Source organism: Cynocephalus volans, chromosome 8, assembly GCF_027409185.1.
Source record: "Cynocephalus volans isolate mCynVol1 chromosome 8, mCynVol1.pri, whole genome shotgun sequence".
Taxonomy (NCBI): Eukaryota; Metazoa; Chordata; class Mammalia; order Dermoptera; family Cynocephalidae; genus Cynocephalus; species Cynocephalus volans.
This window is the reverse complement of record NC_084467.1, coordinates 110,183,203-110,255,291: the sequence shown is the minus strand read 5'-3', so window position 1 is coordinate 110,255,291 and position 72,089 is coordinate 110,183,203. Positions and strand designations below refer to the sequence as shown.

Below are 72,089 nucleotides of genomic sequence, written 5' to 3'. Positions count from 1 at the left end.
AAAGTTCTCAGTCCTAGGGTCTGAAAATACACAGAAAATCAAAAAGCAAAAGGCAATATTTGAAGAAACTCTACTCACAAGTCACAATTTCTATGAAGCTCTGTCTAAAAGACATGAAAAACCTACCGTGATTTTCTGATGTTTAGAAAGAGGATCAGGCAGGACCCAGACCACGCTGTACCCTATTCTTCATGAGGTCTCCAGGGAAATATCACCTTGAAAAAGAAAAAGACATTTACATTCTCAGATCCTCTCTTACTAGAAACACATACAAGTTCATCCAATCAAGACAGCCAATATTAGGATAACAACAAAACTCTGATAGTTATATAACAATAGCTATGAGTTTTAATGTAACTAAAGTGTTAGTCACTGTGCCAGATAATTGGCATAATAAGCTTACTTAATACTTCAACAGCCTGGGCTGGCCCATGGCTCACTTGGGAGAGCGTGGTGCTGATAACACCAAGGCCACAGGTTCAGATCCCTATATAGGGATGGCCAGTTAGCTCAGTTGGGAGAGCGTGGTGCTGACAACACCAAGTCAAGGGTTAAGATCCCCTTACTGGTCATCTTTAAAAAAAAAACAAACTTTAACAGCCCTTTTACATAGGCATTACTGTCCTCACTTTAAGGATAAGGAAACAGACTGAAAGACACTAATTAACTTTCCCAAGGTCATACAGCAATAAATGGAAGAGCCAGGAGACAGAATCAACTGGGCCAGACTCCAAAGCCTTTGCAGCTGACATAGTTCCAGGCTAGCTTGTGGCCTGGTCTACTCACAAACGGTACCAATATAATGTAATCATGTTAAGTCAACCCCATCATATATACTTACCTCAAGATGTTTTTTTTTAATAAAAACTGCATTAGGAAAATAAAAATATTAGTTGAAATATACCCACACCACCAATGAATTATTTATAATTCAGCAATAGCTATTTTGAATGCTAGGAGTACACTTTGCATGAGTACTATAAAGAAACATAGAAATACCCAATAAAAGAAAGGGTAAAAAGTGGGAAAAGAGTTGGATTCCAGGGCATGTGGATTAAAAGTTCTGAACAAAGGGAGAGAGCAAAGATCATCCCCTAACCCATTAAAAAGTACCCCAGGACAGAAGAAAATTTACCCTGAAGTAGTCAAGCCTCAAAGGGTCTGTGTTCCACATTATTTCACTGATACACTTACCACCACTGGGGATATCAATAAAAATGTCTAATCCAGCCTTAGGGGATTTTGTCCCAAGTTGTCTGGGAAATCTTAAAATAGAGATGAATCCCTGGGAAACTGTAGGAAACTGTGAGAGCAGGTCACAACTTAGGGATACTGATAAAAAATTAAAATGCTGATGGAGAGACTGAGCCAGGCTTCACCACCACAAGATTAGCACTGATTGAGGAATCTATGGCTTCACCATAAAAGTGCATCGTTGCTGCCATAAAGCCACTTGAAGGACTTCTAGAACTGTATCTCAGTGATTATTTTATATAGAGGTTCACAGGTCAGGATACTTTTTTATACTACTGTTATTATCTTCTACCTCTTGAATATCCTCCCTCAAGCTATACACAGGCTAGAAATTACAAATAATATACTGGTGATTCTGTGTAACTGTCACTAACTCTGTAATCCTCCTCCCTCCACAAACAAGCCAGTGGCCACTTTTCCTATTTCAGGCCCTCGGACTAATGATCTTCAGACTTCCCAGGTAATCTGCATCAGTCAGTGAGATGTTTCTCACACCAATAGGTCTATAATTCTGATTGCTTGTTCAGTCTTCCTACTTTGTCAATTAATTCTTGACCACTCCAAACCCCTCTATAAATATGTGAGGCAGCCAGCTCCCCTCCTATAAAGTACAAGCAGTGGTACATTCAGCTGTGCCTTGCCCAGGCATTCCTCTTCCTGAGTGACAGGAGTTTGGAGACCATGACCATCTTGCATCCTAACTCTGTAAGTTTCTTCTCTGTACTTACTCTATCTTTCATCTATGGTATTTGTTCTTGCTTTTTGTTTGACATCCACACTGAGCATGCTCCAAATTATCTTCAGCCCTCTTTAAAAGCAGCAACCAGCACTGAACACAACACTCCAGGTGAGGTTTTCCTAGTGTAGAGCAGAAAAAGAATACCACTTCCTTTGTCTATATACTATGCTTTCATAAATGCAGTCAAAACTTACATGGACTTTTTTGGATACCAATAATATGGTTGGCTTATTTTAAGCTATCATCTCACGTACACATACAAACACAGTCTCTTTTATACATATTTCTACCAAATTTCATGTTTTCCATCTTGGGCTTGTACTGCTGCTATTTTATCCCCAAGTTCAGGTTTCAAAATTAAATTCATTATTAAAATTATTTCTGCTAGATTTTCCCATTTCATTCCAGTCTATGAAATCTTTATGCATGCGTAATCTTCTATACAACAAATTGGCCATCTATTTATAGTGAAGCCACTGATTAAAATGATCATCTACAATCAAGGAACTCATCTTTTAGCATAACAGCTAACCACTCTGCAATCTGTTAGCAACCCATATAGCAGCAAGGTTTGGAAGCCCGTCCATTGTAAGGGCAGAATCGTAGCTACCAGTACCCTGAGGGCCATTAACCACACCATAAGTTTCCAGCAAAGTGGCCGGAGTCATTAAGTGGCAAAAAGAGAAGACACAAACAAGGAAAGTGAAATGTAAGAGAAGCTAATGCTGACAAGGAAGCAAAAACATGGATTTTTGTCCATCTTTTTTTAATGCCTCAGAGAATATTTGATACAGAGCAGCATTTCTCTCGCTGAGTTCCTTGAATAATAATAGATGTTCTTTAAAAAAAAAAAATTTAGGAAACACTGGTTAGACACAGGGTCTTGGGTACTACAGAGTTTCTCAGAGTCAGAAACTTTAATAGGCTAATATACATCGTGGCTCCAAAAGGAGGACAGTCAATACCTTCTTTAAAGGTCCCAAAGCACTATAAATTATTTCTCATAGAATATCTATTAACCATACCTATTTACATGGAAATGGGGGCTGGGCAACGTGGATGGGTGGCTGATAGACGCATGAACAAACAATTATAATATAATGTGACAAGAGCTATAGGAGAGCCCTACATAGATGCAACTGATTACACTAGAGGAAATTACTTAAACCCCAGGGGAAGTCACAGAAAGTATTATAAAGGAGATGATATTTCCAGTCAGATCTTACAGGATGTACAGGAGAGCTTGCCTAGTAGAGAAGAAAGATGGCAGAGGAAATAACCTGTGCAAAGACATTAGATCAGGAATGAGGGTGGCATGATCAAGGATCACTGATAATGTTCAATGGAACAAACCCATAAGAGACAAGTGGTAGGAGAGGAAGCTAAAAATGTGAAGATTCATGCCTAATTTTGAGGAGGCTTGTATGCCAAGTTAAGAAATTTGAAATGTAGTCTATAGGCGAAGGAGAGATACCAGTAGCTTTAAGGCAAGGAAATTAGATGATATTTGTTTACACAAAGATGAATTTGGCAGCAATGTAGAAGGACTGGTATGAAGATATGGTATGGTGGTAGCAAAAGACTAATTAGAAAGCTTCTGGAAATAATCCAGATGTAAGTTAGCCAGGGCCAGAATGAAACCAGTAGTGCTAAGGAGAGAGAGAAGGTTTGGGTCCAGGAGATAATCTGAGGTAAAACTGACAGGATGTGGTGGTCATCTGATGTAAGGGTGAAGAAAGGGGAGAAATGAAGGATGACTATAATGTTTCTAGCCTAAGACACTCAAGGTTGGTAATGTCACTGATATGTGACAGGAAACAATGGTAGAAAAGACACTCCTGGAAAAAAACATTATAATGGGTCCAGTTTGAACCTCTTAGGTTTGAGGTGATGGGGATATCTTATATGTGTAGTAAGATATAAAGGTTGAGAAACAGAAAGTTCAGAGTTGAGAGTCTCCTGCATAGAGATAGTGGTGCTAATATAGGTGTGAACACACTATCTCAAGAATCACCAAGGCAGAATATGTGGCATATATCTGATATCCCAGGTTAATAATCATGATTTTAAAAGAAGAAAAATAGACCTCGATGGAGTTTGGATGTGTTGTTCCCTCCAAAACTCACGTGGAAATTTGATCTCCAATATGGCAGTGTTGGAGACTGATTGAGTCATGGGGGCGGATCCCTCATGAATGGATTAATGCTCTCCCTGGGGGTGGGGGGATTAATGAGTGAGTTCTTGCTCTATTAGTTCCCGTGAGAGCTCGTTGCTTAAAAAGACCCTGGCACCTTCTCTCTCTCTCTTGCTTCCTCTCACCATGTGACCTGCTTGTACCCGCTGGCTGCCTGCCATTTTCCACCGTGAGTAGAAGCAGTCTGAGGCCCATGCCAGATGCAGCTGTCCCAGAATCATAAGCCAAATAAACCTCTTTCCTTTATAAATTACCCAGTCTTAGGTATTCTGTTGTACCAACACAAAACGGACTAATGCAGATCTCATCTCCCAATTTGGGATAAAATAACTAAATTTGTACATCTCCAATATTCTCTTCTTTCCCATTCATAACAATATCTCAAAGTGGTTCACAATCATTAAATTCATCATAATATCTCAGTAGTGGTTTAATTATCTCTTCAATACTCATAGAATTCAGAGTAACCAACCAGGTGAGATTAAATCACTGGGTACACTCTCTAAAAAACTCTTCACCTATCTTGGATTTCACTTCTCTCTTACGAATGCATATTCTACCATTCTCAGTTCAAGGATCATTGTTCTTCAGCCAATATACATCAAGTAGTTGTTACGTCAATATGGGAGATGCAAGACAGAATAAAAGATGATAGATGTACACAAGGAACACGTGATTTCCAAAGATACCCTTCTGTAAAATTTCTGGTAGACAGGACTAATGTCAACCTAAATCTGGAAACTGCTAATATAAGCAGAAATGAGTACTTGAAGAAGTTGGAAAATAAACACTAGGGAAAGAAAGGTGAAAATGTGGGTGGATCAGAACATGATTATTAATCAGACCATTGCATAAAGGGTGGCTCCTCCCAAGCATGGACCTTTAGCTGGTATAGAAAGACCTTCACCATCTGCCAGCTCCTTTTATTCATACCACATATGTATTTTTGGTGAACTGAGTATCTACCCAACTATTCCTACTCAGTGTTGAGCAAGGTGGATATCTAGGAATGTACTCTAAGGCATATCACTACTGAAGCTCAGCTTTTTATTTTAGAAAGATACTCTATAAAGAAGAAAATTGAAAACAGAAATGTGCCTTCTCTGAGATTACCAAATACTCTCTTTGCACTGCAGAATTGTACAGCCCTAAGACCTGAAAGCTGAAAGTCAGCATTACTGATAATCTCTACAATTTTCAGAGCTTTATCTAATTATCATATAGCTCTTCCTGTAGACCAGATCAGTCATACTGCTTCCTGTACTGTTAAATCTATAGATGCAGGAAATGCTTGTGTCCTCCTACACCCTTTTGGATATATAATTTAGACAGTATAACTAAGATGGAAGCTCATCTCAGGGAACAAATCCTATGATTCTCTATTATCTGAACTAATGATAGCTGAATTCTAATTCAATGATAGATCCATTTATTCAGGTAATATTATTGAGTTCTACCATTGAGTAGGTATTTTGATACATGCTAAGAATACAAAGATGAATAAGTTGTAATCACTATCCTCACAAATATCACTTATCAGAAGACAATCCCATAAAACATCAACTGTAACTATAATTCAGTGTACTACATGCTGTATGTAGAATGATGTGCTAAGCATGCAAAGGAAATAGTGTGAACAATGTGTTAAGGAAAAATAAAGGAAGGAGACTATACATAGATGAAAACACTCATCTGTTCATTTATGCAATGAACATTAATAAGTGCCTCCCTACTATGAGCCAGGCCCTATTCCAGATTCTGAGTTCAGAGTAGTGAACAGGCAGACAAAATCCCTGCTCTCAGAGAGCTTACACATTCTGTAGGGGTACAGACACTAAACAAATTTCAAGAGACAATAAAGTGCTATAAAAAAAATCAATGTGTCAGAGTGTCTAGGTATGAAGCAAAGCTACTCATGGGAGGCATCATTTGATCAGAAACCAGAATTACAAACAAAAGTCAGCTACGTAGAGAAGAAAGGATCAACACACAAGTCAGAGCACAAGGTCCTTGGGCAGGAACAGGCCAAACAGACACCATATTCTTCTGAGCTGAAAAGTCAGTAAGTCTACAGCATGGTGAGCAAGAAGTACAAAATGAGAGCAGAGAGATGAATGGTCAAATCACAAAGAAAGTGATAGTAAGGAGTTTGTCTACTATTCTAAGGATGATGGGAAGCTCTTGGAGTGTTTTTTAAGCAAAGAAGAAACATTCTGATTTACATTTTTAAAACTTCACACTGATTGCTATGTGGATAGTCAACTGTGGGATGAAGCAGGAAGGAAGAAGACAGACTAGTTGCAATAGTGCCAGAGTCCAGACCCAGACCCCAAAGTCAAGGCTAGGAGGAGACCATACCAGACTGACTATCCCCATCCCCAATCAAGGGTTCCTAAGGCAGGTACTGGCCCTCAAGTGAGTGTTCTTCTGTTTGGAGTCGCTTAGGCCAATACAACTCCACCAGGTTTGGTAAAGCAGAGCAGGAACTTTATTCTTTGATCAAAGGATGGAGAAAGGGTAGCTTTCTTTCTAAAGATACCTTCTCCCTGAGCTGGATCTGGCTGAGGGCATATAAAAGTTAGAGAGAGAGGTAGGGTCTTGGGTTCCTGGAAAAAGGTGGTGACTTCTAGGAAACCCGCCCATCCTCTTTTCTTCCCTTTTAGTGTAAAGAGTACCTGATTGCTCCACCGACTCCCCATGGGGAAGGGATCTTAGCATGGAAATGTATTACAGTCAGGGTATAATGAACCACAAGATAGGTCAAAGGTGGAGCACGTGTTTATCTTCAGGACTTTTCAGCTTCTACTGACTCTGTGGTTAGATGTTCTACTTGCAATGGTTAAATGTCTCTTTAGTGGTTACTGGCTTCCAGACTTAGTTTCCTGCAAGCAAGACAGCTTGAAAAGGAGAAACAGTTAATAAAAGGCAGACAGCCAGCAGCATTTCTTGGGCATTTTCCTATGGATTACAGTGGGGCATCCCAGTGACAACAGTATAGCTGAGATGATGGTGTCATGGGCAAGGTTGGTAGCAGTGAAGATGGAAAGAAAGAAATGGATCAAGGATATTTTAAAGAGAAAGCTGATAGGACATACTGATGGACTGTACATAGAAGATGGAGGAATGAAGGATGACTCCTAACATATTAGTCTGACCGTGCTGATATATGAGGATACCTTTCATTGTTCCATTTATTTGGGTGAAGAACAATGGGTGCAGTACAGTTTGATGGAAGAGAAATCAGGAGCTCTTTTTGGTCGTATTAAGTTTGAAATGCCTACAAATATCTCAAAATGTCAAACAGGCAGCTAGATAATCACCATGACCATTCAGTGGTCATTTCAATTGTGTGATATCTTAGCAGCATTTAGCATTCAGTTAACCTCTCCCTCCTTCTTTCTCTTGGCTCCCATGATACCATATTATCTTGGATTTCCTTCTACCTCACTGGCCACTGCTTCTGAGTGTGCTTACTAGGTCTGCCTCTTCTATGTAACCACTAATAGTTGAAGAGTTCCACAGTTCTATCCTTTGCCTTTTTTCCTTATATATCTACACATGTTTCCCTAGGTAATTTCAGTCTAGCCCTTTGATATGCCATCTGTACATCAGTAGGTCTGGCTATAGTCAGTCCAGTGACAGTGAGGGATAATCAAGAGATGAAGATAAATAGTCAATGTCTACCCATGATCACTCTAAAATGGCCATAGGCAATATAGATCCAACACAAGAAAAAATTTAAAAAGTCCTAGCTATGGACAAATAGGAAGCAGCTCTAGACAGTCAGTATCTTATCAGGGCCAAATAACCAGTCATAGACAGTTTGCATGGATCCATTCATGGACAGTAAGAACAACAGAGTGCCAGATGTTCAAGTTCATCTCACAGACAATCATTATCTGCAGAGTCTAGAATCAGTAAAAGTAGACACAGATTCCTGGTTATAGTCAATCTAATGAGAGTAAAAGACAATCAGAAAACTCAGACAGTCAGCATCAACCCGTGAACAAGCTGGGTGTGGCCATAAGCAGTAGAAATCTGACAAAAAAGGAAAACAAGGTTCTAGCCATGACAATCGCAAGACAGTGTTAGGTATTCAGAACAGACATCTACCTATGCACAGTCTGGATCTACACATGGATAATCTAGGCCCAATACAAGAAGACATAGATCCAGCCACAGTCAATCAGTACAGAGCTCTGGACACTCATAGTCATTTCACTCATGCAGTTTAGATCCAGTATAAACAGACAGCAGAGATCTAATTTTACTCAGTCCAGTGATGAAGGACAATCAGGAGATTGGGATAGATAGTCACCTTTCTCCCATTGTCAAACTGTGTGGGCATTAGCAGTCTGAATTCAGCACAAGAAAAAGAGATGGCTCTATCCATGACATAAGCTATGCCAGGCACTCATCAAGTATGGTCATCTACTCATAGACAATCTGTGTCTTCCAGTGAAAAATCTGTGTTCAACACAAGGGAAAATTATAGGTCCACTTATGGATAATCAAAAGGCAGCACTGGACCTTCAGGGTCAACTCACAGATAAGCATCATTAACACATTCTAGATCCACGATAAGCATACATCATTCTGGATACAGACATGTGAAACATGGGTCCAGCACCAAAGGAAGAGATTGCACGATACACTCAGAATCTCACTGGGGCCAGAGAGCTACTCATGGACAGTCAGAGTTCAGCACGACAGGCAGACAAGCCTCTAACCAGGGGCAGATAGGAGACTGCACTATATATTCAGGATCTCATCATTGCCGGACATCCACTAACGGACAGTCTGGGTTTACCCATGGGGAATTTGGGTATGGCACAACAGGAAGACATGTATACAGGCACCAAAAATCAGAAAATAGCTCCAAATACTTAGGGTCAGCTTACAGACAAACTTCATCTGCACAATCAGATTCTATTAAAAGTAGACAATGTGAATAAATTCCTGGTCAGTTTCAACACACAGCCTGAGTGTGGCCATAGACAATCAGAACCCAATAAAATAAGCTAAAAAGCAGAAGAAGGACAAGACCCTGGCCCCGCAGACTGAATTCCACCCTCCTGCATGAATTTGAGGTTGCACTGGACAGAGCTGTTCTGGGAGTACAGGAATCAAACAACCAGGCCATTGCCCAGAGCCACCATTCAGTCATTGTCCTTCCTTGCATGGGCCACTGGCTTTTCATTCTCCAGCCTATGAAAAGAACTCCTCCATGAGACCATGGAAGGGTGTCTGCAAAGTTCTTCTGCGGGGACTAGTGTCTGTTCTCACTATTCAGCAGAGGCCCAGGAGTCAGGGCCAGGTGGGAGGCAGGGGTGAGGGCCCTCGGCTGCCACTTGTGGTCCTGCAGACTCTGCCCCTGGTAGAGATTTGACTGTCATTGAGATCAGGTTTTGCTAACTTCTAGCTGGAGTCCTAGGGGGTGCTGTTCACACAGCCGTGGGCTGGGAATGGCTTGGGCTCACTTCGACAAACTTGTGAACACTCTGGGGGCATTTGCTTATCTCCCCAGGAGTTGTGTCTGGGTCAACCTCACAGATGCTTCCATGTGTCAGGTGACAAGACTAACAGTTTGCACAGTGGTATGTACAGAGACTATCCGGTCCTTTTTGAACGGATGTGTGTGTGCTCACGTAAAAGTTTGGAAGATCAGCCATTAAAGAATTTACGATGCTAAAATAATAATAATGATGATAATAAGCCAAAATGTATCCATCCATGAACATCCTGAAGACGGTGCTAGAAATTCAAGGTCTATTCACTAACAGACGATGTCTACCTATGAGGAGTCAAGATCCAGCACCAAAAGAATAACAGATAGAGCAAGTTCCCTCCAGGAACAAGCAAGTCATAATCATAGTCAGGCACAAGACAGATAACACACTCAGAACGCAGATGAGTCAAACCCAGGGTCAGTTTGGGTCTAATCATATACAGACTGACAGTAATGGAGACAAAGTTAAGGACTGGGTTATAGCTGTAAACATGGCAGTTATAGAAGTGCTGAATATGACTGTGGATGGTCTGAAAACAATAAAGCATTCAGCCTTGATTCCAGTCCACTGAAATCTGGGGATAGAAGCATAAACAAGGCTAGTCTTGAACAGTCAGGATCTCCCTCTGATCATTCAGAGTCCAAATCAACAGGTAAGGTAGAAAGGTGAGGATTTAATCTTGGGTACTCAGGGATAAGCCATAAACAATCATTTGATACTATTAAAGCAAAAAATTATTCTGACACTTGTTAAAACAATAAAGCAGACTTTATTCAGGACTACCTTGATAGGAGCAAGAACTACTGCAATGAGGATTTGCAGCAGAGAGAGAGAGATGGGGCTCAACTCTGAAAACGACAAAGAAAAGTGGGGATCTATAGCATTCAGAAGTGAACATGCTCGTAACTCTAAAGTTCAATCAGGAAACTCAAGCAGAAAATCTTCATCTACTAGTAAACAGATTACTTCTGGCCATGAAGGATCAGGATCCAACTCAACAATACTGAAAGAAAGACAGGAATACAGTAATACCCAGTCAAGCAAGTTACATCTACAGGCAGCTCAAGTCCAGTACAAATATAAAGCAAGGTAACAATGTCCAATCTAGTGACATCTCCAAGCAATCATGGTATAAACAAGGGCAGTCAAATTCCAGCCCTGAGGAGTCAGTAACCAAAAGTGGAAATCATGGTCCCAGTCCTTAGCAATCTAGTGACAGCAAAGGCCCCAAAATAATAGGAAATACACCCATCCCCATTCATTAGGTACCATAACCACAAGGATCAGCAGAAGGCATAGACAGTAATCTGACCATAGACAGTTGAGGAACAGTGGAAGGTACAAGCAGGACAAGGATGTTTATCAAAATGGCAGCTCTGAGACAAGTAACAATGGAAGCAAACAAACACAAGTTTTTACCATTTTTTGTACCAACACTCCATTCTGCAAATACATCCACAAGCAATGGGACCATTACCATAAGTGAGATACCAACAGGAGGGGATCTAACTCAAAAACTAAATAAAGACAGGAAGAAAAACATAAAGTACAGGAATTTATTGTGACAAGTTCTTTATGAGGACAGAGTTATCGGTCTCTGTATTTTTCTTTAAAAATGTAATTCTATTCTAATCCTTCAACTGAATGTTGATCTTCCTTTAAAGAATAATGTATACTTGCCCTCCTCAGTTAGCATACATAAGTGGCACTAAGTTTAAATTTTGATAATATTATAGAAAAGTTTTGTTGTTTGGGGCTCAATTAGCGTTGAATATGAAATCTCAAGTTTTGAAGTTTCTGCCAAATTTTATATTATACAAGGCTCTTGTGGAGATGTATTAGGTCTTACAGTTTCATCAGATCATTGTTACTAACTGTAAATGCCCTTGACTCTATAGACAGATTTCTAAGGCTCTGGTTTCACACAATTTAGTAGCATAAAAACTGTCAGCAAAAATTTATGAACAAACAATGCATCTTGCCTCTTTTCTGCTCCATTACCTTACTTTGCAAATAAGATTGCAAATTGATCCAAACAGGCAGATAACTAAAGATAGAGCGTTGGAGAAAAAAAACATTTAAGCACAGGCCATGGAAGAGGAGCCCTCAAAAAAGCCTGAAAGAGGATGTGAAAATCAGATTGTAAAGCGTTGAAGAATAAATGGAAGATAAGGGAGTCAGAGACACGGAGTGCTGACTGCCCTTTTAAGGAGTTATATATTTCAATACATATATACAATGTGTGTGCCAATCTAATCAGGGTAATTTGTACATTCATCATTACAGAATGTAATCATATCTCTGTGATGTGAACATTTGATCTCCTCTCTTCTAGTCCTTTGATAATATGCAGTAAATGATTGTTAATCATAGATTCCTGTGTTTAGTCTACACCAATAGGACTTATTTTTCCTCCCTAGCTATAATTTTGTGTCCATTAACCAGCTTCTCACTATCCCCTTCACTCCTTTCTCACCTCTAGGAAGCACAGTTCTTCCTTTTCCTTTCAACAGTTCGGTTTATTGTTATTATTTTTTGGTTTTGTTTTCTTTTCTTTTCTTTTTGAGCTCTCACAAATGAGTGAGATATGTGGTATTTCTCTTTCTGTACCTGGCTTATTTCACTTATAATTTTCTTCAAGCTAATCCATGCTGCTGCAAATGGCAGAATTTCATTCTTTTTTTATAGCTGAGTAATATTCCATTATGTATACATACCACATTTTCTTTATCCAATCATTTATCAATGGACATTTAGGTTGGTTCCATATCTTGGCTATCCTAAATAGGGCTGCAATAAACATGGAAGTGCGGGTATGCATTTGACATGTTGCTTTCCATTCCTTTGGGTATATACCCAGAAGTGGAATTGCTGTAATATGGTAGTTCCATCTGCTGTTGTTTGAGAAACCTCCATACTGTTTTCCATAAAGGCTGTACTAATTTACAATCCACCAACAATATGTAAAGGTTTCCCTTTCTCTGAGTCCTCACCAGCATTTATTTTGTCATTTTGATAACAGCCATTCTAACTGGGGTGAAATGATATCTCATTGTAGTCTTGATTTGCATGTCCCTGATGATTAGTGATGTTGAGCATTTTTTTCATATATCTGTTGGCCATTTGGAAGTCTTCTTTTGAGAAATGTCTATTCAGCTCCCTTGCCCATTTTTTAACTGAGTTATTTGGGGTTTTTTTACTATTGAGTTGTCTGAGTTACTTGTACATTCTGGAAATTAGCCCCTTGCTAGATGTAGAGTTTAAAAATATTTTCTCCCATTCTGTAGGTTGTCTCTTGTTCTGTTGATTGTTTCCTTTGCTGTACAGAAGCTTTTTATTTGATTAAATCCTGTTTATTTTTGCTTTTGTTGCCTGTGCTTTTGAGGTCTAATTCATAAAATCTTTGCCTAGTCCTACTTCCTGGAGCATTTCCCCTGTGTTTTCCTCTACAAGTTTCATAGTTTCAGGTCTTACATTTAGGTCTTTAATCCATTTTGAGTTGATGTGTGTATATGGTGAGAGATAGGGGTCTAGTTTCATTCTTCTACACATGGATATCCAATTTTCCCAGCACCATTTATTGAAGAGGCTGTCCTTTCCCCAATACATGTTTTTAGCACCTTTGTCAAAGATTAGTTGGCTGTAAGTACGTGGGTTTATTTCTGGGTTTTCTATTCTGTTCCATTGGTCCAAGCATCTGTTTTTATGCCAGTACAATGCAGTTTTGGTTACTAGAGCTTTGTAGTATATTTTGAAATCAGGTAGTGTAATGCCTTCCACTTTGTTCTTTTTTGCTCAGGATTGCTTTGGTTATTCAAGGTCTTCCGTTGTTCCATATATACGTTAGGATGGCTTTTTCTATTTCTATGAAGAATGTCATTAGTATTTTTATAGGGACTGCATTGAATCTGTCTATTGCTCTGGGTAGTATGGTCATTTTCACAACATTAATTCTACCAATCCATGAGCATGGAATGTCTTTCCATTTTTTTTTTTTTTTTTTTTTTTGTATCCTCTTTAATTTCTTTCATCAATGTTTTGTAGTTTTCATTGTACAGATCTTTCACTTCCTTGCTTAAATTTATTTCTAAGTATCTTTTTTTTGGTAGCTCTCATAAATAGAATTGCTTTCTTGATTTCTTCTTCTGCTAGTTCATAGTGGATGTATAAAAATGCTACTGATTTTTGTATATTGATTTTATATCCAAAACTTGACTAAATTCATTTATCATCTATAACAGTTTTTTGATGGAGTCTTTAGTTGTTTCTATATATAAGATCATGTGATCTGCAAACAGGGACAGTTAGACTTTCTCTTTTTGAATTTAGATGTCCTTCATTCCTTTCTCTTGCCTAACTGTTCTGGCTAAAACATCCAGTATGATGTCAAATAGGAGTGGAAAGAGTGGGCATCCTTGTTTTCTTCCTGTCTCAGAGGAAAAGTTTTCAGTCTTTTAACATTCAGAATGATGTTAGCTATGGGTCTGTCATATATGGCTTTTATTGTGTTGAGATATTTTCTCGCTAACCTTATTGTTGAGAGTTTTTATTGAGAAAGAATGTTGAATTATCAAATGATTTTTTTGTGTCTATCAAGGTAATTGTATTGTTTTTGCCTTTCATTTTGTTGATGTGGTATATAACATTTATTGTCATGCATATGTTGAACCATCCTTGCATCCCTGGATGAATCCCACTTGATCATGAGGTATAATCTTTTTGATGTGCTCTTGGATTCTGTTAGCTAGTACTTTGTCGAGAATTTTTGGATATAACTTCATCAAGGATATTGGCCTGTAGTTTTCTTTTTTCATTGTGTCCATCTGGTTTTGGTATCAGGATGATGCTGGCCTCATAGAAAGAGTTTGAGAGAATACTCTGTTCAATTTTTTGGAACAGTTTGAGAAGAACTAGTATTAAATCTTCTTTAAAGGTTTGATAGAATTCAGCAGTGAAGACATCTGGTCCTGGGCTTTTGTTGGGAGACTGCTGATTATTGATTCAATCTCATTGCTCATTATTGATCTGATTAGGTTTTCTATTTCTTCTTGGTTCAGTCTTGCTAGGTTGTATGTGTCCAGAAATTTATCCATTTCCTCTACATTTTCAAATTTGTTGGCACACATTTCTTCATAATAGTCTCTAGTGATTCTTTATATTTCTGTGGAATCAGCTGTAAAGACCCCTTTTTCATTTCTTATTTTTGTTATCTGGGTCTTTTCTTGGTTAGTCTATCTAATGGTTTGTCAATTTTGTTTATCTTCACAAAAAACCAACTTTTTGTTTCTTTGATCTTTTTTATCTTTTTTTTATTATTTTGTTCTGCTCTGATCTTTATAATTTATTTCCATCTACTAATTTGGGTGTTGGGCTGTTCTTGCTTTTCTAGTTCCTTGAGGTGTAATTGCAATAAACTTCCCTCTTAATACTGCTTTTGTGTATTCCATAGGTTGTGGTGTGTTGTGCTTATATTTTCAATTGTTTTAGGATTTTTTTGACCCACTGGTCATTCAGGAGTGTGTTGTTTAATTCCCATGTAGTGGTTTCTATAGTTTCGCTTCTTATTGGTTTCTAGTTTTATTCACTGTAGTCTGAAAAAAATACTTGACATGATTTCAATCTTTTTAAATCTGTTGAGAGTTGATTTGTGGCCTAAAATGTGGTCTATCCTAGGAAATGATCCATGTGGTGCTGAGAAAAATGTATATTCTGTAGTTGCTGGATTAAATGTTATAAAAATATCAGAAGTGCAGTTTAAATTCAATATTTCTCTGCTAATTTTTTGTCTAGATGATCTGTCCAATACTGAGAGAGGGGTGTTGAATTTCCCAACTATTATTGTATTGTGATGTGTTTCTCTCTTTAGATCTAATAACATCTGCTTCATATCTGGATGCTCTGATGTTAGGTGCATAAATATTTATAATTGTTTTATCTTCTTGCTGGATCAATCCCCTTATCATTATAAAATGACTTTCTTTGTCTCTTTTTATATTTTTTGGTTTGAAGTCTACTTTATCTAAGTATAGCCACTCTTGCTCATTTCTGGTTTCTATTTGCATGGAATATCTTTTTTCATGTCTTCACTATTACTCATTGGTGATGTGAGTTTCTTGCAGGCAGCATATAGTTGGATCTAGTTTTTTAATCCATTCAGCCAGTCTATATATTTTAAGTGGAGAATTTAATCCATTTACATTTAGGGTTGTTATTGAAAGGTATTTCCCTACTCCTGCCATTTTATTAATTTATATTTCTTTTGTTCCTTTCTTTCCCTTTCATTTTTTGTCTTTACTTTTTGGTGAGTTTTTGTCATTGTTGTTGTTGTTGTTGTTATAAGATACAGTTTCTTTCTCTTTCTCATTTATGTATCTTCTCTACTTGTGGGTGTTATTCTTTCTCATGTAGTCATGATGATAGTTATCACTCTTTTGATGCTAGGTGTAGGACTCCCTTGAGGGTTTCTTGAGGGCCAGTCTTATGGTGGTAAATTCTCACAGTTTTTGTTTGTCTGGGATAGATACTATTTCTCCTTCATTTCAGAATGATAGGATTGCTGGGTATAGTATTCTTGACTGGCAGTTTGTTTACTTGTTTTCTTTAGCACTTTGAATATATCATCCCACTCTCTCCTGGTCTGTAATGTTTCTGTTGGGAAGTCTGCTGCTATTCTGATGGGTATTCCCTTACAGATAATTTGATACTTTCTCTTGTTTTTTAGAATTCTTCTTTGTCTTTGGCTTTTGACAATTTTACTATAATCTGTCTTGAGGAGGACCTTTTGGGGTTGAATCTGTTTGGAGACCTTTGAGCCTCTTAGATCTGGAAAACTATGTCTCTCCCAATACTTGGGAAGTTTTCATCTTGTATTTCTTTAAATAGTCTTTCAATGCCTTTTCTTTTTTCTTCCTCTCCAGTATACCCATAATATGGATGTTTGTATGGTTAAGGTTGTCTGATAGATCTCGTAGACTTTCTTCATTTAAAAATTTTTTTTTCTTTTTTATGGTTCAACTGGGTTAATTCAAAAAGCTTGTCTTCAGGTTCAGAAGTTCTTTTTTCCGCTTGTTATAGCCTGTTGCTTAAGCTCGTGGTTTTAATTTTTTTTTTTTTTTTTTCATTGACTGAATCCCTCAATTCTGGGATTTCTGCTTGGTTCTTTTTTATGATACCTATCTTTTTGCTGAATTTCTCCTTCAGGTCCTAGATTGTTTTTCTGACTTCATTGTGATTTCTATCTATATTTTCTTGCATCATGTTGAGTTTCCTTGAGATTACCATTTGGAATTCCTCTTCAGGCATTTCAGTGGTTTACTGTTGTTTGGGATCTGGAAGCAGAGAATTATTGTCTTCCTTTAGGGGTGACATGTTTCCCTGTTTTTTGATGCTTCTTATATCTCTGCATTGATGTCTGGGCATCTGGTGGGGCAGTTTTTTCTTCTAATTTTTGGAGTAGTTTTTGAAGGGAGAAATTCTTATCTGTAGAAATATTCTATATTAATAGATGGGTATGGCATTTTGGGTTTGGTTCTGGGTGAGCACAGTAGTGTAGTCTTCATGTGACTTCTTCGACTGTAATCAACCTTGGAGTTGTCTGTGGGTGCCCTTGTGTCCTTGGTGGTGGGGTTCTTGGAAGTTTCTTGTTGGGGTGTCTTACTCTGAGCATGTTTGTTGTGGCATAAGCAGGGCCTCAAGTACCTTGGGGTGTTGTACTGGTGTGCTCAGTGCTTCCTAAGCTGAGGTGAGCAACCCTGTGCAGGTTATCTGGGTTCACCATTGGAGCTTTGATTTCTGGGGTAGGTGTTGTGACAAAGGGCTGCTCCTCTGCTAACATGGGCAGGGTCACCAGGGTACTGAGTGGGGTGCACACCCCTGAGAGAAGCACCAGGGCACTTCTCTGTGTCTGAGTGAGGTTGAAGGGCCCTCTAAACCTCCCCACTGGAGTATGTGGATCTAGACAAGTTTACCAGAGACACATAGGACTGCATGCACCCATGTGAGGCCAGAGCACTCCCTATACCCTCTTGCTGAGGCAAGATGCTCTGGCTGAGTTGAATGGGTCTCTGAGTCCCCTGGACCTGAGGTTGCATGGACCTAGGCAATTCACCAAAGATGCATGCAAGATACCATGCTCCCCAGAGAAGGCAGCTCACTCCCTGCACCCTCTCCATTGGGGCAGGATGCTCTAGTGGGCTGAGTTTGGCAGGTCTCTTAGTTCCTGGGGGAGGTGGTAGATCCACATAGAACTATGGATGCATGGTTCCTCTAAGGGTGCACCTGGGAGGGCTGATACACTCCGTGGACCCTCTCCACTAGGAGGGGGAGGCTCTGACAGGCTCTGGGAAGCACTTGTTGACCAATTTCACATTATAGCTAACTTCTTTTGATTGATTCTACTGACTCCAAAGTTATGACCATATGCATTATATGATATATATTATATATGTATATCCCTGTTTTTTACATAGTCTCCTCATTCATACAGACTAAGCTACAGAGAACTGTCAGAACATGAGAGAAGTGAAAAGATTTTCTGTAGAATTTCCCTAAGATCCAGCAGATGGTGCTATAGGCACATCACTCTGCCTTCCAGACAGGGAGGAAAGAGTGAGTATACAGGGATGTTATGAGAACTTCACTGTTTATCCTCACCAGTTTTGTTTGTTTTAGGAGTGGATTTTTTAGGTGAAAGACTTCATTCCTTAAGAACTATCTTCAAATCCCTGCCTTTTCCAAGACATTAATAGTCCCCTACTCCCTGGTTATTCCTAGGAAGAAGCAGATTTGAGTTTATATCTTGTCTTCTCCACTTAATAGCTAAGTGACTTGAAACAAGTTACGTATATTCTCTGAGCCACAGTTGTCTCATCTGCAAAATGGACATCATGATATCTACATCACAGGGTGGTTGTCAGGACTAATGAAATGACATACATTTGTGCACACAGCACTGTGCTTGGCATACAGGGGAACATTATTTCCTTTCTTCTGCTGACTCACAGAGAGAAGCACTCAAAAACCAGAACATGGCACATTCCATTAAAAAACCCTTTTCTCGTCAAGCCTATCATCCCCAAGGGGGAAAACCACTATAACTAAACTTATGAGGGGGGGAACCCTCATGCCCAGCCCTGTTACATGGAGCACATCCTCCAGTAAAATTATGAATGTAAGTTTTGGAAAGGATTTTTGTGATTATCTAGTCCAACTCTTACATTAGTAATTCTCGAAAGGGACAGAAGAGGCCAAAACGTATGTTCCATATGCTTCTTGTTTTCTTGACACAATCCAGGAAATAAAGCTCTATAAAATTCTGGTTGGTGAGTAAATTCAGAAAATAAAGTACTGAAAGGATTAAGTCTTTTTAAAAAATGGTGAAAAACTCTTTACATGATACATGAAAGTTCTCATAATACCCTTGACAATAAATTCAATTACTTCACAAACAGCTCATTGTATTTTCAGTCAATGCAGATGTTAAAAATTTCTTCCTTACATCAAGTCAAAAGTTACTTCCATTTTATGAGCACCCAAAGGTCCCTTGTTCCCTTTCCCTACCACCCCCTACATGCTGACATTCACAAACAGACATGTGCATTTTTCCCTCTTACAAGAGTTAATGGTTCTAATGCCCCACACTTTCCAGCCCTTATCTTCTGTCTGATATTCTCCTCTTCTGGATAATTCCTGGCAAGCAAATACTGAAGAGGAGAAGAGGATGGTAAACTACAGCCACAGGCCATAGCTAGCTCATCATCAATTTCTGCATGGCCCACAAGCTAAGAATACTTTCTACATTTGCAAGCTGTTGAAAAAAAAATGACATATGAAATTCAAAGATCAGTATTGATAAGTAGGTTTCGCTGAAACACAGCCATGCTCATCTATTTATATATCACCTATGGCTGCTTTCATGCTACAATAGCACAGCTGAGTAGTTGTAAAAATATCATCAGGCCTACAAAGCCTATAATATTTACCATATGGCCCTTTACAGAAAAAGATTGCTGATCCTTTGTTTAGGAGAACACTGGCCCCAGGAGCATGTTCACCTGGAATAGCCTTCACCAGCAATTCTTTCCTCCCTCTGTGACAACAGCCAGCTCCTACAGGAAATCGATCTTCATTCAGCAAATTCCACCTCCCCTTCACTCCCACAGTCTGTCACACTTTTTAAAAGATCATTGCTCTGATGAAGCATGACAATCCGGCCCAAATCAGGCATCCAGAGGGAACATAGCCATAGAATGGACACTGACTCTGCAGCTCTCTGGGTAGTTCTTAGAAGAAAAACGTAGCCTAACAATGGTTGAATTTAGTATTATGTAATTTATCATTTGCTAAAGAGTTGCTTCCACTCCTTCTCAAATCCTGACCTTTAAGTTTTAAGTCTATGTAACTTTAAATACCTTCACTGAAATCTTTTTCATATGTTCACGATGGATGGAATACACAGCAAGGTCCTCAGGAATAAGCAGAAAGCCACTCATTGATTCCCAATGCTAAGTTTCAGTTTATATGCAGGTGAAATTATGTCCTCTGAGGTGAAGCTGGCAAAAGAAAGGGCAGACCCTAGTCCTACTGTGAAAAAGCGGAAGTTGCTCAATGCAGAGTACTGTAGTAATGACCCTCAATCCTCTTTCAATTCAATCCAAACTGACAAATACTTACTAGAGACCTTTATGTGCCGAGCAATATACTGGGTCTCCAAGTGACATGGAGATAAATAATGCCTATTCCCTATTCTCAAGGAGCTCACAGTCTAGAAATTATTTAAGCACATAGACAAATATATGTGCATGCGTGTGTGTGAAAGGATATACACCAAATAACTAACAGTAGCTATTTCTGGCTAGTGAGTTTACAGGTATTTTGATTTTCTTTTCTTGCTTATTAATATTTTCTAATTTTTATATTAAGCATTAATTGCATGGTAAAACAATTTTTAAAAATTACAATATAGTATGATTGATATAACAATAAAATTAGGAACAAGGTATGCAATTACAACTCTCAAGTAATTTTAAGAAAGATTTCCTATGAGAGGGCTGAAGCGGATTCTTAAGAAGGAGTTCGCTAAGCAGATAATGAGGAAAGATATTCCAAATATGTACACATATGTGTGTGTGTGTGTGTGTGTGTGTGTGTGTGTGTGTGTGTGTGTATAATAGCATGTTAATTACTACTGGAGTATAAAAGGGAATACAGATAATAGAAAAGGAGCTGGAGAAAAGCCACAACCCAAATCATGAGGAGCCTTATATACCATGCTAAAGAGCATGCATTTCTTCTTAAGGTTACGTAGTGGCTGAAATGAAAGTTACATTGATGAATGACCACTAAGGTGTGATAAACTGAGTTAGGTAAAAAGATAAAAGGAGGGCCTCTGCAACCATTATCCATTCCAAGAGGTAATAATATTAATATAAACGGCACCTTGGCAGAAATCCCACATAAGAAAATTTAGCTTAGAATGAGATTTTGACTAGATGATCTTTAAGATCCCTTTTAAATATCAGATTCCATGATTCTTGACATTTGGGCCCTTATGTCCCTGTACACACTCCATTCAACTTCTACTGAAGTCCACACAATTTGTTGTCAATGCATGATGTTAGATAGTTTGGTGAATACACAAAGAGGCCTTTCTGCAAAGTGTCCTGAGACTTCGGCAAGTGAGGCTGATACTAGCCCAGACTTGGGAACTGCTAATGCAATCTCAGGTGAACATGTAAGGAAGTGAGAAAGAAGGTAAACACCTGGGAGGTGGAGATGGGTTTGTTTAGGAGTGAATTAGGACATCCCAAAGAGAGCAGCTCCTCCCTAAGATGGGCCATTATTCCCTCTATAAAAAGGCCACTATCCCCAACTGGCAGCACCCTGCAAGCTGCTTGAGTCTCCACCCTACTGATTCCTCTGGTGAACTAGGTAAGTGAGCAGGAGTTCAGCTCCACTCATGAGTACTTAGGGCTATAAAGTCCAGGATGTGCTCTAAGGCAAAGAGGCATTGGATGCCAGGCTTCTTTTTAGTATACTTTGAGGAACTTTGGTATAAGTTTAACTTTACTGAGAAGAAAAATGAATCAATGACTGGGACTATGTATATTATCTCCTTTCTTTGGGGTCATTTCTTTAAGATCATGGAGATCTAATTATCCACTAGGCAGGTTGCCTCCTTTACTACTGAACATTTTCTCTGTGTTGTGTAACCAGTAAGGCATGAGAATCAGTCTCTGCTTGGAGAATGAAAACAGAAAATGACACTGATAGTGGCTGCCCCTAGCATTATATCACCGAGGCCTGTGGTTAGCTTTACCCACTTTGTCTACTTTCTCTGGCCTAGAAGTCTTAAGAGTCCAAGTTAGCCATGGTGCTCCTTAGCCGGAGTCAGGCATGCCATATAGCTTATGGACCTGTCCCCTACAGTGTGATGGTTGGGACCTAGAGAGGAATTGAGGAAGAGGAGGGATTGGCACACTCAGGACTTCTATAGATCCAGAATAAAGCTCATAAAATTATTCCTAGTAGACGCAGGGAGCAAGAAACAGAAAGGCTTTGCTCCTACATTCATTCAGGAATGGAAATAGAAGATATGGATTCTGCTCCTAATTTCATCACTCTCTTGCTACATGGCTTGAACAAGTCATTCATCGGGATTAGTTCTTAATTACAACAGGATGAAATTAGTCAGGCCTGACTAATTCTGAACAATTATTACAAATGATTGGACCTATTTATGTGCTTAAGCAAGAAAAAGGCATAATAAGAGGTAGGTCTCTCTTTTACTCTCCCCTTTAGGTTAATTTAACTTGCAAAAAAGATGCCTAAACTCCTACAAGGAATCATCACTGTCATTGACGTTTTCTACCAATATGCCACCCAGCAAGGGGAATGTGATATGTTAAACAAAACAGAGCTAAAAGAACTTTTGGGAAATGAGTTTCGTCAAATTCTAAAGGTAAGAATGCATGCTAGGACTAAATTATCTTCTTTAGCCCTTCTTACCTTTTCATCGCATATGTCAAACATCCTAGAGGACTCTCCCTACTTGGTGATGGAGAACAAGGTTTGGTAAAGGCTTGAGATAAGGTCAAAAGTTGACCCATAATGGTTTCCCCGACATGACCAAGGGAAGTAGATCCTACTAGACAACAAATAAAATCCACAGATTAAATAATGTCTTATTTAGGTAAGCAATCCTTATGAAACACAACTGAGATGGTTCTCAGAAAAACTATAAAGTAGGTGAAATGTATCTTCTTCCTTTGTCTTTCTTCAGCCCACAATGCTCTGACCATTGCACATTTCTGAGATTCTGGTACTGTACAGTCTCTAAGTTCAGGAAATTAGCACTTACCTGTAAATCACAAAAGATGGTGAACACTACCTTAAAATTGTTGACTCTAGAATAAATATTTGTGAGCTGAGATCTGGCTCTTGAGCTTCAATTTCTTAAATTCAACTGCCTACTAAATATGGTTATTTGGATTCCTATTAATATTTTAAATTCAGTGTGTCAGATATGAATCTAATCATTTTCCCGTCTAAACTCCTTCCTCCTTCTTCTTGCCCAAGGCAGAAACCTGTTGCCATTCTTGAGTTCCTCTCTCTCTCAGCAGGCACTACCATCTTTCAACCTCCATCTAATTTATCAATAGTCTCTCAAAATATTACATTTCTCTCCATCACTAAGTAGTCCTCTAGTTCAGGCCACCTCCTACTGCCAATCTCAGCAACAGAGGCAAATCTAATGATTTCATTCCTCAGCTCAAAATCCTTCAACATCTCTTAAAATAAAGTCCAAAGTTCTTTAACATGACTTAAAAGTCATAATCTGGTCCCTATTTGTCTTTTTAGCCATATTTCTTGTCTTCCCAAACTCTAAATCTAGCAATCCTGAATTTCTTTCGGTTTCTAGAGGGTTCCATGCCTTCTCTCACCTCTAGCCCTTTGTTTATATCATTCCCTCTGCCTGGAACAATCTTTAGCTCCCTCTCCTTCCCTTCCTACCCACCCCCTCCCTCCTCATTTCATACCCCCATCCTTGAAAAGGTCTCACTTCCTGTCATTAACCTTTCTGGGACTCCCTGTAGTTCCCCTCTGATGTACTCTCATAGAAACCTTATCACAATAAATTATAATTTTAAGTTTGTGTATCCAACCCACTAAACTTTAAATTCCATTTTTTCAGGAACCAAACTTGTTCACTGCCTTATCTCCTCATGTAACACAATGCTAGGCAGATAGTAGGTACACAATAAATCTTTGTCAAATAAGTAAGTTCACAAATTAATTAAATTGTACAAATAAAGTCACATGTAATTAACGCAGGTATCCAAAATTATTTATAAATTAACTAGTCGTTCACATTTGACCCATACTTTACCAAAACAGTCAATCCTCTTGTTCCCTTTTATCTTCCATTTGCATCCCCTTCTGGCTATTTCTCACTACATTATTTACTGCATATTCCTTTCTCTCTTTCTACTCAGGATAGGGCAATCCAGCCAAAAGGACTATGTGGTTGAGCGCCAACTAAATAAGCCAAACATTCACATTTCTACAGCCTTCTTTCAATTAGTTATCAAGTATGTGGTCCACACTGACAGAGCTGCTTTTTGTACCTTGTTCCTGTACAGAATCCAGATGATCCAGACACTGTAGATGTCATCATGCAAAGTCTGGATAGAGACCATAACAAGAAAGTGGACTTTACTGAATATCTTCTGATGATATTCAAGCTGGCTCAGGCTTGTAATAAAATCATTGGCAAAGATTACTGCCAAGCTTCAGGGTCAAAGCAGAGAGATCACAGTCACCAGCACCAAGAGGAACAAAACAAAACAGAAGAAAAGCAGGACAAAGGGCAAGAATCCTCTTCTAGTCATTCAACTTGTAGTGCAGGAGAGAATGACTCCTATTCAAGGTGTTCCAGAGGAAGCCTTAAACACAGACCTGGGTTCAGCTCACAAAGACTGGGGCATCAAGGAGACTTGCCTGTTTCTGGGTATAGGCAAAGCTCTGTAGAAAGGACAGAGTCAAGTTCAGGCCACTTCAAGGATAGTGAGAAAAACAAACATGGCTCTCATCAGCAAGAAAGATCTGAGAGTGAAGGAGTTGATTATACTCGTTCAAGTAATTGTAGAAAGAGGTCAAACTCAGCAAATTGGTCAGACAGTTGTGGAAAACAATGGCATGCATGCCACTCAGACGGTCAGTCTTTCAGTTCTGACCAACACTGGTCCAACTCAAATGAATCCTTAGGGAATAGACAACATAAGAAGAAATCAAGAAAGTTTCTTAGTAAGCAGCATCATAAATTCAGCTCAGAGAATTGTGGAGACCAAGACCACTGGTCAGACTCAAATGAGCCCGCTGGTTGTAGTCATGGGTCTGGCTTAGGTGAGTCTTCTCAACAGAGATGGCATGAACCAAATGCAGGATTTCAATCAGGAAACTGTGAAGAACAAGGATATTGTCCTAGTTCAAGTGAGTCCTCTACTTGTGGAAAACATAGGTCAAGCTCAGACCCACCCTCTAGTCAAAGACATGGATCCAGCTCGAGCAGTCAATCAGGATATAGTCAACGACAAAAACATGGTTCTGAACCAAGACAGTCTTCAAGCTACGAGTCTGAAGGAGAGTATGCATCTGAATCAGGCAAGTCCATAAGCAGTGGCAAAAATCAATCAAGCTCCTATCAGTCCTCTACTCAGAGAAAACATAGCAGCAGCTCAAGTTGTCAGCCAGGAACCCATGGAAGACAAAAGCATGGGTCTGGTGTGGGTCAGTCCTCTACCTTTGATCACTGTGGGTCTGGCTCAGAACAACCTTCTAGCTATGATTACCAAGAATCTGGATCTGGAGAATCTTCTGGCTTTGGGCAACATAGGTCTGGCTCAGGTGAGCCTTCTGGCTCCAGTAAGCATGGATGTGGCTCAGGTCAGTCCTCGAGCTATGGACAACATAGTTATACATCAGGACAGTCATCAAATTGTGGCAAACATGAATCTAGCTCAGGTCAGTCTTTCAGCTATGGTCAGTATGGGTCTGGCTCAAGTCAGTCTTCTCACAGCCATCATGGTTCTGGCTCAGGCCGGTATTCTACACACAACCAACATAGGTTTGGATCAGGCTGGTCTTCGAGCCATGGTCAACATGGGTCTAGAACAGGTCAGTATTCTGGCTTTGAGCAACAGGGCTCTGGATCTGGTGAGTTCTCTAGTTTTACTCATCAAGGATCTGGCTCAGGTCACTCCTCCAGCTACAGAAAACATGCTTCCACATCAGGACAGTTAACAAGCTATGGCCAACAGGGATCTAACTTGGGTCATTCTTCCAGCTATGGTCAGCATGGCTTTGGCTCAAGTCAATCTTCTAGCTATGGCCAACATAGATCTGGATCAAGCCGGTCTCCCAGCCCTAGCCAATATAGATCTGGCTCAGGTCACTCTTCCAGCCATGACCAACATGAGTCTAGATCAGGTCAGTCTTCTAGCCACAACCACGAAAGGGCTGGATCAGGTCAGTCATCCAGTTATGGCCAACATGGGTCTGAATCAGGTCAGTCTTCTGGCTTTGGGCAACACAGGTCTGGCTCAGGTGAGTCTTCTGGCTTTAGACAGCATGCATCTGGCTCCCATCAGTCCTCTGGCTATGGACAACATGGTTCTACATCAGGACAGTCATCAAGTTGTGGCCAACATGAATCTAGTTCAGGTCAGTCTTCCACCTCTGGTCAGCATGACTCTGGTTCAAATCAGTCTTCTAGCTATGGAAGACATAGATCTGGATCAGGCCGGTCTTCCAGCCCTAGCCAACAAAGATCTGGCTCAGGTTATTCTTCTAGTCATGGCCAACAGTGGTCTGGATTGGGTCAGTCTCCTAGCCATACTCAACAGGAGTCTGGATCAGGTCAGTCCTCCAGTTATGGCCAACATGGGTCTGAATCAGGTCAGTCTTCTGGCATCAGGCAACACAGGTCTGGCTCAGGTGAGTCTTCTGATTTTAGTCAGCATGGATCTGGCTCCCATCAGTCTTCTAGCTATGGACAACATAGTTCTATATCAGGACAGTCATCAAGTTGTGGTCAACATGAATCTAGCTCAGGTCAGTCTTCCACCTCTGGTCAACATGGCTCTGGCTCAAGTCAGTCTTCTAGCCACAGTCAACATGGCTCTGGCTCTGGCTCTGGATCAGGCCAGTATTCTAGGCACAGCCAACATAGGTCTGGATCAGGCCACTCTTCTAGCCATGGCCAACATGGGTCTAGAACAGGTCAATCTTCTGGCTTTGAGCAACATGGCTCTGTCTCTGGTGAGTCTTCTGGTTTTACTCAGCAAGGATCTGGCTCTGGTCAATCTTCTAGCTATGGACAATGTGTTTCAACATCAGGACAGTCACCAAGCTATGGCCAACATGGATCTACCTCAGGTCATTCTTCCAGTTATGGTCAGCATGGCTCTGGCTCAAGTCAGTCTTCTAGATATGGCCAACATAGTTCTGGATCAGGCCAGTCTTCCAGCTCTCGCTGGCACAGATGTGGATCAGGTCAGTATTCTAGCCCCAGCCAACATGGGTCTGAATCAGGTTGGTCTTCTGGCTTTGGGCAACATGGGTCCAGCTCAGGTGAGTCTTCTGGCTTTAGTCAGCATGGATCTGGCCCAGGTCAGTCCTCTAGCTATGGACAACATAGTTCTACATCAGGACAGTCATCAAGTTGTGGCAGACATGAATCTAGCTCAGGTCAGTCGTCCACCTCTGGTCAGCATGGCTTTGGCTCAAGTCAGTCTTCTAGATATGGCCGACATAGGTCTGGATCAAGCCAGTCTTCCAGCCCTAGCCAATATAGATCTGACTCAGGTCACTCTTCTAGCCATGGCCAACGTGAGTCTGGATCAGGTCAGTCTTCTAGCCACAACCACCAAGAGGCTGTATCAGGTCAGTCGTCCAGCTATGGCCAACATGAGTCTGAATCAGGTCAGTCTTCTGGCTTTGGGCAACATAGGTCTAGCTCAGGTGAGTCTTCTGGTTTTAGACAGCATGGATCTGGCTCCCATCAGTCTTCTAGCTATGGACAACATGGTTCTACATCAGGACAGTCATCAAGTTGTGGTCAACATGAATCTAGCTCAGGTCAGTCTTCCACCTCTGGTCAACATGGCTCTGGCTCAAGTCAGTCTTCTAGCCACAGCCAACATGGCTCTGGCTCAGACCAGTATCCTAGGCACAGCCAGCACAGGTCTGGATCAGGCCACTTTTCTAGCCATGGTCAACATGGGTCTAGAACAGGTCAGTCTTCTGGCTTTGAGCAACATGGCTTTGGCTCTGGTGAGTCTTCTGGTTTTGCTCAGCAAGGATCTGGCTCTGGTCAATACTCTAGCTATGGACAATGTGGTTCTACATCAGGAAAGTCATCAAGCTGTGGCCAAAATACAGCTACCTCAAGTCATTCTTCCAGCTATGATCAGCATGGCTGTGGCTCAAGTCAGTCTTCTAGATATAGTCAACATAGGTCTGGATCAGGCCAGTCCTCCAGCTCTAACCAGCATAAGTATGGATCAGGTCAGTATTCTAGCCCCAGCCAACATGGGTCTGAATCAGGTCCATCCTGCAGCTATGGAAAATATGGGTCTGGATCAGGTCAGTCTTCTAGCTATGGCCAACACAGATCTAGCTCAGGCCCGTCATCCAGCTATGGTCAGCATTGGTCTGGTTCAAGTCAGTCTTCGAGCTGTGACCAACATGGGTCTGGATCAGGCCAATCTTCCACCCACAGCCAACATAGATCTGGCTCAGGTTGGTCTTCTATCCATGGCCAACATGGCTCTGGCTCAGGTCAGTCTTCTAGCTATGACCAACACAGATTTAGATCAGGCCAGTCTTCTAGCCACTGCCAACAATGGTCTGGATCAGGTCAGTCATCTGGCTTTGAGCAACATGGTTCTGGAACAGGTCAGTCTTCTGGCTTTGGGCAACATGGTTCTGGTTCAGGAGAGTCTCCTTGCTTTGGTCAGCACAGATCTGGCTCAGGTGAGTCTTCTAGCTGTGACAAACATTGGTCTAGTTCAGGTCAATCAACCAGCTACAGTCAGCATGAGTCTGGCTCAGGGCAATCTTCTAGCTATGGCAAATATGGATCTGGATCAGGTGAGTCTTTTGGCTCTAGTCAGTATGGATCTTCCTCAGGTCAGACCTCTAGCTATGGCCAACATAGGTCTGGATCAGGCCAATCTTCTAGCCACAACCACCAAGAGGCTGGGTCAGGTCAGTCGTCCAGGTGTGGCCAACATGGGTCTGAATCAGGTCAGTCTTTTGGCTTTGGGCAACATAGGTCTGGCTCAGGTGAGCCTTCTTGCTCTAGTGAGCATGGATCTTCCTCAGGTCAGTCCTCTAGCTTTGGACAATATGGTTCTACATCAAGACAGTCATCAAGTTGTGGCCTACATGGATCTGCCTCAGGTCATTATTCTAGCCACAGTGAACATGGGTCTGGATTGGGTCATTGCTGTAGCTCTGAACATTATCAATCTGGCTCATGTTCCTCATCTGGCTCTGGAGAATATGGTTCTGGATCTGGTCAGTGTTCTAACTCTGGAAACTATGGTTCTGGATCTTATCAGCGGTCTAGCTTAGGACAACATCGGTCTGGGTCATATCAGTCATCTAGCTCTGCAGCACGTGGTTCTGGATCTGATCAGTGCTCTGGTTATGAGCAATGTGAATTAAAAGGGAGATATGGAATTCAGTCTGAATCTTGCTGCAGACAATCAAATGGTAATAAAGGGCAATCAAGAAGCAGTTATAGACAAGTAGAAACCTCCTCACATTGTGGCTCTGGACAATTTTTACCCTCCTACAGACAGTCTAGATTCAGTTTTACCAATAAAATGCCAATTTGTAATGATGATAATAGACAAGGTGGCTATTGTTATCAGAGAGGAAGAAAAGGTGACTGTGAAAGGGGAAGTACAGGCTCAAGATCCCACATTTTCCATAGCAGCACTCCGCTCTATGAATATGTCCAAGAGCAGCAGTGCTAATTATGGGGATGAATAATAATAGAAGTGCGATTAACTCAAGTAGCAATCCAGGAAATAAGAAACTGTTGCAGACAAGTAATTCATCATGAAATTTCTTTCTAAAAATGGTTGCATCTGTTTCTATCTTTTTCTTTTAAACCTGTAACTATCCTCTATTCCTTGTTGTTGGGCTCCTTCCAAAGAATGTAGGGCATTTGGGTTCGTTAGGAAATACTGAGTTGAATAAATGATTAGTGTTGGGGGCTAATTTGGGAGAATAATTCAAGCATTTAAAGAACTTGGGATTTAGTTGACGTTTCTTTTGGGGAGGTCTTTATTCAGTTAGAAATGATGCCAAAGCTAAGTTTGCATTTCTAAAGAGCAAAATATTATAAATGCATTACCAGTCCTTGGTAGGACTAAAAGGAGCCAAAGCTTTCTCTTACAGCAATGTGTACCCTAATTTTTCATGTACCCCACATTGGATGGTGGCAGAAGAGAGACGGCTGTAAAATCAAAGATACAGAATTGGTAGTTTCTTTGCTTATCAAATCCACCAACCCCCTATTCTTGGATACATCTTTAATCAGTAAGCTAACCACTGGCATTAAAAAGTAGCATCAGGTGCTTCTGCCTAGCCAGTGATCTAGACCATTATTTCTTAAAAAGCAGGGGTGGATCAGTTCAGAATCAAAGGATTCAAATGTGGGTTTTAACTTTGTTTCAGCAAAAAAGACTTTGCCCCGTACTTCTAAGAAGTTGCTTCAGATTGGAAAACTTTAGAGAAACTATAGCATGGAAATACTCCAACCTACTTCCACAGTTCATTAATCTTTCCATCTAAAAAACTATATTAACTATACCCAGATGGAAAGGAAGACTATCTGCCACTGCTATACATTTCCTTGGTTTGACTATAACATTTTTGTTTCAAGTCTTTGGATTCAAAACTGGATTGCATTAAAATTGACAATAAGTAAATGGTGATTAAATACTGAGGTCTGCCTCCTCTCTGCCTCATTTCACTTCTCACACACAGGTGGTCAAACCAGAAACCAACCCAAATAGCTACTTCCCAAGGTCTTGACCTTTGCAAACAATCCAGAATATATAAAGAGTTTGAAAACTCAATAAGACAAACGACTTGGTTTAAAAATGGGGAAAATTACATGACATTCGTCATGGCAATAAAAGTTTGGATATGACACAGACTAAATAAATAAAGAAGTGGGACTACATTGAACTAAAAAGTTTCAACCAACAAGATGGAAAGGCAGCCTATGAAATGGGAGAAATATTTGCAAACCATATATTTGATAAGAGGTTAATACCCAAAATATATAAAGAACTCAAAAAAAATAATAACCAGATTTTATAATGGACAAAAGATGCAAAATAGACATTTTTCCAAAAAAGACATACAAATAGCCAGCAAGTATATGAAAAGGTGCTCAACACTAGTTCACTAACAGAGAAATGCAAATCAAAACCACAGTGAGATATCACCTCACACTTTTTAGGATGGCTATTATCAAAAAGTCAAAAGATAAGTGTTGGTGAGGATGTGGAGAAAAGGAAACCACTATACATTGTTGGTGGGAATATAAATTAGTGCAGCCATTATGGAAAATGGTACAGTGGAGGTTCCTCAAAAAAATAAAAATAGAACAATCCTATGTATGATCCAGTAATTCCACTTCTGGGTAGATATCCAAAGGAAATAAAATTACTATCTTGAAAAGATATTGCATTTCTATGTTTATTACAGCATTATTCACAATAGCCAAGATATGGAAACAACCTAAGTGTCCACTGACAAATGAATACATAAAGAAAATGTGGTGTGTACACACACAATGAAATACTATTCAGCACTAAAAAAGAAAGAAATCCTGCCATTTGCAATGGCATGTATGAACCTAGAGGACACTATGCTAAGTGAAATAAGCCAGACACAGAAAGACAAGTACCACATGATTTCACTCATAAGTATAATCTAAAAAAATCAAACTCACAGCAGTAGAGAGTAGAAACCTGGTTACCAGGGGTTGATGGGTCAGTGGAAGAAATGAGGAGATGTTGGTGAAAGGGTACAAACTTTCAGTTATAAGATTAATAAGTTCTGGAGACCTAAGGTGCAGCATGGTAACTACAATGAACAATAATGTAGTGTATAACTGAAATTTACTAAGAAAATAGATCTAGAGTGTTCTCACCACACCAAAAAAAAAAGTAGCGATGTTAGGTGATGGATATGTTAAGTTAGCTTGATTGTGGTAATCACTTCACAATGTATCCACATATCAAAACATCATGTTGTACACCTTAAGTATATAATTTAATTTGTCAATTATGCCTCAATAAAGCTGGAAATTTTTGAAATTGAAATGGGCAACAGATTTAAATGGACACTTCACCAAGGAAGATATACAAATAGCCAATAAGCACTTGAAAAAAACACTCAATCATTAGTCATCAGGGAAATACAAATTAAAGCATAATGAGATACTTTATACACACATTAGATGGCTAAAATTAAAAACACTGACAATACCAAGTATAGCTACTACTAGTAGGAAAGTAAAATGATACAGCCACTTTGGAAAATAGCATGACAATTTCTTATAAAATTAAATATACTTTACTATATGACCTAGCAACTCTACTCCTAGGTGAAATGAAAATATATGCCCACATGAAGATTTTTATATGAATGTTCATAGCAGCCATAACAATAATAGCCCCAAACTTTAAAGAACCCAAATGTCCACCAATGATAAATAAACAAATTATGGTACAGTTATATACAATGGAATACTATTTAGCAAGGAAAAAAGAATAAATTACTCATACACATTATATGGATGAATCTCAAAAACATTACATTGATCAAAAAAATCCAGCCACAAAAGAGTTCCTATTTATATGAAACTTACTAAAGACAAATGTAATCTATAAAAATCAAAAATAAATCAGTGGCTGGCTAGGGCTGGGAGTAGAACTTGTGAATTGGCTAGAAAAAGTCACAAGAGAACAGTCTACAATGATGGAATCATTCTATGTCTAGATTTTGTCAAAACTCATAGAACTGTATACTTAAAATCACTGCATTTTATTATATGTAAATTATAACTGAATAAAGTAGATTGTTTGAAGGCTTTTTGTGAAACTTGAGACACTACTTCTAAAATTTACGTAGAAGAGCAAAAGGTCAAAAATGAACACAAAAATTTTTAAGATAAATAAGGGGAGAAGTGTCATCTCATCAGATGTCAAATTTATCACAAAGCGACATTATTTAAGACAGCATGTAATTGTAGTAGGGACAGATACATAGAGCAATGGAACATCCAGAAACAGACCCATGCGTACGTACTTCATATGCAACAGCAATGGCTCAGCATATCAGCCAAGAAAGCCAAATCTTTCAATAAATGATGCCAAGATAATCAGTTTTACATACGAAAAAAAAATTATATCTCTATTTCACACCATACAAAAGTCAGTTTCAAGTAAATTCAAGACTAACCGTGATAAGACAAATTTTTTTAAATTTTAAAGAAAATATAGGAGAATATCTTTATGACTTCAAAGAATTAATTTCTTAAACAATTAATACACAAACCACAAAGAAAAGACTCATTACTTTTACTACAATTAAATTCTAAAAGTCTGTGAATCAAGACACTCTCTAAAAGTAAAAAAGACAACCACAGACTAAGATAAGATTTTGGCAATATTTATAAACAACGAATGATTTTTTTTTTTAATTTTATTTTGTCGATATACATTGTGGCTGATTATTGCTCCCCATCACCAAAACCTCCCTCCCTTCTCCCTCCCCCCCTCCCCCCCAACAATGTCCTTTCTGTTTGCTTGTCGTATCAACTTCAAATAATTGTGGTTGTTATATCTTCTCCCCCCCCCCCCGGTTTGTGTGTGTGTGTGTGTGTCTGTGTGTGTGTGTGTGTCTGTGTGTGTGTGTGTGTGTGTGAATTTATATATTAATTTTTAGCTCCCACCAATAAGTGACAACATGTGGTATTTCTCTTTCTGTGCCTGACTTGTTTCACTTAATATAATTCTCTCAAGGTCCATCCATGTTGTTCCAAATGGCAGTATTTCATTCGTTTTTATAGCTGAGTAGTATTCCATTGTATAGATGTACCACATTTTCCGTATCCACTCATCCGATGATGGACATTTGGGCTGGTTCCAACTCTTGGCTATTGTAAAGAGGGCTGCGATGAACATTGGGAAACAGGTATACCTTCGACTTGATGATTTCCATACCTCTGGGTATATTCCCAACAGTGGGATAGCTGGGTCGTATGGTAGATCTATCTGCAATTGTTTGAGGAACCGCCATACCATTTTCCATAGAGGCTGCACCATTTTGCAGTCCCACCAACAATGTATGAGAGTTCCTTTTTCTCCGCAGCCTCGCCAGCATTTATTGTTCATAGTCTTTTGGATTTTAGCCATCCTAACTGGGGTTAGATGGTATCTCAATGTGGTTTTGATTTGCATTTCCCGGATGCTGAGTGATGTTGAGCATTTTTTCATATGTCTGTTGGCCATTTGTATATCTTCCTTAGAGAAATGCCTACTTAGCTCTTTTGCCCATTTTTTAATTGGGTTGCTTGTTTTCTTCTTGTACAGTTGTTTGAGTTCCTTATATATTCTGGATATTAATCCTTTGTCAGATGTATATTTTGCAAATATTTTCTCCCACTCTGTTGGTTGTCTTTTAACTCTGTTAATTGTTTCTTTTGCTGTGCAGAAGCTTTTTAGTTTGATATAATCCCATTTGTTTATTTTTCCTTTGGTTGCCCGTGCTTTTGGGGTCGTATTCATGAAGTCTGTGCCCAGTCCTATTTCCTGAAGTGTTTCTCCTATGTTTTCTTTAAGAAGTTTTATTGTTTCAGGGTGTATATTTAAATCCTTAATCCATTTTGAGTTGATTTTAGTATACGGCGAGAGGTATGGATCTAGTTTCATTCTCCTGCATATGGATATCCTGTTGTCCCAGCAGCATTTGCTGAAGAGGCAGTCCCTTCGCCACTGAGTAGGCTTGGTGCCTTTGTCAAAGATCAGCTGACAGTAAGTGTGTGGGTTGATTTCTGGATTCTCTATTCTATTCCATTGGTCAGTGTGTCTGTTTTTATGCCAGTACCATACTGTTTTGGTTATTATAGCTTTGTAGTATAGCTTAAAGTCAGGTAGTGTTATGCCTCCAGCTTTATTTTTTTTGCTCAGCATTGCTTTGGCTATGCGTGGTCTTTTATTGTTCCATATAAATGTCTGGATAGTTTTTTCCATTTCTGAGAAAAATGTCTTTGGAATTTTGATGGGGATTGCATTGAATTTGTATATCACTTTGGGTAGTATGGACATTTTCACTATGTTGATTCTTCCAATCCAAGAGCATGGGATATCTTTCCATCTTCTTGTATCCTCTCTAATTTCTCTCAGCAGTGGTTTGTAGTTCTCATTATAGAGATTTTTCACCTCCTTGGTTAACTCAATTCCTAAGTATTTTATTTTTTTGGTGGCTATTGTAAATGGGCAGGCTTTCTTGATTTCTCTTTCTGCATGTTCACTATTGGAGAAAAGAAATGCTACTGATTTTTGTGTGTTGATTTTGTATCCTGCTACTGTGCTGAAATCATTTATCAATTCCAGCAGTTTTTTTGTAGAGGTTTTAGGCTGTTCGATATATAGGATCATGTCATCTGCAAACATGGACAGTTTGACTTCATCTTTTCCAATCTGAATGCCCTTTATTTCCTTCTCTTCTCTGATTGCTCTGGCTAGTACTTCCAACACTATGTTGAATAGGAGTGGTGAGAGTGGGCATCCTTGTCTAGTTCCTGTTCTTAAAGGAAAAGCTTTCAGCTTTTCCCCATTCAGGATGATATTGGCTGTGGGTTTGGCATATATGGCTTTAATTATGTTGAGATACTTTCCCTCTATACCTAACTTATAGAGGGTCTTTGTCATGAATGAGTGCTGAACTTTATCAAATGCTTTTTCAGCATCTATAGAGATGATCATATGGTCCTTGTGTTTGTACATTTCCTCTTTCAGATCCTGTATACTTTTCCTCATTTCATCATGATGTCTAGCTGAGTTTTCTTGTATCTCATTCAGTTTCCTTAGAATTATCACTCGAAATTCCTTGTCAGTCATTTCAAGGGCTTCTTGTTCTATAGGATCTAGAGTTTGAGATTTATTAACTTTTGGTGGTGTACTTTCTTGATTTTTTGTATTTCTGGTATCTTTTTTTTGGTGTATATTCATTGTGGCCGGGGGTTTCACAGTCCACCGTTTTGAGACTAATGACTAACTAGGGTGTTGCTGTGGTTGCCAATTTCGTATGGCTCCCTCCGTGACTGCTCAGTTGGCCTCTAGCGCCTTGTGTGTGTGGTTGCCTCGGGTCTTGGGCTTCTCCGGGGAGCCACCTTTCTGGTCAGCTTGGACTCTGCTGGGCTGGTGGATCACGTACCACAGGGTGTGTGATCTCTGTTGAGCTTTCACTTCCTGTGCAGGACTTCTCCCTGTTCCGTGTGCTCTGGCCCAGGCTGTTAGATCTTGCAATAGTGACCCCACCGGGTGTGTGGTTTTTTTCGAGTCTCCGCCTCCCTGGCCACACGTCTCCCCACTCTGTGCGCACTGTGCTGGGCTGGGGCGTGTCTTCTGCACCCCTCGTCTATCAGCTGGGCCTTCAAGACCCTGCTCGGCACCGCCTCGCCCAGGAAGTCTACCAGGTTTCTGCTGGGCACAGACGACCGGTCGCTCTGGGTGCCTTTGTAGCACTATGTAGATCTTTCTCGGGTCTTGTACACTTTTGTATCCCCCCAGTATAAACCGAGTCTAGCGCCCACCTGCACCCTGGTCTCCGGCAGGTTCAAGCGGGCCTGGGAACTCTCCTACCACACTATTCCCAACCAGACATTCGTTAGGCTTTTTTCCAAACTGGTGGCCGCAGAGATGGTATCTGCCTCCCAGTAACAGGGAGTTTACCTGGGGCCGGAGTCCAGGGTATGGTGGAGTGACAGTCGGCCCGCCCGTACTTCCTTGCCCTCCCGACACTGGCCCAGGACGCCCTCTGCCACCAGCCCCACCAGAGAACCACCGAGGGAGTGGGAGCGAAGGCCGGTCCGCAGGCTCCGGAAAGCCTGGCGCCAGGCCAGCAAGTGGGAGGGCTCTGTGATGGCCGAGCAGGGCGGAGCTGCCCGCACCTGGGAAAATGGAGGCAGCACCTGGCGGTGAGTGGCCTGGTGGTGCAGGCAGGAGCCGCGTGGGCATCCACCCCCCGAACAGAGCTGTGCCAGGGGACACTCACAGTGCTGTGCCAGGTCGGGTGCTCGCTCTCTGTCTCTGGTTTGCCGCCTTTCCCAGTTCTCGGCCGCTGCCGCCTCGGGCTGTTCAGTCGCGGCGCGGCTGGAGCGCTCCCAGGAATCTTCTTTAATGCCGGCCTGAAACCTCGAATCCTGAATAGGGCAGCTGGCCGCCTTCAGCGCGGCCCCGGCCTCCGGGATCCTGGCTGCATCCACAGCAGCCCTGGCGCCGTGTTCCCTGTTTCGAGACTCGCTTTTGCAGCTAAGAAACAGTTCTTTTCCTGCTCCACACTTCAAAGCTGTTGCCTGTAAATGAGGCAGCCTCTCCTGCCAGGGGCAAAGTGGCGGTCACCCCCCACGACCGGTCAGCAGCAGCAGACCTCCCTTAAGAGATGGCGAGAGGAAGGTCCACAAGTTTCCCGGCTGCCTGAGGCCCAGTGGCCGCCTTTTCCACCTCTGCCAGCCACCGCAGCCGCCGCCATCTTGAAAAGCCACAACGAATGATTAATAAATAGCCAGACTATATAAAGAACTTATAAAAATCATATTAGGGTAAAACAGAAAAATTTTATAAAGAGAAAATTCACCAAAGTAGAAATCTGAATGACTAAGTGGTATTTTTGGAAACAATGCTCAGAAAATTAAAACACAATGAAATCTATTTCACACCCATCAGATTAGAAAAAAAATAAAAGTCTGACAATATCCAATGTTGGGAGGACATGGAGCAGCTACAAAAGACTAAATTGGTAACCAATTAGGAAGCAATTTGGCAACCACGCAAAAGTCTGTAACAGCAAAATGTTGCAAACAACTTAAAAAGTTTAGCAGAAGAATGGATAAATAAATTGTGAAATCTATACACTAAAATGCTTTACAGCAGTTAAAATTCATGAGCTACAAGTATATATGTATCAACATGGACAAATTCCAAAAGTATAAAATTGAGAGAAAAAGTTGTAAAACATGTATACATAGTGTGGTACCATTTATATAGTCTTACAATATACATAACAATACCATATATTATTTGTGGTTAATACATATTTGGTAAATATAAAAATCATTATGGGAGTGACAAACACCAAATTCAGGATAGTGGGTATCTCTCAAGGGAGGGGAGAAAATGGGACTGAGAAAGAGTTAAAAAGACCAAAATTTTCTTAAGCAAGATAGTGTTCATTATATTATTCTCTACGCTTACTTGTAAACCTCAAATTATTTCACAAGAAAAAGGAAAACACAAAAATCAATGTTGGCATGCCCACCAAGGACTACTCAAAGGAGAAAGTACTCTGACAAGCTAGTCCACTGGCACGGTTCAGCATGTCCCAGTTTGTAAATAAATGTATCAGCACCTCAGTGCCTGATGACATTCATTAGCTGAACCACACAACAAACTATCTGGCTCAGACTTGAAACTCACCAACAATTGAAAAATTTGGCTTCCCATAATTTTCTCAAAAGGAGAAAGCATTTACTAGCCAGATTAATACAGACAGACCCCCAGTGTTTCTGACAGCACATTTTTTACATTACATTAATAAAATGGCATTCTGGTGTTCATTATTCAGTTCCTGCTGAGTTTAGATACAATGAAACGGCTTTCCTGGGTCTGATCACCTCTGGGGCACTGATGTGAATGCATGTCTGAGTCTGCAAGGATGAGAACCAAAAAGGAGTGTTGCCTTTTTCAAGGCAACACCCCCACCATATTCTTTGCCTTCCAAATTTCAAGAGATCAAGGGCAAGAAAAATTTTCTAGTAAGAGAAAGCAAAGAAATGTCAAATAAATACCTAATTGTACAGCTTAGCCAAGTGTTTCAGTGTTTCCATTCTCCATGTTATGACTCCAGAATCTAAGAACCATAATACTGAAGTTAAAAGACGAGAAAGAGGTAGGATAACTGTTTTAAGCAGGATCTTACAGAATCTCAATACCTCATCCAGTGTCTAGATCTCACTTTTGAAGATCAAGAAAGTCAAATTTTTTCTGTATACTCAGATGAGATCAAGCTCTGGGAGACAGATTCCTACTAAGCAAAGTCTTAAGGGTCCAATTTATTAACTACAAGATACATATGCATTGAGAACAGGGACCAGTTGTATATCAGGGTATTCCCTCCCATTTGACAGATTCATTTAAAAGATATCAGAGATTGTTAGATGAGCTTTAGAGCAAAGGAGTTTTATTTTCAAAGGTTTGCTCTATCATGCTATGGTAACCTGATGATATTAACAATATTTCCTAACAGGGAAAGAAGAGTACAAAAGTAACATTTTTTATTAAGTGCCTTAGGAGCTGGGGACATTACTTTACATGCTATATGCTTGACATATTATTTAATATATTATTTGTTAATTTCATTCTTACAGCAACCCATGATTACAGAGGTATTATTTTATTGAAGAGGAAACTGAGGCTCTGAAAAGTCAAGTGACCCAAATCTGTCTGACTCCAAAACACATGCATTTGCTACCATAACACTGTCTTCCGTTCCAGTAATATTTCTCTCTAATAGTTCCCTCTTCTGAACACTGCCGGAGACACACCAACTAATACTTATCTGCTGACCCACCTTTCTCTACCCTCAATGCAATGATACATAATGTCCTTGAAGGAGACTTGAGAAACACCTTCACTCATTAGCAGCACACTTAATTTCCAAGGGTGGATCCCTATTGCAGATAACTCATCTCCTCAAATTTTATTTATCTCATCACATTTAATGGTTCTCATTAGCTTCAATTCCAGAGGGTGGAATTCTGACCTGGTTCTTTTTAGTGCATACCTTATGTGAAGTTCACTATGGACTAATAATAAACAACTACACACAGTTTTGTACTGTTTAAAAGATAAAGATTCTATATCTAATTTCCCAATGGCCAAAATTTCCTGTCTTGGCCCTGCTCCCCTACATACTCCTGTGCTCTCAGACTCTCCCACTCTGTGTGCTCTACCCCAGCTACAAAGGATTCCTGAGCAGCACCCCCACCTTGATTTGGTCCTTATATACAAATTCTAGCCAGAGCACTCCAGATGTTGAAGAGCTTAAATCAGCAGGTACTCTGAGGCACACAGCTATGACAAATCAACCAGGCAATATGCCTAGACTTCACAGGCAGAGAAGGGAACTCCATGTGCAAAGACATTGAGGAAATAGTGTGCTCAGGGACCAAAGAGTAGATGTCTTTGGCCCAATCATGTAGGGAAAAGAGTATCAGGAACTGTGGCTGGAAAAGCAAGTTGAAGGCAGGCTGTGAAAGGTTTCAAATAGAATCATTTGAGGTAGGCAGAAAAGAGAAATCAGTGAAGGACACTGATAAAGATGAATCAAAGTAGGAAGAGAAGCAGGGAAAATGGTGTTCAAGAAGCCAAAGGAAGAGAATTCCAGTAAGTAATGGGCGAGATAACAAAATGTGTCTTATAAATTTACAATAACTAAAACCATAGCATATTAGCAGAAGAGTAGATAACACAGATAAATATAACTGAATAAATAGCCCAGAAACAGATCCTAATATATATATTTTTAATTGATATGTACACTGTATGCTACATAGTTAATACATGTAAAGCACTTAGAAAAGTGTCTGGTCCACAGCAATCATCAAACAAATACTAGTGGCTATCTTTATTACTACTTATTGTTGGTGTAACCATTATCACAAATCAGTATGAAAAGGAAAGAGTTTTTAAGAAGTTTGATAGTAAAGACAAAGTAGAAGAGTAGACAAGGAAGAAAGAAGCCTTTCCAAAGAAGAAAATTAAAGTATATGCCAGAAACATAGAAAGCACTCAATAAATTTACTGAATGAGTGAATAATACTTGTAAGCCAAGAAGAAGGAGATTTTAGAAAGTAAGAGACTGTCGATAGGACAGAAGGGAATCATTGCTGGCTCAAAGACCTAGAAGAAATGACAGAAAGGAATCAAGAGCACACATAGAGAAATCAGCCTTGGAAAGGAATAGGATATCTCATACTCTAGAGACAAAAAGGAGATAAAATGAGGGAAGATATAATAACCTCCATGTTTCTAAAAGGAGTTGCTAGGATAAGCTGCATCCAAATCACCTAAGGTAATTATTTAAAAAGTGAATTCTTAGACTCCATCCCAGACCCACTAAATCAGGATTTCTAGTAGATGGGTCCCAGTAACCTGCATTTTGGTGGCCTGTGACCCAGTGGATTCCTTTGAGAAGAACAAAAGTTAGGAGAATTCATATTTGTTGACCCCCATGGAGAAAGCAAAACTGGCCCCTTGCCCAACTGCCATTATGACTAAGCACAGGAAGTCTCACCACTGCAGAGGAAAAAGTAATTCTTTTTTATATCCTGAGATAAACTAAAAATAAGAAAGAAGATTCTACGTAACATTTGTTTTCCAAAATCAAGGAAGCCTTGAGCCCTTTCTTGTAAATTGCTAACTCTCGACTGTAAATAACTTAAGCTACTCTTGACTGTAAATAACTTAATCTCTGACTTTTGCAATACTGACTTCTACAAGTATCATAATTATGTGGGGAAACTGATATTTTATCCACATATGCAGAGTGACTATAACCTTGGTGACCTAGTGATCTTTTTTCCTTTAAATGTCTACATTAATTCAGGAAACATTCTTCTCAGGACTGGACTCCTAATGCTTTCTGAATCTCTCCCCCATCTTAACAAAAAAGGAGGTAAAGTATATCTACTAAAAGAAAGATGGGGAGGGAGTGAGATAGGAGGCTTGAAAATAGTGGGAATGGTCTGAAAAATCTGCTGAGGGGTGTGGAAAAGGGAATCCACTAGGGATGAGGATAGAGATTGCCAGGCAGTATTCAGAGCTTGGGTAAGGCTAAATATCATAAATGTGTAGAGAGAAGCTAGAGCACCACCATATGTGATATTTTCCAGCACCCAACAGCCTGGCAGAAGAAGCAAAGAAAATAGAGTTAAGTTAAGCCCAGGTTTGGGACTGGCAGGGCAGATGCAAGGAAAAATGAAGGGTCAAAGGATACTCAATGGTCTCTAGAGAGGGGTTACAGGTTTGGGAGGAAGATATAGAAACCCTACAGAACCTCTTCTAGGCCCAGACTGTACGTTTGAAGGGAGGGATAATTTTACAGCCAAATTTCCTTTAGGCAAGACCTTACACTCTATACTCCATTATTGTAGGAAAGATGAGCCTTGCTAGTAGCAGCAACTTTTCAGGTAAAAGAAAATAACAATATGGAATATACTAGGAGTTCGTACCTATCAGCATCTGGCTACTTAACCCTTTTCTATCTTCACAATAACGCTTTCAGGCAGAGATCCTTAAACTTTTGAGTGCACACTGAGGTTTTTAGAAGTTAAGTAATGAGTCCAAGGATACACAGCTCACCTACAATGTGGTTCATATTTGAACTCAAGTGTGACTGACTCATTCTCAATCTACTAACCCACACTGACTTTACCAGAAAAGCCAGACTCCATAGAGAAAAGGAAAACAGCATCATCAAAGGAAAACTAGATTTCTGGTACAGCAAGGGGTTGCAGGGAGTATTCTAAGAAATAATTAAGGATATAGAGACATTTCTTGGCAACAGAACTAAAGAGAATGAGGGAAACAATACAGGAGAATTAGCAGTGAGAGGACTGCAAATAACAGGCAAAAAGTAGCTGCAAATATTATATCTGAAGGAACGTATGCATGGAGTTAGGTGGGGTGGAGGGAAGGGCTGGGTAGAAAAGGAAGTCAGAGGAAGAAAATGAGCTTAGTCCTCTCACCCTCATTATCTGTGAAATCTCTCGAAGGAGGTAGAGTGGGAAGCATAAAGAGATTAAAGCAGGCTTTGCCTAGATAAGGAGAGTCATCACTCCTGGCAGGAGGAGGTCACTCTACTGCAACCTTTAATCCAATCCTTTTCTTCTGCCCACTTTGGGGAGTGGTTTGAGTGACTTGGTTTACTCTTCTTTGTGTTGCTTACCCATTGCTGACAATAATCACAATGCAATATAACATGATTAAGGACCACAATTTCAAAAGTGTGAGGATGGAATCCAGGATATATTTTAAAGAAGGCAGGAGGAAGACTGACAGACTGGAAAAATAGAGATAGGATAAAGAAAAGGTTTATTTAAAAAATGCATATCCTACCTACCAGCAGTTCTGTTCCCAGTTTAATACCTTAGAGGAATTTGAACATTTATGATAACAATAATATCTAAAATGTATATAAAACTCACTATGTATCAAACACTACTATATATAACCCTCTTGATTACCCTATGAGAGAGATCTTTCCATATCTCCATTTTACTGATGAGCAGAGTGAGGCACAGAGATTAAGGAATTTGCTATGTTCAATAGCTAGCATTGAAACTAAGGAGTGTGACTCAATTTTTTGTTCTTAATCCATATACAATTGTACATATGGCTGTGCAATTTGTCCATTGTCCATAGGTCCTCACAGGGAGCAAGTCAGCACAGAAATTCAATCCACGTCCCACTTAATAATCCTTGAATCTCTAGTTCAAAGTTACATCCACCTGAGTACTTTTATCTTTGCCCCATGCACATTCCATTTGCCAAGCTTTGTGCTCAGAGGACCAGGTCCATGAAAAAAGGAAGTCTTTCTAATTCACACAAAGGCCCATATAGTCTAGCTGTGGTTCTACCTTAGCCATATCTACTACACTGACATATTTTGTGTGGGAAGACATTTACAAGTGTGTCTAATACAACACTGTTTGTAATAATGAATATGGAAAATGGACAAAGTATACTATATTCTTATATTGTAATGCTATGGAGGACTTAAAAGGAATTAACTATTTATTATGTATATGCAGATTTCAAAACATAACTTTGAATGAAAAACAAGTTGCAAATTATGTACAGTACATTCTATAAGTTTTAAAACACACAAAAATATTACGTATTATACACATACACACATATTCACCAAATTCATGATGGTAGTTGTTTCTGAGGAGGAGGAAAGGAGATTAGAACTTGGGGTGAGAACACAGGAGACTTAAATACACCTGTAATGCTTATTCATTTTAATAAGACTTGAAACAAATATGACAAAATGTTTACAACTATCAATTCTGGAGCATAGGTACGCAATTACTCAAGATAAAAATTAAAATAAAGATTATTTTTTAAGAACAGGTTTAGGGCCAACCCCGTGGCTCACTCGGGAGAGTGCGGCACTGGGAGAGCAGCGGTGCTCCTGCCGCATGTTCGGATCCTATATAGGGATGGTCAGTGCGCTCACTGGCTGAGCGCGGTGCAGGCGACACCAAGCCAAGGGTTACAATCCCCTTACCAGTCACACACACACACAAAAAAAGAACAGGTTTAGTGGGAACCCTAGAGTAGGAAAACTAGAAGGCTATGTTGTGTGATCAGTGAGTGGAATTTCAGGTTCACAGCTACAGAGGTGGAGCAGTTATGGGTAATGACGAGGTCCAGGGTGTGACCACTTGAACAGGTGGCTAAAGTGGAGTGGAGGTGGAAGTCAATAAAGTGTAAGAAATGAAGGATCCAGATGAGTCACCAACATGGTTCCTGACATTTTCTAGAATAATAATAGCCAGGTAGAAAGAAAGAAACAAGTTGCCAAATCCTCACTGACTGTGGTTACAGGGCAAGGAGATTAGTTGAGGAAAAAAATGAGGATGGAAAGAGGGTGGAGTGTATGTGCATCAATAGAGGAGTTGTTGAAAGAAGCCACAGAGGTGAACAAAAAAGCATGCCCAGCCCATCTCCAGGCCATGGCACAATGGAGGGAGAATGAGTAACCTGTACTTGGAACTGCTAAAAAGTAATGTCATTCAGGAAAAGTCTGGTTTCAGTGAAAGTAAGGAAGTAGTTAACTCAAAAATCCTATTGAAACTCTAACTTTGTAATTCATTGACCCAAAACTATGGGCTCATTAGGAAAAGAGTAGATTTTACCAACCAACAAGGAACCAGGATCCTATTAGATTGGAAATAAAACTGCCAACTGCACAGGAGGAGGGAACACCAAAGAAGATTATCTCAAAGCCAAAGGCCAAACACTCAGTAAAATATTGAATCTTTGGAAATCAAGTTGACACAGAAAGAGTGAAATGAACTGAGGGAGTAGATCAAGAAATTTTAGAATATCTTAAACGAAGAGAGGACTCTGGCTCAAGAGATGGTTTTGGCTCTGGAAACAGCTCTGAGAAAGTATCAAGGAATAAATGGAGAGGGACCCACATAAGACACTTGAGGTTTATAGTCCAAAATGGATCCTATGACAGGGAAAAACCAATATACTAAGACTTAAATCCTCTTAAAGATAAGAATTAGAAAAGTCACTAGATCAGAATGATGAGGAGGAAGACAGGCAAGAATCTAAGAAGGGATCATGAATAATTTTTTAATTCAAAATATTTTAATACTTGTACATATTTGTTGTTTCAGTATATGCATACACCACACAATATTCACTTAAGGTACATAGCATAATTTTGTACCCAATTGTCCACCACTTCTCCTCATCCCCCATCTCCCTGCCAGCCTCTGGTAACCATTTCTCCACTCTCTACTTCTATGAGAACCACTTTTTTGTTTGTTTGTTTGTTTGTTTGTTTACTTGTTTAGATTCCACATATGAGTGATATCACGTAGTATTTGTCTTTCTGTGCCTGACCTAGTTCACTTAAGGTCATGGTTTCCAATTCCATCCATGACGCTACCAATGATAGGCTATCACTTTTTTTACAGTTGAATAGTTTTCAATTGTGGATCTATACCACAGGTTTTTTTGCGTATTCATCCATTGATGGATATTTAGATTGATTCCATCTCTCAGCTATTGTGAATAGTGCTGCAATGAACATGGAAGTACAGATGTCTTTTTGATATATTGATTTCATTTCCTTTTGGTATATTCCCAGTAGTGGGATAGCTGGATCATAAGGTAGATCTGTTTTTAATTCTCTGTTTTCTACAATGGTTGTACAAATTTACATCCCCATCAACAATGTAGGAGGGTTCCTTTTCCTCCACATCCTCGCCAGTACTTGTTATTTTTGTCTTGTTGATAATAGCCATTCTAACTGGAGAGAGATGCTATCTCGTTGTGGTATTAATTTGCATTTCCCTGATGATTAGATGATTGAGCATTTTTTTCATGTGCCTATTGGCAAGACGTATATTTGCTATTGAGAAATGTCTGCTCAGGTTCTTTGCCCATTTTTTAATTGGGTTATTTGGTTTTTTGCTGTTGAGTCCCTTATATATTCTGGATATTAGCCCCTTGTCTGATGTGTAGTTTGCAAACATTTTCTCCCATTCTGTAAGATGTCTCTTCACTTTGTTGGAAGTGTCCCTTGCTGTGCAGAAGCTTTTTAGTTTGATGTAGTCCCATTCGCATATTTTTGCATTAGTTGCCAGTGCCTTTGTAGTCTCACTCAAAAAAATGCTTCCCACTCCCATTTCGTGTAGTGTTTCCCCTATGTTTTCTTCTAATAGTTTCATAGCTTCAGGTCTTAAATTGGGGTCTTTAATCCATTTGGGTTGATTTTTGTATATGTATAGGGGTCTAGTTTTAATCTTCTGCATGTGGATATCCAGTTTCCCCAGAACCATTTATTGAAAAGGCTGTCCTTTCTGCTTTGCATATTTTAGGCACCTTTGTCAAAAATCAGTTGGCCATAAATGTGTGGGTTTATTTTGAGGGTTCTCTCTTCTATTCCACTGGTTAATTTGTCTGTTTTTATGCCAGTACCACATGTTTTGGTTACTACAGCTTTATAGCATATTTTGAAGTCAGGAGGAGTGATGCCTCCAACTTTGTTCTTTTTGTCCAAGAGTGCTTTAGTTATACGGGGTGTTTTGTGGTTCCATACAAACTTTATGATCATTTTTTCTATTTCTGTGAAGAATGTCATTCGCATTTTGATAGGGAGTATGTTGAATGTGTAGATTGCTTTGGGTAATATGGACATTTTGATGATGTTAATGCTTCCAATCCATAAACATGGAATATCTTACCATTTATTTGTGTCCTCTTCAATTTTTTCAACACAGAGTTGGCTTTGCTTTTTAAATTTTTTCTTAGATATCAAAGTTATTAGTCTAAAATAACTTATTATAACATGTTTTTTGTAAGCCTCATGGTAATCATAACATAAAAACTTATAAAAGACATGCTAAAAATTGTGAGAAATCAAAATATAATGCTAGAGAAAATCACTCAACCACAAGAATAATTTTTCTTTATTCTTTACTTTCAGATGTCCTCTCATGCCACTTTAGGACTAAGAAACTCAGGAGTCTGAATTTATCCAACACTAAAGCCAGGAAATGCCAAACCATGCTTCCTACTCCACAGCACTGAAGGGCCTCTCTTTGAGGCTTGCACTCATCTTGGTGACACTAGGAAGAGGAGGCACAGGTCCTCCCAGCTCTGAGATTCTCACACTTAAAGAGAAGTTTGCCATGTATCCATTTACCTCTCCTTGCACTTAGTCTGGGGCAAGGGAAGAGTGCAGGCCCAGCCCACACTACATCCTACTCTTTACCGTTTCTCCAAACTTCTCTCCACTCTTGTATAGGTAGTCTTTTTTCTATTCTGCATAGGGATAGAGTACGGAAAATAAATGTTCTGTCCAATAGCATCTCCTTTCAAACTTTAATGTCTCACACCTGCACCTTGCCTTTTGAATTTAGAAGAGAAGAACATTGATGTCTTTATCTTCAGACCCCTCAGTTTGGCCTAAGGGACCCTCAGAGTGTACCTGTTTGAAGGACAGAGGGTGCTGGGGAAGACCTTTCAAATACTGCACACAACTGGCCACAGCTGTTTTTGTAGCTATAAAATATTTCACTTCCAAGTATCTCAAAATTCAGCAAAATAAAATCATGCTAAAGTATAAAATAAATAATATCAAATCCATCTTTGCTCTGTTGGCGGAAATGAGGTAGCAAGAATACCAAGTGCCTGAAATGGTGATGCACAGGGACACAGGGGTGAACAGTAATTTTTTATGGTTAGCCAGTTTAATAAAATCACCAAACCCTTCTATCCTACTTCAACAACACACCACTCTTGGGATGAAATGTCCCATTGTGTTCACAGAGGGGGGAGAAAGAAACAGATAGTGAGGAAAGAGAGGACAGGAAAATAGAGGAGAAGGGCTTTGTTGAGGCACTAACAACAATGTTCATAATTGTGCCTGGCTTCAGACTTGGTTGTCTTCTTCCACAAAGCAAAAAGAAGACAGGAACAGAGTTCTTTTACTTTTCTGTGCAGCCCTGCATATAAATAACTAAGTAATAACACTTCCTTAGTTGTGTCAGAGAATTTTTGTGCACATTCCACCAGAAATAATCCCATCTGGATTTAGTACCTTCCTCTGTGGCAACTGCCATCTCTGCAGCAACTCAGTCCTCACTCAACAAATTTCAACTTCCATTCATTCCCACACCCTCAGTCACACTTTGTAAAGCTGTTCCCTGATAAGGAACAGCTACCTGTCTCAGATCAGCAGTCCAAAATGGCAACAGAACATATGTTGTCTCAGTGGCCCACTAAATATTAATAGCTAACACTTGTTGAGCATTTACTGTGTGCCAGCACTGTTCTAAAAACTTCCCATGTAATAATCCTCACAAGAACTCTGTGAGGTAAGTATTATTCTTACTCATATATCTTATTCATATATTGAAGATGAGAAAACTGAGGAACAGAGAAGTTAAGCAGATTTCTCAAGGGACACAGCTAGCAAGTGTCATAGCCAGGATTTGAGCCCAGGCAATCTAACTCCAGGGTCCATGCTTGTAACAATTATGTAATTCTTCCCCTTGGAAGAGGACAGGACAGCTAATATGATGGTTACATTTAGAAATATGTAATTTACAATTTGTCAATGGCCCTGCTTCCCGATGAGTTCCTACTCCTTTAGCCTTACTGTTCATGTTTGATGCTTTAAGTCTTCACATCTAAAATGCAACAGAGTACACTGTGCTATCTTGATATAATATATAAAACAAGGCTTAGTGGGAATACAGTACTCATGGAAAATTCAGGAACAGCCAGATCCTGTGTTTCTGTCTTCATCAAGATTAACTATAAGTTTCCAACTTAGCAGAATTCAAGCACTTGGAAAGTAGAACAGAGCAGGTTTAGAGAAACAGATAAACATATTTTAGGGCATTCATTCATTCAACAATATTTTTAGAGTACTGAATATGTATCTGATAACTGTGCTGGATTCTGGGCATTCCACAGGGAACCAGATCAAAAGTCGTTTCCCTCTGACAGCATTCATTCTAAGACACACTAGAGGAGACTGAGAATAAGCAAGTAAACAATAAGTAAGAAACAGGATACTGTGACAAAATAACCAAGGAAACATCTTTTATATGGGACATCAGGGACATAGTAAATCTGAGATGCTCAAAGATAGGCAGGTGGATATACAAGTCCTAATGACATGTTGTCATGCCTTCATGCCAGCTTCCCAGGAACTTATGTATTTAAGAATATTTTATGATGCTGTAATGCAAACTTTTCAACCTAGTGCTCCAGGCTGCTCTAGTCCAGCCTTGCCTATCTATCCTCTTCTCATCACCACTCCCAAACACACCCTCTCCATTTAGACTAATTTCTTCATTGGCCCACAACACATCAAGTTCACCCCCACCTTGTTCTCTCCCCTACACCTATTAATTTTACCCATCCTTCAAAACCAGGCTCGAGTTCCACCTTCCTCATTCTTATCCACTCAGGCTTACTGAGCTCCCCTCTCCCCTAAACTAGACAATTAACTATCTAAAAATACAGTCTTCCAACCTTCACCACTATTTCACACGTGCCATAACTCAGGACTTTAAGAGAAGACACAACAATCTATCTCCCCACAGCAAGTGCGAGCAGGAGGGAAAAATGATTTGGCACTTGTCCAGAGTTCTCAGGGCTAGAGTCAGAGGGAACTGACTCAGGCTCAGAGAGGCAGCTTGAGGGGACTAAGCACAGTGTCCAAGGGGCACAGTTTCCAAATAGGAGGGCATAAAGTCTCTAATCAAGTGGAAAGATATCAACAACTGAGAATACCGGAGACAAGGAGCCAGTTCTAGAGGGGTACTAAGGATCCAGGTGAGAAATCTAATTGAAGAGGAGAGAGCAAAAAACCTGCCTCATAGACTGCTCCAACACAGTGTAGAGGGGTAGAGCCTTGTGACCTGGGGATAACTACGGGCATCAGATATCGACTGACAGCAAAGGAGTCTGGAGCCTAGAAACCAAGAATAGGTGACCAAGTTTAAGAACCTGACTTAACTCTAAGCCATAGGTAGAGACCATCAGTGGACTTGTTTGGGGGAAAGTGGAAAGAGTTCATGAAAGAGAGAAGATAAAGGCCAAAAATATGTATGTAGAGATTATTAGTCCCTCAGGGGTAGGGGCCATGCCTTATGTTTCACTTCTATCCTCCACAGCACTTAGGAACGTAAATATTTATTGATTACATAAAAAAGAAAGAGCACAGACAATTTTGGTATTACCCAATGGAGGGAAGTATGCCAAGGTAACCTGAGTCATCATTTTAGCAGGCTATGTATTAGGCAGGTTCACAGGAAAGCTCCATCACCTTGGCAAACCCAGAATAATAATGTGATCTGCTGAACAAACACAAGACTAAAAATGAGGACTAGACTAGCTTTGTCAGCACCCTCTTACACCTCTTAAACAAGTCACTTTACTTCTCTGAGTCTCAATTACCTCATCCATAAATGTAATTGCTCCAATTTTGTCACAGTATCTGGAACACTTCTCCCCCAGATCTCTGCTTCACTAACTTCATTCTTTTGAATCTTTGCTCAAATCTTGCCCTCCTAATGAGGCCTATTGAATACTAACTACCCTATTTAATACTGCAGCTGCCCATCCCACCAACCCCACCTTCACACATGCTGGTCTCCACTTATTGTTGCCCACTAGAATGTAAGCTCCATGAAGGCAAGGATCTTTGTTCTATTCATTGATACTATCCAAGTCTCTGAATGGCCTCTGGAACAGAGTAAACATCCAATAAGTATTCGTTGAATTAATATATGAATGCGTCTAATAAAAGCCAAAATCTTGTGAAAGAAAAATACTAGAAAGATAGTCAGCGCTCCATATCTGCGAATGCAGAACCTGCCCACAGGAGGGCCAACTATAAGGACAAAGCCCGTGGATTTTGGAATGGAGGAAGTGTGGGTCCTGGAACCAATCCTTGAGGTCCTGACCTACCATTCCTCCCCCGAAGCCAGGCATGACCTTGATCCTGGGCTCCGGATCCCAAAGTCCGCTCCGTTTCATTCAGATCTGGCCAGAACAGGAGACTGTGGCCAGCGCCCCCGGAAAGCCACACCAGCGAGCTCGGTGCTGGGCACGCGCGCTGGGCCCTCCAGCCCCGCACGGCCCCTCGCAGCAGCAGCGGCCAGGAGCTCGGGTCCCGGAAGTGCGGCCCCTGTGCCCGGAAGTGGGTTTCTCCACGGCCCTCATCCCCTCAGCCTGCGGCTGAGTTCGTCGTGCTGATTCCGAACGCACTGCCCCGAGTAACCGCGAGAAAGAGACAGGTACACGGACCCTCCACCCCGCCGCTCCACAGCTCCCACCAACTCCGCTGGGGGAGGCCTCTGCCGTGAGCATCCGCGGTGTTCTGGAAGGACGTCCGCGCCCTACCTGCAGCCCCGTCCTCGGTGGAGCAGCCCAGCTGCCCCTGACCGAGGATGGGACTTAGGCACGCAAGACCCCGCTCTGGGCTCCAAAGGCTCGTGGGATTATCGGACCTCTCAGAAGCCCCCTTGGTGGGATAACGCCCAAGGATCCCTCCTCCGTTCGGCGCTAAGATTGGGCCAGGAAAAGACTTTCCTCGGCCTCCATCTCATCCCCTAAATAAGGGCTACAGGCGACGGACAACTGCGCCCCCTGGTGGACAGTCGGAGCCTCAGGCACCTTGGTCCACCCCCACAGCCTGGGTTACATTGTTTCACAAGTTGGGTAGTAAGATGGTTTTCGGTACTACATACATTTTTTTAAAATATCGAGTTATTTATGCTTATATATGTTTAAAAAATTACAACCAGTTCAACAAACCCGTTATCTCAAATATTATTTCAGTACAAAGCTAAGTGTTTAAGTGAGAATTAACATTTGTTTAAAGAAAATATTAAATACATAATATGCAGGTATTCCAAAATCATGAAGGTGGTGTTCAAAGGACTACAGTCAGTGAAAACCGTCGGCTTCACAGGGTCAATCAAGGGAATAATAGGTGGGCATGATGGCTAATTTTATGTGTGAACTGGGAAGGTGTTTTGGAATAAGATTAACATTTAAATCAGTGAACTTTGGGAAAGCAGATTGTCCTCCATAATATGGATGGGCCCCATCCAATTAGTTGAAGGCCTGAATAGAACAGAAAGACTGGCCTCCCTGAGCACGAGGGAATTCTCCAGCAGACTGCCCTCGGACTTCATCTGCACCATCAGCTCTCCTGGACCTCCAGCCTGCCAGCCCACACTGCAGGTTTTGGACTTGCCAACTTCCATATTCACATGAGCCAAATCCTTGTCATAAATCTCCATTTATATATACACATCCTATTGGTTCTGTTTCTCTGGGAAATCCTAACTTTGATGGGTAATCTCAAATAGTCCTTCCCTCTCTGACACTGAGTGGGGGTGTGAGGAGGGAAAGCAGGGGAAAGAGGGCTTAATTCCATGACCAGGTGCTCTGAAGTGCTGAGGGTGTTACCCTATGCCCAATTCACTGGGCACACTTACCCTAGCTTCACTGCTTCATTCCTCCCTCCCCTTCTCATGAGGTCCCTTAAATGCTAGGTCCTACAGCATTCCCACTGCTCACTCTTCCTGGAAGAGAATAATGTAGTGGAATATAGATGAAGCTTTGAATCCAAATCAGGATATTGGTTGTCTGGGCTCAGCTCCCTCACAGCTTGCAGCATTTACTTATCAAAGTCCCGTCACTTCCTGGAATTCTGTTGCAACTTATGGTAAGAGGACCCGACTAGATGATGCCTAAGGTCTCTACTGGAGATGAGCACCTTTTCCCCACTCCTGCCCTTTTTCCACCCCTTTTTTCCCTTTACACCTGAGATGGTAGAAGAACTTAATTCATTTGTAAATTTGGAAAGAATTATTGGCTCAGCTCTGCCCTGCTTCTACTTAGAAACTTGAAAGATCCTCCATGCCATAATAGGGACCAACCTACCACTGTGCAGGAAGGCCTGCCCCAGCCCAGGTCTGCCATCATTGGTTGGGTAAGTCTGCCTAATTCTGGGGTCTAGTATGAGCAAGCCCTAGCTAACAGATCTAGAGCCACTGCCTGTTACTTAACTACTATCAGTAAAAAAGATAGCATTTTGGCCACTATATTTTCTTTCTGTTTTACTTTTCAAACCATCATCAGAGCACCCAGATATATAAAGAAATTGTTATTAGAACTAAAGGGAGAGATAGACCCCAATATAAAATGAGTTAGAGACTTTAACATTCCTCTCTCAGCATTGGGCAGATTATTTAGACAAAACATTAGCAGAGATGTATCGGATTTAAATGGCACTTTAGACCAAATGGACTTAACAGACATTTACGGAATATTTCATCCAAGAACTTCAGAATATACATTATTCTCATCACCACATGGATCATTCTCCAGGATAGACCACATGCAAGGCCACAAGTCAAGTCTCAACAAATTTTAAAAGATTGAACTCATATCAAGTGTATTTTCAGACCACGGTGAAATAAAACTAGAAATTAGCAATGAACAAAACTTGGAAAACTATACAAATACATGGAAATTAAACAACATGCTCCTGAATGACCAGTGGGTCAACGAACAAATAAAGCAGGAAATCACAAAAATTCCTTGAAACAAATGAAAATGCAAGTGCAACTTCCTAAAACCTATGGGATACTGCAAAAGCAGTACTAAGAGGGATGATTATTGCAATAAGTGCTTACATCAAAAAGGTTGAAAGATTCCAAGTAAACAACCTAATATTATACCTCAAAGAACTAGAAAAGTAAGAACAATCCAACCCACAATTAGCAGACAGAAAGAAATTAAAAAATCAGAACAGAATTAAATGAAATAGAAACCAAATAAGATGCAAAAGATTGATGAAACAAAAAGCGATTTTTCTGTGAAAATAAAATTGTCAAATCATTAGCTAGACTAAGCAAGAAAAGACCCAAATATAAACAATCAGAAATGAAAAAGGAGACATTACAACAGATTCCACACAAACACAAAGAATCATTAGAGACTATTATTAACAACTATACACCAACAAATTTGAAAATCTAGAGGAAATGGATAAATTTCTGCACACATACACCCTACCAAGACAGAACCAAGAAGAAATTGAAAACTTGAACAGACTAATAATGAATAACAAGATTGAATCAGCAATCAGCAGTCTCCTACAAAAAAAGCCCAGGACCAGATGGCTTCACTGCTGAATCCTACCAAACTTTTAAAGATTTAATACCAATTCTTCTCAAATTGTTCCAAAAAATCAGAGTATTCTCCCAAACTCATCCTATGAGGCCAGTATTACCCTGATACCAAAACCAAACAAAGACACAACAAAAAAGAAAACCATCCTTGACAAACTTAGATTCAAAAATTCTCAACAAAGTGCTATCAAACAGAATCCAACAGCATATCAAAAAGATTATACACCATGATCAAGTGGGACTCATCCCAGGGATGCAAGGATGGTTCAGCATACACAAAACCATACATGTGGTAAACCACACCAACAAAAAGATAAAAACCATATCTCAATAGATAGAGAAAAAGCATTTGATAAAATTCAATATTACTTTATGATAAAAATCCTCAACAAATTAGGTATAGAAGGAAAGAAACTCAACACAATAAAATCCATATGTGACAAATCCATAGCTAACATCATCCTGAATGTCAAAAAGTTGAATGCTTTTCCTCTAAGAACATGAACAAGACAAGGATGCCCACTCTCACCACTGCTACTTAACACAGTACTGGGAGTTCTAACCAGACCAATTAGAAAAGAGAAAAGAATAAAGGCATCCAGATTTGAAAAAGGAAGTCAAATTGTTGCTGTTTGCAGATGGCATGATCTTATATAGAAAAAAACTAAAGACTCCACCAAAAAAAACTCTTAGAGTTAATAAATTTAGTAGAGTTGCAGGATATAAAATCAATATATAAAAGTCAGTAGCATTTCTAAATACAAACAACAAACTAACAGAAAAAGAAATCAAGAACGCAAGCCCATTTACAATAGCTACCAAAAAAACTAAAATACCTAGAAATAAACCTAACCAAGGAGGTAAACTATCTCTACAATGAAAACTACAAAACACTGGTGAAAGAAACTAAAGAAGTCACAAAAAAATTGAAAGACATTCCATGTTCATGAATTGATAGAATTAATGTTGTAAAAATATCCATACTACCCAAGCGATCTACAGATTCAACACAATCCCTATCAAAATACCAATGACATTCTTCATAGAAATAGAAAAGGCCATCATAATATTCATATGAAACAACAAAAGACATCAAATAACCAAAGTAATCCTGAGCAAAAAGAGTAAAATGGGAGGCATTACACTACCTGACTTCAAACTATACTACAAAGCTCTAGTAACCAAAACAGCATGGTACTGCAAGACACTTGGACCAATGGAACAGAATAGAAAACCCAGAAACAAGCACACACACAGCCAATTGATCTTCCATAAATGCTCTAAAAACACACATTGGGGAAAGGACAGACTCTTCAATAAATGGTTCTGGGAAAATTGGACATCCATGTGTAGAAAAATGAAACTAGACCCCTATCTCTCACCATATACAAAAATTAATTCAAAATGGATTAAAGACCTAAACCTGAGAGTGAAACTGTGAAATTTCTAGAAGAAAACAGGGGGACCACTCCAAGACATAGGACTAGGCAAAGATTTTATGAATAAAACCTCAAAAGCACACACAACCAAAGTAAAAATAAGCAAATGGTATTACATCAAACTAAAAAGCTTCTGTACGGCAAAGGAAACAATCAGCAGAGCAAAAAGACAACCTACAGAATGGGAGAAAATATTCGCAAACTATGTATCTGACAAGAGCTAATTTCCAGAATATACAGGGAAATCAAATGACTCAATAGTAAAAAACCAAATAACCCAAATAAAAATGGGCAAGGGAGTTCAATAGACATTTCTCAAAAGAAGACATACAAATAGCCAACAGGTATATGAAATATTCTCAATATCACTAATCATCAGGGAAATGGAAATCAAAATCACATTGAGATATCATCTCACTCCAATTAGACTGGCTATTATCAAAAAGAGAGAAAATAACAAATACTGGTGAGGAAGCAGAGAAAAGGGAACTCTTGTACATTGTTGGTGGGATGGCAACAATACAGCCATTATGTAAAACAGTACAGAGGAAAACAGAACTATCATATTACCCAGCAATCCCACTACTGGGTATATACCCAAAGGAATGGAAAGCATCATGTTGAAGGGTTACCTGCACCCCCATGTTCTTCACAGCTCTATTCACAATAGCCAAGACATGGAACCAACCTAAATGTCCATTGATAGGTGATTGGATAAAGAAAATGTGGTACATATACACAATGGAGTACTACTTGGCCATAAAAGAGAATGAAATTCTGCCAATTGCAGCAACATGGGTGAGCTTAGAGAAAATTATGACAAGTGATATAAGTCACACACAAAGAGAAATACCATATGTTCTCACTCATATGTGGGAGCTAAAACAAGAGAACAAAACAAAACAAGCAAACAAACAAAAGCAAATAAATTATAATAAGTTGAACTGTTAAAAAGAGAGAGAAGAACTATGGTTACTAGAGGCTGGAAAGGGGAGGGGGAAGGAGGAACAGTGAAAAGCCAATTAATGGACACAAAAGTACATTTTGTGTAGGATAGGAAAAATAAGCCCTAATGGTGTACATTTGACCCAGAAATCTATAATCAATAATGTTTTACTGCACATAACCAAATATCTAAAAGAGTGAAGCTCAAATGTACACATCACAAAGAAACGATTGTCTTGCAATGATAAATAGGCTGATTACCCTGAATACATCAACACACACTATATACATGTACTCCATAAATATGTACATCAATATGTTTCAATAAAATTTTTTAAGGCAGCATAAAGGAGAAAGAAATCTATAGAACCAAGAAAGGAAATTGATAGCACAAGTTGTGGTAATAGTAAAATTAAACCAAATGTGAACATTTGGCCAGTAACAAGGATAGATTTCTGGACAAACCTAACTTAGAAAACAGTACTATCTTCCCAGGATGAACCCCTCAGACTGATATGAGATTGTCTAACTCAGCTTCCAAAGCCAGGGAGTTTTCTGGGGCACGTGAGACACACCTGAACAACGTACACAGGGTTTTGCTCCCTGATGATACTGACCGGAATTCCTCCAGACTGCCACTAGATGTCTACTGACACTCATACTTCCCCTTGCTCTCCAGTCAACAAATGTGGGAGCTGGAACTGCAGGAGAAGTAACTAGCCCAAGGGCAAACCGTTTGTTTGTGATGGACTCTGAGAGAACGGAGGCTGTGGCTGGTTAATACTTGACCCCCCTCCTCCAAAGTTCTCCAGAACTAAGGGAAGAAACAGATTTCAAAGAAAGAATCTTGGGCCTAGGAGGAGCTTGAGACTCCATCTTATCCATTCTTCTTCCTCCTTGAAAGATAATACTTTGGCCATGCCAACCAACAAAGAATCCTCTAGCCCACCAGAAAAGGGCTTTAAATCGCCCCCTCAGTCTCCCTGAGAGTCCGTCTCTCTGAGACTTTGCACTGCTGAGAAGTTATTCTTGGTTCTGCCTTCAGACATCAGCACTGAAATTCTCAGCTTATACCAGCAGGCCCAGATACATTTCCTCCTTGTGCCCTTAATGTCTCCTCTCCCTCTGAGTGAAGAAGCACCTTACAACTGTTTTGTGCAGAGCAGGGGTCCCAACTGCTAACATCTACCTCTCTTCCCCCTCTTAGTGCTGACTGTTGACAGACCCTGAGGTACCTATATACATCTTTTTTCTCCATAAACACTAGGTACTTGTAGTTCATCACTAGCCACCAAGCATGTTCAGGCTCTCACTACAGCTGTTCACATGTTTGTCTTGCTTACACAGGTGCACGCCACCACCACTACTACATCGTAAGTTCCTTGAGGGCAAGAACTCTGACTTTCTATTCCTCCCAGCACTGTGTATTGTGGTTCACGCAATGAATGCTTGTTGGATTGACCCCAATGGTGACAAACTTGAGAGGTTTGTGTGGATTCTATGTGTGGGATTTTATACCCATGGTAGATTGTTGCCTCTCTGTCCTAAGAAAATGGCATATTTCTCTCCAGTGGCAACACTGGCTCTGGTTGTAGACACATATGGGTGGATTGATGCATGCCGCAGGACCCTGTATGTTGGGGCAAGACTCAGGCTGAACAAATCTGAGAAAGCAACAGGAGACATAGGCACAGAAACTTCATGGTCTGGACCTTCCCTGACTCTCTACAGCCACCCTAGGAGTCACCAGCTGCCTTTCTCATCTCTTCTCTTCCCCTTTCTTTCCCTCCCATCTTCCTCTCTCTCCTCATCTCTCTGTTTTTCCCTTCTTTGTCCCTTTTGCTCTCTCCTCTTACTTCTCCTTTCCCTCTCCTCTCTACCCTCCCCCATTCTTCCCCACCCACACCTCAACCCCCAGTATTTCCTCTTCTCCTTTTCCATCTCCCTGCATTGAATGAACAAAAGCAGAGCTGCTCTGTTCCTAAGACTCAAAACACTGGCAAAAGGAGCTCCAGAGACCAGGTCAAAGGCAGTAGCATTTGGAGTTTTCTCTGCTAAAGGACTCTGTACCAGTGAGAACTTTTGTAGAAGAACCTTACTTCCTTTACTTTGTCTGATCTTACTTGCATATACTGTTTGGTCAGTCACTTGCCCCCTCCCCACCCCCTCCAGTTTCTGGCTTCCATCATCCTTTGCACCAAGCCTCCTAGAATAAGGTCAATCCCACCCTATTCCATGGGAGCCCACCTTGCCACTTGCAGACCAGTCCAGTCAAAGCCTTCAAGACCTTACTTCCTGACATCGTGAGTCCCAGGTCAACTTTACAAGCCAACCGATAAGTGCCTACTCCATACACAGGGGGATCAGTGGCAGTACAGCAGCTTCATCACCAGTCAGAGGAAAGCAGACATCCAACCCTGAGGTAGGCTCGTGCCCAGAGAGCACATAATCTTGCCAGTTCTGCTGCCCCTGGTCTCAATTCAACACATCCTCACCAAGCATCTGCTCTGAGCAAGGAGGTGAACTGAATTCTATGCTGGGTCAGAATTGAATAGCAACAAAACACATATCTTGTCCAGTCAGGGAGTCCAATTAATCTGATAATAGTCATGCCACCTTGCCACTAACTAAAGGGCTCTTCCCACTCACCTCCTTCTTAGCTCAGGCCCTGGTCTGAGAAATAGAAATCTTACACATCTCTCCAAAGGGGTCTTTTCAGGACCTGGTGAGCAACTGTAAGTTTTCATTTATACTTTTGGTCATAATGGTAAGAAATGAAAACTAGCAGAAAAGGAAGACCACAGGGGTGGGGTCCAGAGAAAACACACTGGAAAAGCAAATTCTGGAGCAATTCAATGAGCTGGCACCGGTGATTAGTGTAGAGGTATAGGCAATCCTCCTTGGCTCCTGATGCACTGCCGAGACCATGCCCAAGGCATCTTAGAGCCCAGATTGATAGAGTTAAAAGGGACCAATACCTTCTTTTCTCCTTCCCACCCTCAGCCATTTTGACATAAGAAAACTAAGAAACATAGAGGTAAAGTGACCTGCCCAACAACACACGGCTGATCAGTGAAAGAAATGGAAGGTGAGGCCAGTTTTTCTGACTCTCATTATAATGCTCTAGTTACAAGTACCTAATGGTGCCTTGTTACTTAACAAGAAGACAAATGTAGCAGTGAACGTGTAAGACCTTTCAGCTGGGGTTGGTTCATCCAGAAAGCTGCAAAGCTAGTATACAAAGTAGCTGCTATCTTTGCCAAATAACCTGAAGTGAGTTTATTCTACTGGTAGGCTGATTGCTAAGGAACCAGCTCAAGGATTCACCCAGGGGTCTTGAGGCTCCAGGGGGCTGATTCAAACTAACCACAGTCAGCATCCCCTGACTAAGCCAGACACCAATATTCATATATAATAGACACTGGGCCTTGTCAGGCCAGGGCACTGGGACATGTCTGTCATGCAGCACATGATCGCTAAGACATCCATGACACATACCAGAAGTTTGCTTGAGGACAGAGTCAGAACAGAGAACATTTTTCACCTTGAGAGATATTTCAAAGAACCAGAATGTTCTTTCCCTGAATACTGCTAAAGGAAATTTCAAAATTCAAACTTCTCTCACTCTCCTTTTTTAAAAGATCAAGGTGATCTCTTTGTTGGCCCTGTCACAACTTCATTCCCCAACACCATTTTAACAAGCTCTTGTACTACAATTTCTAGGCCTACAGATTAGTCTACATTGATTTTACTTCAGGGTGGTTGTTTCCAGGTGATTCTTTTAGGAGGCACTCACTACGAACTCATTCAACTGTCCCCAGAGCATACCTGGATAAATTACTTCTGGGAAGGCTTTTGGTAAAAGGAGCAGCTAACCTCTGGCATAATGTGTGACTTCAGGTTAGCCCTAAAGAGGACCGACGTGGGTCTCATGTTCTCTTCCAAACTTTTTGCCTCTATTATTTTTGGCCTAGATCTTGAGCTCTTTGGGTCTTACACCCCTCTTGCCTTCTAATAAATAAGTCACACTCCAAATCCAGGTCTTCAATGCCTAGCACAGGATAGAACAGTGTGGCTGGTTTGGTTGAAATTAAATTCCATTCTGCTCTGTGACTGAGGTCAGCCTTCTGATCCCAACGTATCTCATTCCCTGGAAGACCAGAACCCTGTCACTGGCTCCCACTCCATCACCTGAGGGAAGGCTTACTCTTCAGGACTGGCTCTTGCATAATGCCCTCTGGTTATTCCCAACCTGGGTGAGCTACCAGGCCCCAGGGCACCAGGGTAATATAAAACTCCTCTTTAGATTTTGCAGAGATTAGAACCATCAGTGCACAGTAATAACAACAATAATGATAATGTGATCAACAATAGTGGCAGTAATGTTAGCTACTGGATGGTTTCTTGTCATTTATGAGCCAAGGGGAGGAAACCAGGCTTCTATAGAGCAGGGCCTCACTTCAATACTGTGTGTGCCATGCAGTCTGTGCCTGGGGCTGTCACTGCACTGAGGCTGGCAGGAAGAGCCATACCAACCTCTGCCACCTACCCAACAAGAGCTATGAGGCACAGCCAGAGGGCTGCCCTGGGACAAGCTAGTCTTGGCCCAAACTGGCATTCCAAGGCCAGAAAGACACTAGAGGGGACTGTAGCTCCACCTCTGCTAAGGGGCAGCCCTGGGAGTCTACAAAAAACAAAGGCCTGCCTAGACATGACATTCCCCAGAACTGGATGAACCTACGGAACGTGTCTCAAAACTCTTCCAGAGCACTTCCCAACACTTTTTGTGCAACTTGGCCCTGTCTCTGCCTGTCTTCCCCAAAAGAGAAGAAGAAAAGGGGGTGAGACAGACAGACCAGATGTGAGAGAATGAATCTGGCTGTAGTCTACCAGGTCTGAAAGTAGCTGAAACTCCTCACTTTTTGGAAGTGAGTAGTAAAAAAGGGTACTTTAAGTCCCTCTTGAAAGCCCAGGATTTGCCATCCTGAATCTCTCCTAGGGCCTGTGCAGCTCTGGTTTTGTTTCCACAGGCTGGAGTCACCAGTGTCTTTGTCAATACTGATTTCAGCAGCTAAGAACCTCTGCACAATGCACTGCACTTTACAGCATATATCACAGCTCGTAATTATTTTTGTTTGTGATGACATGATTATTAAATTAATCAAGCACCACAAAGTCTGGAACTGAATCTGGTCTTGTATCCCCCAATACTTTCCCAGGGTTTGGCATAGAGTAAACTCACATAGATAGTTTTAGAATAAATGAACATATGAATGAATGAGTACCAATCAGATCTGAGTGTCACGTTTCATGAGAGGAGCTGACAAACTATAGCATATCCAGATACGGCAGCCTGAATTGTAAATGTTCTGGGGACTTCATCACATGAGAAAGGGTTGAAAGAACAGAGGCCATAGAGACAGAGATCAGAAGTAAGAAAAAGCCTGGCCAATAGTGTTCTGATGTCCCATGGAAGAAGGATTCATGAGCCTTAATTTGCACTGTTTCAGAAGGCAGAATGGGGAACCAAGGAGCAGAGGTCCCAGACAATTTGAAGCTCCAATCAGATGAATATTCCCCGTGGCTGGAACTGCCCAGGGATGAGATAGGCTGCCTCCTGGGAAGGGCCTCTTCCATCAGAGGGAATGGCCAAGCAGATGCTAGATGGCAGCCTGGGAGAGGGGACAGGGGTGGGCCCACACCTTGTGAGAGGTTCAGCCAGCAGACTGACCACTGAGATGACCTGGAAGATTCCAAGTTCATTTCTCCCATATCCCAGGAGAAAAAAAAGGTGAGTTTTCATGGGCTATAAGACCTGTGAGACCCCCAAGCAAAACTGTGAAAGAGGGAAAATCTGACTTTAACATCGCCTGCTTGCCTCTTCAGAAGCCTTATTCTACTTGCAAAACTCTTAACATTAACATTTTTGTCTTAGATGTAAGCAAACTAAGAAAAGAACTCACTTAAGAGTGACAATGCTTTAATATGTTGATCCATATTCTGAAAGAGGGTGCCTCAAGAAAGCAATGGGCAAATCCAGTGGTGGGTCTTACAGCCCACTAGCATTTGAACAGGAAAGTCTTCTTAGGTGTCTTGCAATCAATCAAGCAACAAGAGCTCTGAACCTCCTATGTTCAGCATAGTGCTAGGCTGCAGGAATGGGCACTGGATTGAGAGGTAGAAATTCTGGGTTCAAGTCCTACCTCTGCCTTATACTGACTCTGTGATCTTGATTAGTTACCTAGCTTCTCATTTTCCTCATCTGTAAGGTAGAGTTCCTCATAATATGTACCTCACAGGGTCAAATGAGACACTAAATATGAGAGTGCTTTGTAAATTGTAAAGTGCTATGTATGTTGCATTATTGTGATTACTATCATTAGACAGAAGTGGGAATGCAAAGCGGTATAAGATAAAGTTTTCTGTCTTCAGATAGCTCACCATCGCATCACCCCACATGGTAGGCCTAAACCAAGCTACTCTTCTTTACTGCTCCCCTTCTTGAACACAAACATGCAAAAGAATATAGAAAGGGTGGGGATGGGATACAGAGAGGGAGGCACAAGCAGCTCTGGCCCAGGGAGAAGACTGAGCCAAGCCCTAGCCATGCCTGTCCCTGCCCAGAGCCCCATCTTTCCTCCTGGTGCTGGGAGGCTCCCCTTTGTTCTCTTGAGTCCATCCCCCCAGGTAGCCCAGAGGCCTTTGAACTTACTACCTTCCACAACCACTTCAGGCACAGAGGACATCCTCAACATCCACCCTTCCCATTCCTGATTCAGAGGGAGATTGTTCCCATAAAAGAAAAACCAGCTTGACCAATTCAGGCAGCTAAACTCTTCAGTTTCTTTATTGCAAATAAAGGGCTTCATTATTATGTTGCACAGAACTGACTCAGAGCAAATTAAAACTAATTTCCACAATGACCTGATGACCTCGCTCTTCACTGATGATATGGCAGTGCAAAAAGACACCAGCTGAACTGCAGGACTAAGGATTTAGCTGAGATTCAAGAATCTGACAAGTAATAAGGAAAATGAGATCTTTTGGTTGCTGTCAGCTTGTTTTGTTGTTTGTTTGTTTGCTGTTCTGGTAGGAATTAAATACCAAGTTGTTTTGGCGGGCAAATTTTTTTCTGTAAAAAGCCAGATAAGACATATTTTAGGTATTTGTGAGCCAGTGATATTACACAGGTAGTTATATGTAATAAGAGAGAAAACAAATTTCCACAATTTTTTATTGGCAAAATCCTTTTAATAATAAGAAGAAGAGAATACAATTTTCTGTAATACAAGTCTACGAATGAGAAAAATGGAATTTTGAGGGTGGGGAGTAACATTTTATTTCATTGAGGTTCAAAGTTATTCTTCCCTATCATCAAAATCTATTGCAAATGTTCCTCTGCTAATGCTAATGTGTAATGAGATTTTGCATATTCCATTTTTTAAAATGTCTTTTCACATAGATACTGCCAAATACAGATATCCACAAACATATGATTTTAATTGAGCATATTCATCACTTGGAAGATATTTATAGAATTCTGCTAGATTCATCTCTTGATATTTGCCTTTTAACATGTCATTACATTAAGCACTAATCACTTCCAATTGAAGATTGGGGAAAAGCTGTTTGATTGCATAGTTTTTAAATATGCAAATTTCTTTTGCTGAAAGAAACACATTAATGCCCAAAAACTACTTCTGGAACTGTAGTTTGAGCTCAGAAAAATACTTCAGCTACAAATTTGTGTGGAATGAGGATTCTGCTTCTTATTTTAACTTTTGACAGCACAGGAAGCATATAAAACAGTTTGACATTGCTTGTGATTCAATAATGTTATCTTCAAAATAACTTTACCACAATATAAGTTTCACATTCGAGCACTGTTTTGCCTTGTAATTTTACATTGAATTTATTAAGAAATCAAGTCTGCCACAAAAGCTAATTTCCAAAGCCATTCAGTGTTCAAAAATAGTGGATGAGGTTAATTCTTCTAATTCAAAAAAATTTCAACCTCAGCCCTGAGCACAAAAACTCACAATAAAATTTTATCACTGCTAAGCCATGAAACTGCTGTGCAGTAGGTCAAATGAGGATGTTCAGATTCTATGTCTGATGTAAAAGAAATCACAAAACTGACAATCCTGAGTCACAAGAGTGAGTAAAGTTCACCATTGACACCACTGGCTCAATAACATATAAAAGATTCAACTATCTTCTGCAAAATACCTGCTAATGAATAACACAATGAACAATCAATCACAGGCTTTAAACACTACATTTTCACAAGCATTTTAAATTTTTCCAACAAAGCTCTTTTCTTCTCCACATTTATTTTACCATCAGTTGTAAAATGTGTTAGCAGATTCCACTTCAGGATATTAGTATTTTCTCTGCTTTGAAAATATCCTTCCATGTAGTTGTTCCACATGGACTATTCACAGAAGCTAATTATTTAGTCACCTCAAACTCAACATTTACTACTCAAAAAACAACTGAGTGATATCAGAAATGTCTGTCAACTCATCAAGAACCAAGGAAAATCACTTAAAATCATTTTTTAATTGGCTATTGCTATTGCTCCCAATGTCCTCCCTCACTCTTTGCCAGAAATCTTGTAGTCTTAAGCAAGTTTATTTTCTCTGGACACATTGCTGCAGCTACTGCAGTCCAACATGATTTAATTAACTGACCATTGATAAACAGCTCTCCTTGCTTGGCTAACAAATGAGCCACTCACAAACTTACTTTGGTTCCAGTCTCATTTTCATTTTTTTGTAAAGAAATTCTGCTGTGATGAAATATTTCATCCTAAATTTCCTAATTTTTCTGACTTTTACTTCCTGTGAGTTGGGAACATTGTGGCGAGTGCTCAGTCTAATAATGTCATTGCATAATAAACATAATGCTTTACCATCTAATCCACAACAAACAAACAAAATCCACACTCGGCTGTGCCTTAAAAATGTGACATTTGAAGTTCACTTTTCTTTGTTTGACATGATGGGTGTGCACTGGTAATAAAAATGTAATAAAATGTTATGGTACAACAATTAAATGTGACACTCCAAACAGTGTCAAGTTATAACTACACCACTATAATTTGCAGCACAGCCAGCAGCAGTGTGAAGCATAAAGCAGGCACAGACAATACATATGTAACAAGTGAACATGGATGTGTCAAAAAACTTTATTTATGAACACTAAAATTTGAATTTCATGATATTTATGTGTCACAGAATAGTATTCTTCTTTTGATCTCTTTTAATCTGTAAAAAATATAAAACTATTCTTTGCCTGTGGACCTTACAAAAACAGTCAGCAGGCTTGATTTGACCCATGGGCCATACTTTGCCAACCCCTGAACTCAATGATTGTATTTCCTTGAATGGTTTAGTTGTAGTTAGGTCTGCTTGGGGTCAGGGAAATGGACCTGATGACTTCTAACTTCCCCACCAATCTGAGAATCTGTTGCTCATGTCTTTGCAACAGACTGTGGGTGCTGGAATGCAATCAAGACCATCAGTTGGGTGAGCATCTGTATCCAGCATACTGGGCAGGGAAGAGAGACAAGAAAAAAGGATCTGCTCCCAAGGAGCTTGCAGCCAAGTTGGGAGGATTAGATGTGCATACACAGACACTGAGAGGATGAGGCAGTTTTAACATACACTTTCAACACTGTTTAAGGTCTCTTGAATATAGTCATTACCCAATAATTATTTGGTGAAGGAATCAGTGAGGAAATGATATTTTGTGTGTCTGTCTGCAAACCTAACAGGAGCTCAGTATGGTTAAAACTATCGCGTGCACGGGTTCTGGGGTCTGACTGCCTGGATTCACATCTTGCCACTTCTATTTACTACCTCTATTTACTTAGAAAAATTATTTGATATCTTTTAGCCTTAATTTTCTCATATAAAAAATGAGAGTAATAATATCTATCTCATAAGCTTATTGTAAGCATCAAATGAGATAATGGATATAAAGCACTTAGCATAGAGTGTGAAAAGCTCAATAAATATTAACTAAAAGTATTATTAGTAGAGAAGGGAATATCAGTGGGAGTCTGGGGAATTAGAGAAGGCTTCATGGAGGAACTGGATCTTAACCGTGTATACAGAAGAGTCAAAAGGAGAGTGCAGGCAGTGAAAGCCAACAACAAGCTTGGAAGCTTTGTTTGTCATGGAGTATTTGGGAGCCTTCAGGTTTCCTGGTGAATCAGCTTTAAGTTCAATGTTTGAAAGGATGAGGAATAAGGGTAGGTTTGGTTCATGTTAACCTTACATATCACCATAAGCACAGTTTGGGGAGTATTTAGGATCCGTCTGCAATGCCTTGCCTGAACTGATGGCCCAACCACCGCCATAGGCATATCAATGGAGGGGTCAGAGCCAGGGAAGCCAAGTAGGGGCCTCTCAGGGGGTTTCCTAGATGTGCATTTCGTCGTTACCATCACCATCAGCAGTGGCAGCTGATGTTTGTTGAGCATCTATGAGTAGGACATTGTTCCAGGGAACAAAGGGATATAAGACATTTTATGATTTCAAAGAGATTATAATGTTCTTTAGATAGTACAACAGAGCATGTCACAACTCCACTACTACTTTCTGTTAATAAGAAGCAAAGGCCTCAGGGGACCAGGAATCTGATCCCAGTACTGCCTAGCCCTGTGTCATTGTGTACATGATGGGCCTCCATTTCCACATTATAAACAAATCCAATTTGATACTGTAGTTTTCAAACTGTTTAACTGCAGAATTCTTCCCTCAAGGCAAAGTTTAAGACGTTTTAAATATAAAAGCAGTTCATTGAATGGGTATAAGCAGAGTCCTACCCACCGTGCTCCCTCACCTCAGCCCCTGACAGGTGCCAAGGAGCACAGTTTGAATACCACTGGGTTAGAGGTAGGCAGTGTCGGCCTGTTCCAGCCTGAGGATTCTCTGTGGGGGTAGATGTTGCTCTAAACCAAAGAAGAGCAACGAAAGAATAAAATGTGCCCCTCTAGTTCAATTAGGGGATGTTGAAGAGTGGGTAGATTTAAAGAGGTTTAGAGAAGAATGAACATTTCAGAGAGGATTTACCACCTCAGTGGAGGTGTGGAAATGGGCCCAGGGCACAGCAAATAGACCATTTTAACTAGAGCAGGGGAGTTTTGGAGGGGAGATGGAGTCAGAAACAGGTGACAGATCAGATTATGAAGACCCAGACTGAGAAAGGTGTCCTGCTGCCAAGGCCTCTGGTACTCACCAGGATCAGTGAGGTCTGTGACAGAGAACAAGGCAGCTATTGAGGAGGCTATACCACGTCCCACCGTGGCTATGACTGACCATCAGCTAACTTCCCTGACACCTGTTATATCCCTTGCAAATTCCTCAGGTGCCATATACCTGAGCTCTGTTGTCACAGGCCCCATAAGGGAGAGAGGTGGGGTACAAAGAACAGGGACTTAACACCCAAAGCAATTGTGCCCAGATTTCCCAGACAGTAGCCATTGTGGGCCCAAGGGGAAACCGAACTATTGCCACAGGGAAATATGGGGAGTTTAGCAATGCATTGTGTCAGGTAGATCCCCTAATATAGGAGGAGCTAAAAGCTTTTAAACTTGTGTCCTTAATCCTAAAGTGCCATTGTGTCCTTAATCCTAAAATGCCATTAATCCCCTGTAATATTCCTGCATTCTTGTGAGTGTATGGGTGGCAACAGCTATTATCTTCATTAAACTGGTAAGTAAAGGCCAAGGAAGAATCAGTCATGATGCCTAATACATCAAGAAATGTGAAATGGGGAAGGACTCCAAATTGGGGGCTCATTCAGTAAAGAAAAGCATGGACAGCAGACAAGGAGAGAGGACTGGAAAGGAAGAAAAGACAAGCTCCAATTCAGGCCTGACCCATTCTGAGCTGCCGCAGTACGCTGGAAACATCCTAATGCAGCCTCCCTTGCACTGTTTACCTGTTTACTTTTTTGGACTGAAAGGTCCACAGAGTCATGGGTCCTGTCTGTCTTGTTCACAATGTGTCACCAGTGCCTAATGTTTCCTGAGTAAAGTAAACTGGGTGTTGTGGGACAGGGAAGGAAATGAGGCTCAGACACACACATTTAAATATGAATAACCGGGCTGCTGAGAACCGAAGAGGCTTCTAGTTGGGGCCAGACAGAAAACTTCACTTCCTTCAGGCCATCACCAAATGCTACCTCAGAGAAGCCTTCTCCAGCCACCTGTCCCTCCCTCACATTCCACCATCCCAGTACCTCCTATCACATCCCCTGTTTATTTCTCATCATAGCACTTGACACTGACACACTACATATGTTACTTATTTGTTTATTATATGTCTCCCCACCCTAGAACATAAAAACTGTAGGAGGGCAGGATTTCACTAATGTAACCTCCATTTCTAGAACACTGCCTGATGCACAATAGGTTATCAATAAATATTTGTCAAGTGAAATGAACCATGGAATGAATGAACCTTGCCAACCCCAAGGTCTATGGTAGTCCCTTAAACTTTTCGATTGTAAACACTTCCTCCAGGGTCTCTTTCCCACATCTCCCACTGCTGACAACAAATGGAAAATGTAGATCTCCTGTTCACCACTCTGTCTCTTTCCAACACTCCACCCTCCTGTTTGCTCTCAAGAGCCTCAAGAGCCCCTATTGCTTACCCTCTTACTTCCCTCTCTCATTACACTGGTACATAGAAACATCAAAATGGTCAATTGAAAACCAGCCCTGTGTGCATTCACCCAAAAGCCTATCCCAAACAAAGGCCCCCAGAGCAATATGGAGGAAAGCTATGGAAACCCACAGTGCCAGATGGGAGGGATGGCAATCAGAGCTTCTGGAAATCTATGAATGATTTCTTATTTTTCATCAGGCACCACTGCTAGAAGCCCAGAGTTCCCCTAAATTATGGCCTGTTGCATAAAATAAAGCTGTTTCTTCTTTGTCTTAAACTTACCTTTCTCAAGCATTAAAGGGATAGGGACTTCTTCATTCTAATATTTTAGGTAATTATGAGCATAGCTATGTTCATATAATATAGAACTTTTTTGATCTTATAGCCTTCCATTTAACCCTTTTCGTGCCATCCTCCTCTCTAAATGGAAAGACCTGATGTTACCATTCAATCACATCAAGCATTCGCCCACAGTGTCAGAGCACCCACCATGTCAGGCACTGTTCTGGGCACTGAGGCTACAAGATGCTTGCTTTCTAGTGGGGGAGAGAGATCATAAGTGAGCAAATATGGACTAAACTAGGTGATGGTGATAAGAAGAAAAATTCAGCAGAGTAAGGGAATAGAGAGTTAGAAAATGATGACTGGTGGGAGGGGCTTGCTATTTTCTTCAGGGTGACAAGGAAGTCTTCTCCACCATGGTGACATTTGAGTAGAGACCTAAATGAAATTAGTGATTAAACCATGTGACTATCTGAGGGAACAGCATTTTAGGCAGTAGGAACAGCAAATACAGAGGCCTTAAGGTAGGATATCCCTCATCATTACCTCCTCGTTACCTTTTTCTAAGATTTAAATTATTTTAAGACTATTTCTTACTTAGGGCTTTTGAAGACCAAAACTGCACTTAGCATTTCAGGGGCTAGTCCACTAAAGACTTAACAATAATGATGATAAAAATAATCCTATTTCATATTTATCGAGTGCTCGCTATGTGCCAGTCACTCTCCCAGGCTCACCCAGCTCATAAGCCAGAGTTCAAACCCAGGCAGTCTGGGTCTGGAGCCAGGGCAGCTAAGAGTATTTCTGTTTCATTTGCAGTACCTATTTTGGTGGCATTATCATTTGGTTCTCCTTTTTAATTTATTCATCCTAAGGCACTTCCTGAAGACATGCTCTGTACCAGCACTGAGTTGCAATGAATCCAAAGATGAATAAGCCACCAGTGGAGTCCTTTGGAAGCCCATGTTCAGCAGGAAGGCCAGGTTAGCCAACAGCACAGAGGATGAGTGCCACACAAAGGAGGTGATAACACACAGCAGGAGACACAGCCAGGAGGCTTTCAAACAGGTGCACACACAGAGGCACATCCTCAAGAGGCAGTACAGTGATTCCTGGGGCCCCGTCCTCGGTCACGGAGGACAGCACAGAGCCCATTGTTCCATATGGATGATTTGGGTTAGTTTTAGTAATGATAATAACTGCAATAGCCACTATGTATTAAGTGACCACATGCCAAGTATCATGCTGAGACTTCTACACCCAGAAACATAATACTGAAGGCAGCTAACATGTCTCGAGTGCCTACTATATGCAGCAGAGTTCTAAGTACTTTGTCATCAAGTTAACTGTATGCTGTGGCAGGGATAAAAGACCCTACAAAGGTCAGGGTCTTGCATGTTCACAATCTAAAGGTGGATGTCTACTGAGTGACAGGAGGAGAAAAGGTGGATATGGGGTCTGTTGAGATAAACCTAGAACAAAAACACTGGCCTGCCATTATGGACAAGACTTCAAGCATTCTGGGAAGGCTGAGGCAGAGGGACAATAATCTGAGACTAAGATCTGATAACAAAATCAAGCAAAAGCTGGCTGTTCAAAGGAAAGACTCCACAGGAAGCTGAAGCTGCTGATCTGATGTCTGTAACTGGTCCACCCATGCGAGGAGGCATGGCCTGCTGACAGATGAAAATGTGGGGGACTGAGTTACAGCTGGATCAGCATATGCAGATTACAGAGCCAGTAAGCATTTACTTTAGTACACACTGGCATCACTTACATCAGTCCTCCCTTCTCAGTCTCAGAATGATTCCTTCAAGTTTAATGATAGTTCACAGAATCACAAATGGAAGCCAGTTCTTGTGATTCCAAGTCCAAATTCTTTCCCCTCCAGTGCAGTTTGATGTGTTTCTCACTGTAAGTATGTGAATTTCTCATTATGTGGGTTATTTTGCATTTGTCCACAATTGAAATTCATGTCACTTTCCTGCCCCCTGTGGTCTAAAGAGATGATCACACAAAATCATCACTGAATGAACGATGAGAACAATCTGCTCTTGCTTCCCTCTGTCTTGCTCCTACCCTACTCATGGTCCTTCCATTGTGGAAATCACCCACCTCATCTTCTGCAAGATTCCTTGCTCTCCAAGAAACATCTGATAAGAGCCCTACCTGTGATGTTAGGGAGTTATAGAAACGGA

The 72,089-nt window shown here is 40.5% G+C and overlaps 1 protein-coding gene and 1 non-coding gene across 2 annotated transcripts; both read left to right on the top strand.

Annotated features, from left to right (window-relative positions):
• The first annotated feature begins 499 nt into the window (after positions 1-499).
• Positions 500-572, top strand: TRNAV-GAC (transfer RNA valine (anticodon GAC)). Its single transcript has one exon. It is a non-coding gene; the product is annotated as a tRNA-Val (tRNA).
• Positions 573-22,517: 21,945 nt separating this feature from the next.
• On the top strand, positions 22,518-51,799 carry LOC134384267 (hornerin-like). Its single transcript, XM_063105830.1, has 9 exons — positions 22,518-22,655; positions 24,337-24,760; positions 26,222-26,494; positions 26,612-26,845; positions 26,936-27,871; positions 27,950-28,534; positions 28,613-28,913; positions 51,380-51,614; positions 51,668-51,799. Exons 1-9 carry the CDS (start codon positions 22,518-22,520, stop codon positions 51,797-51,799), a joined length of 3,258 nt encoding a protein of 1,085 aa, XP_062961900.1.
• The last annotated feature ends 20,290 nt before the right edge of the window (positions 51,800-72,089 follow it).

Excerpts from the sequence above, each read along its gene's own strand:
- LOC134384267 (XM_063105830.1), top strand. The coding sequence starts at position 22,518 with ATGCCTAAACTCCTACAAGGAATCATCACTGTCATTGACGTTTTCTAC. Across the intron at positions 28,535-28,612 it reads CCAACATGGCTCTGGCTCAG|GTCAGTCATCTGGCTTTGAG; the intron begins GTCAGTCTTCTA and ends GGTCTGGATCAG. Across the intron at positions 28,914-51,379 it reads TCTAGCTATGGCCAACATAG|ATCTGGCCAGAACAGGAGAC; the intron begins GTCTGGATCAGG and ends CGTTTCATTCAG.